The 72089-nt window shown below is 47.9% G+C and overlaps 2 protein-coding genes across 3 annotated transcripts in view; both read left to right on the top strand.

The window, feature by feature from the left end:
• LOC144178848 (solute carrier family 2, facilitated glucose transporter member 8-like) overlaps positions 1 to 26124 on the top strand; it is a 41102-nt gene extending 14978 nt beyond the window's left edge. The window contains exons 1-3 of one of the 2 annotated variants that reach the window (XM_077706983.1): positions 9634 to 9868; positions 18124 to 18372; positions 21683 to 26124. In XM_077706983.1, the coding sequence (XP_077563109.1) occupies positions 9727 to 9868; positions 18124 to 18372; positions 21683 to 22875 (1584 nt within the window). In that variant the 5' untranslated portion in view covers positions 9634 to 9726 and the 3' untranslated portion in view covers positions 22876 to 26124. Of the gene's footprint in view, positions 1 to 9633; positions 9869 to 18123; positions 18373 to 21682 lie in introns of those variants that run through there. The other variant, XM_077706984.1, reaches the window with a different exon arrangement.
• A 16167-nt stretch (positions 26125 to 42291) lies between these two features.
• On the top strand, positions 42292 to 57082 carry LOC144178847 (facilitated trehalose transporter Tret1-like). Its single transcript, XM_077706982.1, has 3 exons — positions 42292 to 42388; positions 50706 to 50951; positions 54957 to 57082. The coding sequence occupies exons 1-3, from the start codon at positions 42382 to 42384 to the stop codon at positions 56147 to 56149; spliced, it is 1446 nt and encodes a 481-aa protein (XP_077563108.1). The 5' UTR covers positions 42292 to 42381; the 3' UTR covers positions 56150 to 57082.
• Positions 57083 to 72089: the final 15007 nt, after the last annotated feature.

The raw sequence follows: 72089 nt of genomic DNA, 5'->3' as shown, positions 1-72089 counted from the left end.
ATCGAACCCGCGACCTCGTGCTCAGCAGCGCAACGCCTTAGCCACTGAGCCGAAGACCTTTCAAACAGCCCCGCAGTGTAACATTCTTATGAAATGAAACCTTGTTGACCTCACCTTGATATCCAACGTCAACCCAACACTCAATACACAAATATTATCCCGCTTTATAGCGATCATAAAGTAGTTTTACAATAAAACAATGTACAAGCTAAACTCAGTCGCGTTCCATTGTCCGCTTAAAAGCCTCTCAACAGCTTCGCTAATTAATCATTGTGCCCGGCAGGAGAATGGTGTTACTTTTTCTTCCGTGCGATACCTATGACCTTGTCCTGTCTGTCTGGCTGTGAGTGAACTCGCAGCGCAGCGGCCCACCACCGTCGTGACTAACAGGCCTCCACACAAAATGTAAATGTCACGCAAGCAGGAACGTTGCCCGATTATGTTGATCGCTGCCTAAAATAAGAGCAGCTATAAAACTCGGCTACCAACCAGAAGTGCGGAACCGGCCTACAATCTTGACGTTTACCATTCGGTGCGCAGGCCTGCTAATCTGGACGGTGTTGGGCTCTTGCTGCTCCAAGTGAAACTGAGCGCAGACATTGACGGCCACGTGCGGCGGCGGCTCGAGTTTGAGTGATCGCTACGCAATGCGCGCCACCTTCTGAGACCGAACTACCTGCGCTGTGTTGACGAGCCTCAGTGCACACGTGATGAAATTCTGACGGAGAGAGCAGCGGTCGTGAAGAGAGCTCGAAACCGACTTTGAAGAAAACAGTGCTGACGCTATACACCGGGACGCATGACCGCGAACAATAAACACGGCGGTCGCGCACCGTCGTCATCGCCTTGCATTGACGCAAGCGCTTCACTCGAATTACACTCCGCGTGGATGATGACAGGAGCGGTTCGAAGAAAGCGGCAGCAATCATGCGAATGTACCCATGGGAGAAATGAGACGTCAGCGCGATAACACAAAAACCAGGAACCCACCTCAGGGGTTTGATTCAACGGGCATGAAGCAATAAGGCTGAGCTTACTATATTAAAGCGAGAACCGACGTCCAATTCACAGATAGGATTGATTGATCGATTGATTGATTGATTGATTGATTGATTGATTGATTGATTGATTGATTGATTGATTGATTGATGGATGGATGGATGGATGGATGGATGGATGGATGGATGGATGGATGGATGGATGGATGGATGGATGGATGGATGGACGGTATAATTACGGATCTGGCTTCCGACTTTGCTCCAGAAGGCTCCAGAAGTTGGTTCCAGAAGGTCCCACTTGGTTCTTGGACAATCCCTGACAAGAGTGTGTTCCATTGGAGTGTTGGCGATAATTTTTGGTTTGTACACTACCAACTTCGCCTAGCAATGCGTCTGGCGAGCCGATAGACGCATTGCTAGGCGAAGTTGGTAAGGCTTCCACCCGCCTTTGAAGAGGCTAAGCGATCTGGCAACCAAGACCTCCAACTCGAGGCCGTCCAGCGGGTCATCGTGGCGTTGGCCAGGCAGGAGACTTCACAGCCCGGTAACGGGCGGGGGGCCTCTAACCCTGGTGGCGACAGCGAGGACGACACTGGCCAAGTCTGAAGTCCTAACTTGGACTTCAACCGCAGGCACAATAAATGTTTTTCCAATCCAATCCAATCCTAGCAATGCCTCTGTGCAACAGCGCGAGATCATATTGGTTTTGCTCGTACGTGCAATAGATAAAAGCAGGGATCTATATCTAACTTCTCAGCAGCAATTCAACCGGGCCAACAAACGGTGAAGAGAGAGAAAATAAACATCTTTCATTTCGAACTTTATGGTGCAGGATTGTGAGAGCACCGGCCCAGTGGGGGCGTGCGCTAGTACGGGACCCTCCTACACCATATGTACCCCACAAACAGTGGAAAGCCTGTTCAAACAAGCCCAGTGCTCGAAATCAGGCTCCTTCTGTGTGTCCAAACTTTGAAGGGCTCTGAAGTGCTTCTTTCAAAATGTTGTTCTGTCTTTCTTGCGCCCACTTCTAAATTCCAATCTCCACAATCTTTCGTCCTCGCAAAAGTGACAGTTCGCCTACTTCGAAGAGATTAAAGTGATAACTGTCAAGAAGAACGCGGTAAAAGCGAAGCCAACTATGCATGACGTATATGATGCCCAGAAAAAAATTCCCGAATGTCGCTTCCTGCTGAATAGTGAATAGGGCTGCCAGGCGTCAAAGCAATGAGAACTCTATGGAACCATTTCCATCAGCCCCCCTTCAAAGCGCAATAACGTTCGCAATCACGCCATAACATTCTGTGCAGCCACACGATGGCCTGTAGCTCTTTCAAGCTGATGTGCAATGAGCACAAAAGATTCTCGCTTAAAGCGTTCGTACCCGACGTACAAATTACAAATCACAGCAAACCCTCGTTATTATGAAGCCCTGGAGACAGGAAAATGACTCCGTTATAAGCCATAAATCGTTAAAAGCAGGTATGGTCACTATTACGAGGGTTTACTATGCACGTAAACTCACGAATCCACCGATGCTTTTCCTTATCTCTCGGGCACGTACATAGAGAAAGCCGTTTCTCTCTGTCTACACCAGACCTTTTTGTGATATCTCAGATCTTTGCACACTGTTTTGTGCCCATCTAAGCGCGATAAAACGCACAATGCTATTTTTAGAAGCGTTTTTGAACGCTCCCTACGTAATCCCTGTTAGTCTAACCACAAGTGACGGAGGGCAGGAGCAGGTGGAAATTTGGGAGGGCACTAATGGGAGAAGCCTTTGCCTTGCAGTGGGCGCAGATAGGCTGGTGGTGGTGGTGGTGGCGGTGATGACGATGATGATGATGATTATTATTATTGTGGTGGTGATGATGATGATCGTAGTGCAGTCCCGACTCCCGTCAGTGACTTAAATTGGCTTGCGGTGAAATTCAAAGCAGTTGTGCGATCACCTGTAAAAGTCGTGATAACTCGTCCAGTTTGTCATTGTTGCTGTAGGTTAAAAATACAGTGACGTGGATCTGACGAAGCTTCTTATTCTTGTTTTTATAATAGGGCTGAACGGCAGCCGCGGTGGGGATGCTATGCGCTCATTATATAACGCAACAATGGTAAGAACTGTCAAAATAATGCTTCTAATTTTTGTAAAATCCAACCCAGAGAAACCTGGACGAGGAGATCGGGAAGACAAACACGGCGCTCCCTTTTCGAAAATTTCGTTATTGTTTCCGCCCTACCACTCCCCCCGTCCACGCCTCTGCGGGCTGGTTTCTACAAAAAAACGAATATGCATTGAGTGACAAGAAAAACAAAAAGGATCGCGTGCGAGTTGTTTACGCACGATACCTTGATTATGCCCTTCTGTACAGTGTCGAAACCGGAAACTTCCCATCAATTGAGCACAGGCAGAGTACGTTTCGGAGTCGGTATATACGTGACTGAAGCACTCAAGCAATTTATCGGTAGGTTGTATATAAAGATTTACATGTACTTATGCTCAGAAAAGATGGTATACAACCAGGCCTAACCTATGCTGCGCACCTTTTGAGCGTGTGTATGTGTGCGTGCATTGTTCTTTGTGTTTGCTACGAATCGCTCCAAGCTGGATTACGTGCATTAGCGCGATACAAATTGTGAGATTTAAGATGGTCGGATATTTTGCTGCTTAAAAAAAACTGTTAAAGAATATTCCACACATTGCATATCAAAATGGCTGGTTGGGCGAAATTGATACCTATTCATATTTGGAGAAACCAGCGCGCAAAAACGTCGACGAGGGTAGGAACAAGACGAACGCCACGCTGTATCTGCCTTCCCCTCCTCTTCCCACCTCTTACCCACGCTTCTGTACGCTGTTTTCTTTCTCCAAATAGGGATACATAACAAAGCGATGCGCTCGTACCGGAGCCTAGTTCGACTGCATAACTGAGGTTCCTGCTTTAGGCAAACGCAGACAAAGCCTAAAAGGGGAACATTTCAGCGTTACAAGCTCTCGCCGACACGCAGGTGGTCTGTGAGCGCTGCTTTACATGCGGCCTTGGTGGCGGCTGCAATATTTTTAACCTCCTTGGTCGTACCCTACCAATACCGTCCCGATTACTAGGCTAGCGGGCAGAATCACAAAAGTCTCGCTACAAGGCAGACTGTACAGTTCCTTTTGGTCACTAAAGTAACGGTACTTGTCAGAAACAGGGACCGACGGAAAGTGCTGAACTGCCCTGCTAGCGTTACGCGCTATCATACCGCGCGCAGGCCTGCTAATCGGGACGGTGTTGACCCTGACAGCCTCAAAATCTAAACAGCAGCTGTTGATGCCACCGGCAAACGGAAGCAGGCACACGCGGGCAATGCAAGTGAGCCAACTTTGCGCTGCGGCGCGGTTTCGCAAAAAATGATAATAAAGTAATCGAATGAAGCGGAAAAGGCGCGAGGATCCGAACCAGGGTACGGGAGAATGTTACCGGCCTATGCATGCGTTCGCCTGCATACCAACACACACGACAGCGTGCAAGAGCGCTGTTCGTATGCGCAAACAGCACTAAGAATATTTTAATGGCGTCGTCATACAATACGACGCTGGATATTTCTGTCACGGAATGTGGTGTATGCCTGGCTTCAGCAAGCAAGCATGCCCGTCCGTACGTGTTGACGTCCGGCCCGAAGTTTCTCCATTAAAACTTCATCCCTCTCGAGATAGCGTGCAGAAAAGGCATAAATGACCAATTAGGCGGAAACGAAAAATAATAAAAACTGTGCTGGAGTTCGCTGATGGGTCAGCTTGTTATCAGCTTCATTTATGCCACGTTCTTGAGTATATCTTCAGTCTCTGTCAAAACAATCTCACCAGCTGAAGCTGAAGAGGTGGCAGTCGCCCTTCCCATCTCCCCTGCCAAGGCTACTACTGTAGTGACGGACAGCCAACAGGCCTGCCGGCATGTCCAGGCCGGAACGGTTGACGCTGCGGCCCGCGCAATGCTACTCCGCGACCCCCGGCAGCGACAGATCCAGATTATATGGACTCCAGCCCATCTGGGAGTGAAATGGAACGAGACGGCGCACGACCTCACGCGAGAAATGACACGCCGAACGAGCAGCGAAGAAATCGCCGCCTCGGAGAGATTTACTACCCTGCAGACATACGCAGAAATGACCCACCACCTACGCCTGACCGGACGCAGCCTTCGTCCATGGGCACCGCACCGACACCTATCTACTGAGCGGGCACACCAATAACGTGCCTTGCAAACGAACACCTTTCCCCGCCCTAAAAGAGCCTGCCACTGCTTCGCTCAAATTACATCCCCTAGCTGCCCCTTTTGTGGAACGGACGGCACTCTGTTCCACATTGTTGGTGGATGCCCCTCCCACCCTCTCCCCAAACCGAATCCTTAACACTCTCCCGAGCTCTGGAGGCGCACCCTGTCCAGCTCATGCCTGTCCGACAGGCTTTGACTGGTGAATCGGGCTTTAACGGCTGGCAAAGCATATGGTGTCCTGGACTGGGGATTCCACCTCCTGAAGACGCCATACAAATTTGTTGCACAATAAAGATGTTTATCCACCTCCTCGGTATGTCCCAGAGAGAGAATGGGTTTAATTGTGCCGGTGATGTTAGCCGAGCCGTAGCGCATGACTTGCTACGCCGAATGAGGACAAAAACAAGAAAAGGTGAGAAGATGAAAGACGAACCTGGCTAATTTCTCATCAGTCACTTGCATAGAACATCGCAAAAAGACCCGTGCTGAGCAGGAACACCAAAAGAGCTTTAGGAGCCCATGCAGCCTGATTTTTACCCGAAGGACCCAAAACGGCCAAGTCCCACGTCTAGCGGTCAATGTATGTCTGGGAAATATTAAAGCAGTTCCACTGAACGTGAACGCTGTCGGAAGTGCAGAGCAGTGATTCGCCATACGGGCTGTGGCTCCGTTCTCCAATCTTTGGTGGTGGTAGTGGTGATTTATTAAGAAAGTAGGGAAGAGAAAAGAACTGGGGATATTGCTGAACTTTACGGGGAGTTCGCCCTCATCCAACCCAGTCCAGCGACGGGGAGGGATTCAAAGGATAGGAAGGGAGAGAGAGAGGGAAGAAGGAGTTGAGTGGGGGACAGTCAATGTCGTGTTTGTCTCGTCCAAGTCTCGACGGCTACAAATGATGCACTAGTCCTGTCACAACAAGGAAGTCGAGGAGGTGCTGGAAGACCTCCCGTCGGGAGGCGTCCGGGCCCGTTGTGAACATGAAGTCTTCCAGCTTGTGGCTTGGTGCACCGAGTCGCTGGAGGACGTCCCGGAGTTCCTCCCTCGCGGTGTCATGCTGGCAGCCAGAGCACAGAAGTGCTCCAGCGTCTCTGTTTCTAGGAACTCGGCGCAGGTGGGGGAAGCCCGGCGGCCCTGGTGGTGCAGGCGGTTTCCCACGTTGCAGCAATTAAGCCGCAGGAGAAGCAGGAGTGACCGGGCGTCTCTGCTGATGCGTCCGGGCAGGACCCGTGGGGCCCAACCACTGACCACTCGGGCATCTGGATGCAGGGCCTCCACCATCCGGGCCAGGATAGTCCTTGCAGCGTCGAATGACACCACATTCTGGGAGGCTAAGACCCCTACCTGGCGAGCCACACCCTTGGCCAGGGCGTCTGCTTCCTCGTTGCCCATGATACCCAAGTGCGATTGTAGCCAGTGAAGTCACAGTGGACACCCTGCGATACATATGTGGTGCAGGCTGGGAACCTCTTTCCCCCTCACACTCACTGACCCCTGGGCCTCCACCGCATGAAGTTTGGCCGCCAGCGACCGCTCTACGTAGCCGCTGGAGCTGCATGGCTGGTCGGCAGCTCGCAGACGGAGGAGGGCAGACCGGGAGTCAGTCAGGATGATGGCCGCCCGGACCTGGGTGCCCTGCTCTAGAAGAAGATTCACGGCCAAGTGGAGACCAGCCTGCTCTGCGCGGGTGGATGAGGCCGTTAAGGGCAGGCTGCACCCCTGCCTGGTGCCAAGTTCCAGGGCCGTGCAGGGGGCTCCGGCTCTGCCCGTCGAATGTTGCACGGAGCCACCCGTGTACACCTGAAGATGTCCGGCAGCATCGTCCTGCAGCAGGGCGGCCACCTCTTGGTAGATGGCATGGGGTGGAGTGGACCTTTTGCTACGGACCCCCGGTAATGTGGTGGCGATGCGTAGTGCCCACCCCGTGCCTAAGGGTTGCTACCACCCTTCATGCTCCTCTCCTCTCTGTCTCACTCCTCTCTTGATAAACTGAGCAGAGGTTTGTTCAATGCAATTCAATTTTGCCGCCTTCGCAGAGCTCGCGCGCTTTTCTGTGGGACAACTCTCATCCTTTTCTTTATCTTTTGTTTCTTGTTCTGCCTGGAACAGCAAGAGCGTGAGTTCTGTTCTTTTTTGTGCTTTCTTTCATCTCGCACGTGCTGGCGCCTTTCTGTGCCATTTTGAACGCGTCGTTTTTTTGTTTTTTTTTTCGACGACCACTTTTTTTCGCTTACTGTCGTAAAAACCAATCTAATGAGCATCCCTAACTAAACGGACGCGTGAAGTGCCGGTTAATTATACATATTTTGCCACAAATGTGCCCGCAGTTTTCTTTGCACTAAATAATGGGGACATGTATGACAAGTGCCAGCGGTTCCAGGAGTTTCGGGCGGTTCTGCCTATATATACCTATTGTTCTAGTATCCTCTTAGCTTTTGGCGGGAAAGCTGAAGCGAGGTACAAGCGAGTATCTTTTCGAAGCTGGTGGCTAAATAGAGTGACCGCGGAGAGAGAGAGAGAGAGAGAGAGAGAGAGAGAGAGAGAGAGAGAGACGAGCTATGACGACGACAAGCCGGGCCCCTAAAGTATTCTGCAGTTAAAATGAGCTCTTAAAAATGTCCCCACACCAGCGAGCATGGGCGCAGTGATGAGAGGAGTGATAAGAGGCAGTGGTCGTGATCTCGCTCCTCAGCAACACTGAAAAAGAACGAAGGTGCGATTGGGCGTCTGTGAGAGACGCGGCGGTTGACAAGACAATACAGCCTTACGATACACAATTGTCCTTCTTAAGGGGCCAGATTGTCATCTCTATCCATAAGATGTGCGGTGAGTAATGTGTCACCCGTTCCTCCCTAATATGATAACTGCATGGAGGGGGAAGTGTATTTTTGTGTTGATTAATAGACGTGCCATCACTTTCTATGCAGTTACTGCAGTTATGCAGCAAAAATGAATGCACCCTCACGTTTTTGTGAGCATGCGTGCGCCAGTAATTAGCGTTATGCATTAGAATCTCTCTACGTGACCACAAGGAGAACACTGCGACATTGTTGAAGGTATTAGAGCTAATCCCAATTTCGTAGGGCCGAAACGTTACGCTATGAATAAGTCTGTGACCAGTTTTATAGATTTTTCAGCGCGTACAGCGTGCTGTTCGGGTAGTTGGAACTGCATTTCAAGAGTAGGAAAGACTGCGTATCAAAGACAAGAGCTGCCCCTTTTGCAGTGGTCTTTGATGCGCAGTTTTTTTTCTAATCTTGTAACTTCAGCACGTCCTCACCGTGCAAGCCAGAGGACACGTGTTTTGACGATCAAGCCATTGGGTAAGAAGCTCATGAACTAACGATGATCATGAACTAATGAAACTAAATGAGGCCGGTAATCAATTTGTGTACGAGCCACCACTGCGGTGTCTGAATCAATCTGAAGCTGCATTGTGTCAAAAAATATACATTCTATGATTCCGTGAAACCGTGCCTACAATTTACGAACATTAAAAAATCCACCTCAGCAATGCCGTGCTACAAAACTAGCGCAGGAATTAAAACGGAAAGGAAAGCCCGTAACACGGCGCACAGCCTTGTCACACACACACACACACACACACACACACACACACACACACACACACACACACACACACACACACACACACACACACACACACACACACACACACACACACACACACACACACACACACACACACACACACACACACTGTCGGCCCGGGTCAAAAAACCCCGCGAGCGCTCACGGTCAATGAAAGAGTGCGGGACCGAGGGCGAGAAACGCGAACGCCGTATACACGCCGAGGGAAACATCGACCCTCGAGGCCACCGCCCTCTTCGCTTTTCGCTTAGCGACCACGGCGCGCGCGCGCATCTTTCTTTCACACTAGGTAGAGCTGTTCACGCGTTCCAGCGCCCCGCCAGAACCCATTCTCCTTCCCGAGAAGCACGCTGGAAAGATGAGCTGCTCGGGCAGGAGTTGCGCAAGCAGATTCGCGTCACCAACAGCGGTTAGACCCGCGAGAAAGAACGGAAGGCGCTTGGAGGAAGCAAAGAAATGCGGCGGGGCGAGAGCAAACGCCCCTCGTCGGCGTTTACGCAAGGAGCTCAGTCCAAGTCCCCGCTCTCTCTCTCTCTCTCTCTCTCCTATTTCCGCCACCCTCTCTCAAACCGCTCTCCTCGCGAACGCTCCCACTGCGACAATTTTCGCTCCCGATCCTCTCTGCCTCTTCCCATTGTCTTTCCCCCGCCTCTTCCCTGCTTGCTTTCCCGCTCGATCACTTCATCTCTCGCCTCCGCTCGTCGGCCTCCTCGCCAGCCGCGTGCGCCGGCCTCGTGGAAACAGCATGGGGCCCGTGCGTCAGTGTCGAGCGTCGTCACTGCGTTGGCAGGTGCGGGGCTGGTCGTCTGCCCGTTAAAACATCCCGTCGCGAGAAAGGCGCGTAATAGCGTCGTCGGCTAGCCGTGATGAAGACCCTTTACTTAGACGAATTGGTGCACGACTGCGAAAAAAGTAGATCACTCCTCGTACCGACCGTGGATTTGAAGCCACCTCTGGACGACTTCTCCTACGGCACGGATTACCCCGCTGCGATGATCACCGGACAAAGTTTGGCATCGTTCCGATCCTACTATAGACTCTATAAGGGGGCACAGTAGTTGGGATTTATGCTCCAGTTCCCTGTATTATCGCATGTTTCTGAAGTTATGTGTGTGGTTTGGAGTTCGTGTGTGTTTGTGCGTGTGTTTGACTGTGTGCGTGTGTGTGTATGAGTTTCAGTTGCAAAAAACGACAGGGAATATTTTTTTGCGGAAGGGCGCGAAAGGTCTGGAAGCCACAATACGAGCGGAGGTATTTATGCGAGGAACATATTTATTCTTGGGTGCTTCAAAGGGTTGCTGGATAAGGCATTTTACTTCGGGGAAGCATAAAATTACACAACGAAGGCGGAGTTCTCGGTTGGCAGAGTGCTGTGCACGATGGACGATGTTTACTGGTGGTTCTTCGCCGAGAACGGCCGTACATGACAATACCCGCATCCTTTACAGCAACCGGAGGTGGAGCACGAATACGCCGACAAAACGCGCACTTCGCCCAGGCGTAAAAACTGTCGTCGCTAAAACACTCGCTTCCGCCGGGATGTATTTATTCTATAATTCCCCAAACGAAACAAGAAAAAAACACCTGCACTAAAACAGCTAGAAGAGCGCATTCTCAGCCGCTTCACAATGGGAAAGGGGGTTTAGAAATTCTTTTCACAAAACGCACACGCACACATGCATACGCACGCAGGCATGCAGACACGGTATTTGTCACTCTAAAACGAAAACGGCCAGCGAAATGTCTGGTAAGCTCCATGTGCATCAAGTGGCATTGATATTAAGCTGAATTTTTTAGCTCCGTGTGTACCAGATCACATTTATATTACCCTGCATTATTTTACCGCCTGGGACCGCTTACGGCAAATTTAAACGCTTGCCTCGAACACCAAGCGAACAAAGCATACTTGGGGACCGGAAGGCCAGAGATAGTCTGCTTGATCTAGCTGCTCCACACGGAGAAAATGGACGGAACTTCTATTTCAAATAATGTCGAAACGACGATGTGAAAAGTTTACCTGCTATCGGAAAAATTCAAAAAGCCTGCTAGTGGTTCTGAGAAGTACCAAAAAAAAAAAACAGGAATAAACCTAAGGAAAAATCGCAGCGCGAATATAGAGACAAAGCTGACATGCAGGATAAACGGATCATCATGACTGTTTACAAACGTGCTCAACGAATTAAATCTTAGGTCTCAATACAGTTAACAGGCACCAGGCCAATATCGCGCGCTATAATTAAGGCTACGGGTTTAATCTCGCCATATGTGGTTCTTTATATATGCGGAGAGATTTTCTCCACATGTTTTTAGCATACATAAAAAAGCATCCACCCTGCACGTGAACCAAACCCGTAACCTAGTATAGACGCTTCTGATGCGTCTCCTAGTGTTTCACAATGTTTGGCACGCTGTTTCATTCACGCAACTGGGGAACATAGCAAACACTGGTGATCGAAATGCGTCAGCGTCAAAGATGGGTTCTCATGCTCAGTGAGACTACCTCAATCTAATGCAGTGAATGTTAGAACCCTTTGCTCGTTAACAGCCACTCAACCATGACATTATGATCAGTGTCAATTACACGCTTCTGTTACATTCTTACTCGCATATTTTGCATTTAAACAAATCCTTTCTGACTTGCGAGGGGGCCCAGTCGTTGGGCGCCTCGTACACATGTACTGTACGACGACGTCCGCAGGGTGACGTACTATGCCCGCAGCCCTGCTTTTGACCTGTTTTTTCGCGAATAAAAATAAGGTCATAAGTTCACGACAGTCATGAGAGCAGCTGGCCACGTGCCTACAATTATAATGAAAGGGGCACCCAAAGCAGCGTAGTTGTGCTGCGCTAATCGACTCAAGGCAGGGCGAGCCGCTATCTTTCTTATAGGAACAGGCCGGGAATTTTCTCTTTTCGTTACTTTTCAGTGCATCGATACACTCAGAAAGCATCCAAACATCTTAACTTTTTTTTTGGAATTAGAGATACTAAAGCCAAAAAGCGTCATCGCGTAACCCCGTTTTTGTTGGAAAACATTACTAGGGCCTGCATTTTCATCGATGGTGACTCGTGCACAATGTCCGAGGGAAGACCATTGGGGGGAGAGGGGAGCAGCGCCACGTGGAACGCGACCTTGGTACTCCCGGGTCAGTGTCGAAAGCCCAGGGAGTGCGTCGAACCGACACCGCCTAAAGATTGCAAGGACCTCGGCTGCGCGGCGTCAACTATTAACATAGAGCCCTTGCCCAGCTCCTTGTTACTCGACCCCGAAGCAGATTGACGACTCGATGCTCGGCGCTGTCAGTAGCTTGACGCCTAACAGAAGGAGGATGACAAATACCTGCGAGCTCTTTCAGCAAAGTGGCGTTGCCCGAACCCCGTGCCCTGCCAAGCGAACACGCCAGACGTAGAGGCGCGTGACAGTGCTTGCCCGAACTGGCGCTGAGCCAGGGCTCTCCCGCCAGCCCGAGGACCTATACGGGCTCCGGTCATGATTTCAACATTTTGAAAGACACAGAGAATACAAAAATGTCTGAGTCAGCCAGATGATATACATAGTGCAGTCCTGATTTTGCCCGTTGTGCTAGGAGGGTTAACTGTAGAGAGAGCCTAAGACGGGTGAAAGAAAAGAAGGCAAGGAGACGCAGCACATATAAGCAAAATAGCGGAACGGCTTAGTTATTTTCATCCGTCCGTTCGTTGCAAATACATTACTGTTGTACGATGGGTTACCTCGGGGTTAACAAAGACGAGCGCATCTCAGCAGATTTCCGAGGGCGACAAAAGGCGCTGTCATCTATCATCCGTCAAGCAGCAAATGACATTTTGATTAAAATAATTACAATCGGAACCTAGTGGCACCAGCTTCGGAACTTACGGAACCCACCACAGACGGCCGCACACGCTGCACCATGCAAAGGCGCGTTATGTCAAGTACCGCTGGAACAGTCGGTTCCCTGTGACGAAAGCGCCTTTTCGAAGAGGCTTCAGTACATCTCGGCTGCACGGGAACTCAATCAGTGGCTGTGCAGATTGAGTTCGTCTTAATTTTTCCTTAAATGAGAATAAAATGTTCAGCTTTTTTTTTTTTTACTGCGAAGCAGTATATGCATAACGTGAAGCAGTATATGTCTTCTAACCTGACGTGCACATAATGATGGTATAATCAGCACGAATGTATATAGCTATACTTGCCAACTTGACAGTTCCCACTGTACAAATTGGATAAACCTGGAAAATTAAAAGAGTGAAGAAGGCCGATAGCCGACATCATTAATCTCGAATGTGGCTTCCCTGCACACGCGTAACAGCAATGCGTGCACAGACACGCAAAAAATTATCTAGCCCCGTTGGAGTCGGCGTGACACGTCCTTCGTAGCGTATTCGCGACCGTCAGTTAGCGTAAATGCCTGACCTCGCATGCAGACGGCTGCTACCCTACCCCCGCTCTCAGTGTTGATAGCGCCGGTTACGAAATCGCGTGCATTCGTTTTTTAGGTTCGGTTTCTTTCTTCTCTCTCTCTCTCTCTCTCTCTCTCTCTCTCTCTCTCTCTCTCTCTCTCTCTCTCTCTCTCTCTCTCTCTTCCTGACTACGTACTGACCCCCAGACCGCGTGGAGACCCTGGGATAAGATAGTCTGATCAGCCTCCGCAAAGAAGTGAGCGTACGCGTAACAATTATGCCAGCTTATATCTACTATCTCGACTTAATATTGAAAACACTACCTAAAAATCTATATGCCCTTCATTGATCGTTAGGCTACGCCGCGTGGACCTTGTGCTGTGGCTTAAAACATCACTATGTGATGGTGCGCCCCAATACGCACTCTGTGCACCCTTCACTGTATCTCGTAGAGTGCAAATTTCGCACAACCTAACAGCCCAACTGCGTATGTACTAGCTTCACACGAAAAGCCGAGCAAATTTCCTCGGTCGATAGAAGCAAGTTCGTGAACTAATGCGGACCGACATCTTACGACTGCCTCGACATGGCTCGTTATACATGGGCAAAAGATAGTGGGCAGTTGAGGAACGCGGGGTGGACACGCAATTCGGGGAACTGAAAACAGGTAGACCAACATAAGGGCTACTGAGTGGCGGCCTAGAAGTAGGAAAAGGCCGGCAGTTTGATGCACGGACGAGATAGTGTGAAAGACAGCATTTGGACAGCGCAGGATAGGAGCAGTTGGGAGTTCATTGGGGAGGTTTTCGTCCTATACAATGGGCATAAGTACGATAATAATGATCATTGATGACTACGATTATCCGTTCTATATCATGATGCAAACGTGACATCTTTGCAGGCCTCCTTTTAGAGCTAAGCTGCTGGCGTCACTTCCCCGGGGTCTTCCCTGACCCATCCGTTGTCACTCAACAAATACGCTTTGCCGAATTCCTTAAAGTGAAAGCTCTATAACACGCCTTGTAATGCAAGCAGTTCAGACAAAAATCATAGTACGTGCACCGCTACGACTACTCGATATAACGGCGCCGTGTTTCACGTACGCCTTAATTAAAATTAAATATTTTATAGTGGAGCTGTGACAATTTCGCAATCGCCGCCTGCTGTCAGTACATACGGTTCCATGTGGGGAATGCGGTTCTAGAAAACGGCTGCAACTCTTGTTACAAAACAAATTACATGGCATTCGATTTTTCAGACATCTCATAACTGTAGGGAATTTTATCTCAGTCGGGCCTATAGGTAGTTATGAGTCGCAGTTTAACGTAAAATAACATAAAATCACCGCTCCAGAAGCCAGGCTCCCGTGAGTTCAACCGATTCGACCGAACTGTCGTGAAACTGGTTATAGGAGAGCCACGTTCGGCTGCTAGAATAAAAACATAATCTAAACAAGTGTAATTAGGCGAATGATTTAGGCCTAGGGTAACTGTCAAATAAATACACTGCTGCGTTTACTTTCTTGTCGCACATTGGTCTCGCATTCGTTTGGATAGCGCTCTGATCGATACGCACATAAACATAAGAACTAAACTTGTATCTCATTCTTGTATTTTAATAGCAACACAAATTGGAAACAACACGAACTTCTCAGTTCGAATGTCATGAACAGATGAGTGTACCCCAATTTCTTTTATTAACGCACGTGCGATTTTTTCTGCCCTGTCAATAGCCTTAAAACGGTGTTTTAGATGTATTATACAAACCAGAAGAAGAAATAAACAAATTTTCTTCTTCGGTCAGACATTATATATTCCCGCAGCCTCCTGCCCCAAGATTACATATAAATGAATGCGACAAGTCGAAGTCATTTCGCTTCGAAGTCGTGCTGTTTGCCGCGTTTTAATACGGCGGTGCTCAACATTGTTTGTTTCGCCCGGTTGACGTCTGCACTTTGTATTCTTCAATTTTTTTATTCGTGTGACGTAGCAAAGACTTTACAATCTTCCAATGCAAGCGGAGACGCGAAAAAACAGCAGATTTTCAAGCATTCCTTAAACGAATGTCTGATGTATAACGCTCCAAGTCATCTTCTGCATTGTGTAGGACACCACTTTGAAAACTGTCATGGTCGTAATTTTTCTTATTTTGCTTGTGGAAACGCAAACAGTCGTACAATCTCGTGATATCGCAGAAATACTACGACACAAACTTGCTTGCTTTTTGTTTATCACTGTTGTCACAATTCTTATAACAATTTAACAGATGGATCTGCACAGAATGTTACGCAAAAATAAAAAGAAAAAAGCAAGATTATACTTGTGGCTGTCGCATGTTTCAACAACCACAAACCCTGCATAACGTAGCGAAACTCGTGCACTTCTACCTGCAATGTTTGCCCTGCTCCATCTTGTAATTTTCACAAGTTCACCTAAGTCACAGGAAAGAGATTCAGTCCTTGGTTCCCTTAACATGACAAAGTAGGCATCATTTTATCATTCCCTGCGTTTTAACTATAGAAGTTAGCAAAAAGTACACTCATCTTTACCACCGGATCTGGTGTTCACTCGGCTCTAGCGAAAAAAAAAAAAGATGACAGTAACAAAGTACGTGCTCTGCGCGATGCCCTTGTCTACCAGAGCCAATTCTACTTCAACTAGCTATGCCTGAATGGTGCCGACGCAAATTCTCCATACAAATGTTTGGTTCTGAGCGGCTGCATGTCTGTAGGGGGTCGTAGTCTTCTCAAGATAACATTAGGCTAAGGCAGCAAAGTGTCTGATGTGCGATAAGCTCTGTTAATGACAACCTGAACCAGAACCTCATTCCGATCGTTGCTCCCTCCGTTACGGAGCACTGGCAAAGGCCAAAAACTACGAGGGCACCCAAGCGCTCCTTATGACGCAATGGAATGTAAGCATTATTTTTCACTTGCTAACATGGCACATCATTATCACCATTATTCTTCCTTGTGCGTCTTTTTTATTGGTGGCAGGAGCGTAACTTGTCCAAAGGGGCGATTGTGTTGTGACATTACCATCCCATCATTTCCCCTTTGCGCTTGCTCTTCTTTCCTCAGTTATTATGCTTGACAACCTTGGTCAATCTCCCTGGGACTATACACTACTAGAGGAAACTCACTGTGTTACTCGGCAAATTGCTACTTCTATAATTTGCATGCGTACGTTACTCACATAGGCCCTAGTACACGCATCTAACACAAACTTCTCAATCAAAGGCCACAACACTTTCTCTGGGTCCACTTTTAGTCACCTGGTGCCACATGTTTGCCCTGGAATTGGGAATGCGTGCTCGTCTCGCATTCCGGTGTACCCAGGCTCGATTACCGCGCAGAACCAAATTTATCAATTTACCCAAATTTCTTTTCTGCCCAGTTACTTTACATTGCTTTCAGCTGATTCTTTTAGGAATTTGGCGACTATCCAAGTGTTTCGTTTTTTGCTCTTTGAGTCGTCGTCAGTTTTGTGTACCACCTCAAGACCACGACCGCACCATATTTTCACCCAGCAAGTTAACTAATGCTTTCGCAATTAAAAATCATTTAATGCTATACAGCTGTTATGCTGCCACACGGGAGGTCGCGGGTTTGTATCCCAGACAAGGAAGCTGTAACAAATTGTGACGTATTGCGTCTAGGGTTACCAACCATCCGGAATTGTGCGGAACTGTCCCGACTTTTCATGCAACGTCCCGAGTCCCGCCGTCTTTGTCGGGACAGCTATATGTCCACAGGATTTAATCGGGGCCATTCAGGTAGAAATGCTTAACGCATGCTCAACAAGTCGAGTCAAGCTACGGAACACGAATTTAACCCGAACTTATCCAGGCAGAGCTGCAGGTATAGCTGAACTTCTGGTTGAAGTGGACAACTTTTACCAGTACATTCTCCAGAAAGAGCAAGTGTTGCAAACATTCCGTAACCAGCTGAAGTACCACGTCAAGAGGCCGCAACACAAAACAATGGATTTGTCTGGAAGATACCGCAATAAAAACCTGGCCGCGCATCTGCTCCTTTCGTGGCAAATGTCGACAAAAGACGATAGTCTTTGTCGACATTTGCCAAGTAAATGCCTCGCTTTGCTTTCTCGCTCACCTCTCATGCTGTTCCTCTTCCGTCGCGCTCCTCCCAAAATGAACACACTAAAGGTTTGCTCAACTCAATTTAAATTTACCGCGTTCCGCTGCTACAGGCCGGGTTTCTTTATGCCAGCGCTGCAGTACGGCGGAGACACGCGTTAATCGAGGCACCCTACTTCAACGTTTATAGAACCACGTTGCCCTTCTCCACGTGCGTTCCAAGCGGAACGTGGAACCTGTCTAGTGGAACGTTTCGTTGCTGTTGCCGTTTGGTTTCTTAAATACCGCCGTGAACTATAGAAGCGCTGGCAACAGCAAGCGACGCTTTTCTGCCGCTGGTGTAGTATTTCACTTGCTACCGCAAAAACCAAGCATTCGTGAATTTCTTAATAAAGGAACAGTTGCAAATATCACTTATGAATTGATTTTCCGCCTCATATTTCCGTAATGTCTTGTTCCTGTTCAACAATGTTGACAAGTGTGAGCGTTAACACCGGACTTAGACGGGTAGATTTGGCTGTGAGTATATAAGACTATTCCGCAGATTTTGTTTCACTTTGGCCGGGTGGCCGAATAGAGTCACAGACAGACAAGCGGACATACGGACAGACCAAAATTTCTGGGTTTAAGTAGCCCAAGAAAGATTATCGTCTTTGAAAAACTGATTTCATGGCTTCCCTATGTTAGGTACGCTACTCCCCCGTCCCGCTTCGTTCACTGCAGAGTTGGTAACCCTGATTGTGTCCCTTGTTTCTTCCGCCCAGTGCCCGGCATACCCGAGAGCGATGCCGACTTGCCTCCCAAGTGTTCGGGCACCGAACGGGACGCCAAGATTCGCCTGTACCTGTCTGTGGTGACCGCCTACATGGCCTCCATATCGTTCGGCTTCGCCTGCACCTACTCGTCGCCGGCTCTGCCGGACATCCGCAAGACCATCGAATTCTCGGCGTCGGACAGCGGCTGGTTCGGGTCACTGGTCACGCTGGGCGCCGTCTTCGGAGGATTGGCAGGAGGTAAAACAATAGGTCCCATACAGCTTTCGGCTCGTGAATGTTTACGGAGCTGAAACAAAAAATTCGAATTTCGGGGGATTAACACGTTCAAGCTACACGTGGGCGCGCAGTAGTGGGGGGCTCCGAACTTATTTTGATCACCTTGGGGACGTTTAATGGGCGCTAAAATCTCGACACACGGGCGTTTTCGCTTTTCGCCTCCATCAAAAAGGCAGTCACCGCGCCCGGGGTAGAACTCGTGTTCTTGGGCTCAACTGCACAACGTCTTAGTCACTGAGCCACCGCAGTGGGTTGTAACTGCACCAGATTGCATGACATTAGCGGTACACTATTCTTTAAGTTCTAAATCCTGCGATTTTTACGGGACTAGCTAGATAAATTAGAAGTCTAGACTGAAATCAAAAGGACGCAAAGCGTGGCAGTGACAGAAGATGAATTTTAAATCTTCGCTTATCAGAGTACGAAATACACTATTTTGTTAATTATAGTCAAAAGTAAAAGCAACGATGTGTCAAACTAACGCATCGTAATTGAGTTAGAATTAATTTTACAGTAATGTAACATAAGCAAATTATCTTGAAGTCTGAGATTTTGCTTGGCAAGCATAAAATCTGAAGAAATCAAAGGAAATACCTTCAACGTACAGACTCTATAACTCTGAAGCACGACTTTAAACTTCTAAAAAATATCAGATGTCTTCTCTAGTATGCCTAAACCAAATGAAAATTTGCAATACCAAGGCTTAGTTGAGAGTCCCTTCCAGTTATGAAAAGGAAGGCTTGTTGCCTTAGGCGTTGCCTTTTTAAGTACCACAAAATATTACTTGCTTAATAGTTATCACCAAAAAATGCTCATACTGCGAGGAGTGTACGTACAATGGTAAATAAATGTGCTTCTGATAAATACTCGAGATATATGTTAGCGTATAAGGCACCGAAATACAGTCGAATACAGGCGTTCACTGAACGCAACGGTTAAATTTTAAGAGATATGCATATTTAGCTAAATAAAAATAACTGTCTGTCTTTTCGTCCGTTAGTCCCCGTCTCTGCGCTGTTTTTCCCCCTGAGAAACACTACCTAAGAATTCTAAACCAGCCAAATTTCTGAAACGAAGAAAACCAAAGTTTTCGGTTAAAGATGCCGTTCCGCTCCCCGCACGCATTTTAACTCCGCATCGAAATTCTCTAAAAAAAACCGATGGTACTGTCAAATTCCGGAAATTGTTCAGGTTGTGGTGAATTGAGCCGGTTCTGTGCATGTTTCGTGCTTAAAACAACATGTGCTTCTTGCTTAAGTCGGTGCAATGACCCCAGTCGACGTCGACTCGCGCCACGTGCAGCGGAGGAGTGACGTGGCCAGAGGCAGGTACTCCTGTGACCTTTACTAGGCACTCTAATATTTATTTTAGAGCCGAGCTGTTATGAGATAACTTCCTTGTGTTTTTGTTTTGTTTTGTGTTCTTTTCTCGCGCCCGTAGGATGAGAAACGCCCCTCGTTCTCTCAGCTCCGGAGCCGGTGTTCTCTGCACGTGCGGTGGCTGACCGCCCGTGTTGACCTGTCGCGCTCTACGCATCCCCTCTACCTTCAGCCACCTCTTCGCCTCAGTGCTTCATATTTTGACAAAAGATGGCGTATATTGCAATTGGTGAAACGTCCCCTAAGCAATGCATTGGCGTTTAGGAGTAAAGCCGACTTTAAATAGATTAGTAGCCTGGTAAGCAGCCTTTACACATAATCGGTTCCCTAGTGAAGCCTACTGATAAAATAAAGCAAGCGAATGCCACAGACGGATACCACCGAAGGCGATCGGGCTGAGGACGCCGAGCGTAAAGCGCGATGTCCTTTGGAACCCCGAGTACCGCGAAGCGGGAAACGCAAGGCGTCGCCGTGTTTACCATAACGGTGAACGCTTCCCTGCCATGACGGCGCGGTTTGAGTGGGAGTTGGCGGCCGATTCCAATTCGGCGTCGCTGGTGCGTTGTATAATCGTTTTCCGTTTCCCGGGACCCTCAGTCTGAGCGATATGCCTTGAAGAACCTGACCGGCGACTAGCGCCTTGTAACTGTTTCTTCCCTTTTTGCACCAAGACCTTTCTTTTCTTTTTTTTTAAAGGGGAGGGGGTAATTATAAGGCCAGGACAGCCCCACCATTTCTGCGTGCGCGCTTTTTTAGCTTAAAAAAACTCGCATGAGTGAAGGAACATTGTAAACACGGCCAGCCTACATTTTTGACAAAATGAAGGGCGTCTCTTCATCGATGCATGCCTAAGCTCCTACAGCGGCAAATCTTTCTGCCTTTATCTGCCATGTAATTTGCTGTGAAACAGACTCTCAAGCAAAATAGGCAAACAGGTCGAGTGCAAGATTACGAGCGCCTTCAGCTTTCGTAGCATTTTACTAGCGAAAAATCGACACGGACGAAGAAGAAGTACACAGGACACTAGCGAGTGTCCTGTGTACTTCTTCTCCGTCCGTGTCTACTTTTCTCTAGTAAAATTCAGTCAGATAACCAACTAGCCCAACTTTATGCCTTAGCTTTCGTAGCATTTCCTTTTTGTGTGTGCGTGCATTAACCATCCAACCCGGCGAAAACGATATAACCTGATTCATATTAAATTTCGATTGCAGTTGTAGAACTCTTAGATTTCCTTGCCTTCTCCTTGAAATAAGAAAGCCAAACCGGAAAGTATGGATGTTTGTTTCGCGGTAAATTAGCGCATTATCTTCCAAGCAAAGTACGTTTTGTTGAGGAACTTTAATATCTACCTTCTTAGTTCCCTCTAATCTATAAGGTGCGATTTAAACGCGTTCAGGCAGCACGCTTTGCTCAGTTGGGCACAAATCTCAAGCGGGCAATTCTACGTGGCAGCGCTGATGGAATACAATATCCACTTTCGCATTGCGAGCCCTGACGTTCTAAGGAGGGGAGTGTGAGAAAGCTCAGCGAATAAATTAAGGGAAAATTGGAAGTGGGTGGAGGGTGGGGGAGCTCTCTTATATGCTGTCTTAGCGCGTACCGTTCTCTGTGAAGTTCGTCTAGAGTTTATAGGCAGTTCAATCAATGTCTATAGCCCTGAACTAATACGCCCAGTGTTCATAGTCCTAGGTGCGTTACGCCATTATGGCAGGTTGCATTTGCAAATTCTTCTATCACTTTTGTTCGATACACGGTGATATTCATTCGCGTTTTCACACAATAGGCTATGACATAACTAATGAAATTCGGCGCACCTAAACATTAGCTCAATTACATTCAGATTACCGTGCAATGCAAATTTTAATATTTCGTTTTTTTTCTCTTCTGCGCAGGTCAACTGCTGAACCTGATAGGTCGTCGGGGCACACTGTGGGCCGCTGCAGCCTGGTTCATTGCCGGGTGGCTCTGCCTCATCTTTGCTCCTTCAACGGCACTGCTGTTCGCGGGACGGGTGCTCACGGGCGTCGCCATGGGCATGGTCGCCCTGGCCGTTGCTGTCTTCATCTCCGAAATCAGCCCACCCAACATCCGGGGCCTGCTCAACACTTGCGCCAACGCGGTCCTCTGCATCGGCATCCTGCTCACTTTTGCCCTGGGCAAGTTCCTGAACTTCCGCTGGCTGGCAGGCTGCTGCCTGGTGCCCAGCGCTGTTATGGCCGTCGCGCTCTTCTGGGTCCGCGAGTCGCCTCGTTGGCTGCTTCAGAAAGGGCGCCGGAAGGACGCCATCGAAGCCCTCCACTTCTACCAAGGTCCCATGATATCGGAGCAGCTCGAAGCCCTGGATGTCAGTCTGGCCAATGTGCAGTCATTCTCTCTCGTCGACATGACCCTGCCTCACATTTACAAGCCCTTCTTTTGCACGCTTCTGCCCATGTTCATGCAGCAAGCGTCAGCAGTCTGCGTCATCCTCTTCTACGCGCAAGACATCTTCGAGGACGCTGGAACGTCGATTTCTGCAGAAGACTGTACCATAATTGTTGGTGCGCTTCAAGTCGTTGTACTGTTCGTTGCCACTGCTCTCGCCGACAGGGTGGGGCGGAAGGTACTGCTCATCGTTTCCTCGGTGGGTTCCAGCGCTAGCCTGACCATTCTCGGCGTGTCGTTCTACATGAAGGCCACTAAAGGTCAAGAATTTCTGGACTCTTTCGGCTGGCTTCCCCTCGTGGCCATCGGCATTTTCTTCATGTCGTATGCCGTGGGTCTCGGGCCACTGCCCTGGGTGCTTCTGGGGGAGATGATACCGCTCAAGGCGAGGGGTTTCGCTACGGGCGTCTGCACTGCGATCCTGTTTGCCCTTGCTTTTCTAGTCACCAAGGAATACGACGATATGCAGTGGATCATGGGTACGGCTGGAACGTACTGGATGTTCGCGGTTCTTCTGAGTGGTGCACTGGCGCTTTTCGTGGCTTTCGTTCCGGAGACAAAAGGAAAGTCGCTTGAAGAAATCGAACTTCTCTTCGGCAAGACCGACTCATCCAGTTCCACTGAGTCAATGGACAAAGACGTGGAAATGAACGCCAGATGAAAGAATCGTGTCACTCGTTAAGGACAAGCTTCACGTGACATTCCCAAGGGGAGATCGTCGGCTCAAGTGCATTGTCAAATGTGACACATCCTGTTTGAAATTGATATGGAGTGCCTCCGAGACTGTGACGAGTCACGATTGTCTTAACTGCTGGGGAGTTCTGTCATTTTCAATGCTTTTAGGACTGTTGCACCATTTTACCACCCTGGTCTTCATTCAGCATGTTTTCATGCTCTGCAGGTCATTTAACGCACAGAAACCATGAGGCCACATCAAGTCCCTCTGGGTACGATATTCCCCTGATACATTTATTGTTACAAATAAGAAGGGTAGCCCACGGGAGGCACTTTTTTTTGTCTCAGCTTTCAATCCAAAGCCCCCTGTGTTTTGCTGAATGATCTCCTGGCTTCATGAATGCAATAAGCTAAAGCAACACCACGTGCCTAATACTTACCACGTTGTAGGGAAGCCAAGGACAGTGATCTCCATTTTTATTGGTAGCAAGCTAAAACCAAGCTAAGCAGTAAATTATTTACTGTCCGAACAGACCATTTCACGCTATAGCATTCTTGCTGCCCAGTTGGCTGTATGAAGGTGGGCCGTATTGTGATTGGTGTCAAGCTTATTCTCATCATTTTTTTCCTGCCTAATAAGACTACATCAATCAAAATATTCGATCATGTAAAGCAGACTAAATTTATCTTTGTCCCCCTTAAACCCCGACAAAACATGCAGGAGGCATTGTAATTATTCATTCTAATTAGCTGCCTATTCCAGAAATGTTAAGAAGTCAGAGTTGATAAAAACGGCAAGCTGATACTTTAGAATGTACCACAAATATTTGTCGCTCATCGCTGTGAAAACAACGGAAGCAGCGGCCCGTGTCACTGATGATAAGGTGTTAACAGAAAACGAAGTAAAATAACGCGCATCTACAAGCTCCACTGAGTTTAAAAGGTTAAGCCAAGAAATAAATAGGGCATAGTCTACGCCAAATTTAATTTTGATCTAGAAAATAGAACTTTTATGTACCTTAATGCCATTCCTAGTGGACCAGGTACAATAATCCCTTCACTTGTTTTGACAGAGGTACTCTTGACAAGGGCTTCCCCATGTGGAGAGTGTTAGTAAGTCTGTATACGCTGGTGCCGCTTGGCTACGGTAAAACCTAGCAGTGCCTTTTAACATACATGTGGTAAACACACCGAGTTGCTCAAAAACCTGACCTGCAGATTATGCAAGGACTGCCGTGAATTCCAACACTGACATGTAAAGAAAGGTGGCGTAGCAACATGTTTTAAACTTCTTTTTACAGCGCTAAAGTAATATCCTTTTATGAGCATGATTTCTTCGTATCTTATTCTTACTTTAGAACGCGTTTGCTATATTATCCACACTATAAATATAATGAGGAACTTGTGTAACCGCAGGCAATAGAATATTACCTTCCTTACACGTATTCTAATACTCCCTATCCGACGAACATCACCCTTCAAAACTTGTTCCACGTTTGCTGGACAAGTGTAATATCCGGCTCATTCAACATATAAAATTTATGTAATACCCCTGCTACACTGTGGCGTCTGAATGTCATTTGAACCAAATGTCATTTGACTCAAATGCGAAGTTGTGCTACTCCACTGGGTTTTGAAATGCCATTCGGCTCAAATGACATTCGATCCAAATGAGGAAGCACCCAGAGAGACATTTAGTGCTCTCGAATGCCATTTCTAGCACTCTCGCGCACAGCGTTCCAAGTAAGCATAAACAAATACATTACTGGCGTAGTCAAAACAAATTATTTTTTATTTATGGGGCTTTGTTTACTTCTCGTTTACTTAAATCAAAATATCAAGACGTAAAAATGCCATACTCTCAGCACCAGTGCGAGCGATTGACAAGCCAATGTGGCCAGGCAGCACAAGACAGCACAAAAAAAAAAAACTCGACTGCAATTCATAATTAAGCAAAAACAATGTCAAAGCTTTCGTCATTTATAATGTGATATTATTTTACTGCCAAAGACTGCTGCTAAATTTGATTTTGTATTAATATTTAAAAAACAGAACGCGACATCAGAAGCGCCGCACCGCACGGCTAGCGATTGTTAAAGCTTTCAAACGCCATCGAAATTGCAGGGGAGCACGGCGGACGCTGAATTGCATTCGAAGCCCCTCATTTTAGTCAAATAATAGTCGGTTCGAATGACATTCGGACGCAAGTGTAGCAAGGCTATAAGAAGAAGCTGCATTAGCGCTATTTCTATAAGGTTTTCTCTGCTGAACAACGGTGTACGGCTCAGATGAACAATGTAAACACGCACAAGACAGCAAGGAGTCTAGTGAACATTCTACGACTGGTTCACCAATAAGCGGGTATAGTTTTTACGCAGCGCAGAATTTAAAAAAAGCAGTGCTATTTAAAGGACCAAATATAAAACACAATCGAACCACACTCACGGGGTCTAAAAATAGTTGTCTTCATAGTCAAAAACCGATTACTGTACGACCTTGCATATTGTTTGCTATTCCAGGACCACGCTGAATATCAACGTGCATTTTACACTTTCCTTCACGAGAGGTCGACAGTGTTAGCAGTGTTGGCTTCCCCAATAACAGTACAAAGACTCCTTCAAGTAACTCCGTTCATCACTCGTGGATTGCCGTTAGTAACATTTTGTTCATTCAAAGGAGCGCTGTAAAGTGCACTCACTTCCCAGAGCATTAAACGGTTTTACTGTCGCTTTCCTTACCTTTAGGCAAGATTTTATCTCAGACCACTCCCTTCACCAACTGTGAAAACGTTACGGTATACTTTCGGGAACTGTCACCAAACGATGTACTGTGAAATGTAAGCCTAGACAAGTCGGCTTATCACGTAGCGCGGGCAACGGCCCGCTTCTACCTGTTTAAAAGAAAGGCGGGAGAATTTATTTTCAGTGGCGGGTCGTGCTTTATTCTACCCTGCCTTCTGTATGAACAAAAGAAGTCGTTCATTCCCTACTTAAAATTCTTCAGCATCCACATAGCTACCAGCCTTCGTATTTAACCTCTCTTCGTATTTAACACATGCACCGTACCCCGACGTGAAATGCTTTCTTCAGCTTTAGGATGGGTTGAATGCGAAAAGAGCCATTGAAGAGTTTTCATTCCAAAGATGTTTTACGTGGGATACGTCGTGAATAATTTTACTGTGTTTTCTTGTGTGCCAGGCTGTTGGCCTCAATAAAACATGCACGCTCTTTTTTTATTTGTTCGTTTTCTGAGGTTTTGTTCTTTGGCTTCAAACGATGGTGCGCTTGAATTGGGTGCACGAAGTGCCACGCCGTACAAGTTTCAAAGTGAATGCCAATTAAGAAACAGATGTTTTACAGCGAAGCTGTTTATGTCTACGGTTCCGGGAATTTTTGTTTCGCGAGGGCAAAAACCCTTACGGCAAGGCCAACTTTATCGCAAATGAATGCTCAGCAGAAAATGGCTGTAGTTGTTTTATCAAACCTCCCCACAAAAATGTTTAAAAGTTGGCTCGTAAGGCGACTCTTCTACTTTCATTTATAGGTCAGTATTAGTAAGTTTATAGTGAAGTAGTTAACGTTACGTAATTCTGATCTGCTATCAATAAATTATAATGTACGGGAGTAGCATAGTTACAGAAAACCCGGTAACCCTTATTTTGTCGAAACAAAGCACGTGGCAATTAGCCGTTAAAGTGACTATATCATTACAGCGAGTTTCATTTACTTTTCAAAACTAAGTGCCAGCTCACAGTGAAGTTCCCGCCCGCTGTCATTACACGGGCTTCTACGGGAAAGAAACGGACAGCCCAGTAGTGGTCTGCTGGGATAGACCTTCAGGCCTTCCAAGTTTCATTACGTAATCACGAAGCCATAATCCTTATTACTATCAAATGTTGAGCAAAATAAATACGTGTTCACACTCTAGCCATGCGTGTGATGCTTATTTTGTACAGCTTCTGTGTTTATAAATCTACACAGAGTGGAATTGCCACTATTTTTTAATGCGTAAGCATTATTGTCTGAGTACCCCAAAGCGGATTTTGTTAAATTCGTAATTGGCGAAGGTGAAGCATAGATTAATTACAAAATCACGGTGACCTGCTCGGCGCACGGCACCTCTTGAGAATGCCAGGCGAGAATCACTGAGTGCCACACGGTTAAGTGTATTCGTACGTTGGTGTCGCTCTTACGCGAAAAGAGACACCGCGTTAAAATGCCACAGACCCTGGGCTACCAAAACCTCACTCGCAACATGAGTGCACACGAAGCGGCGCGAGAAAAAGATGTCACTGTATAAATTCGTGCCCATTCTACGTGGTGCGAATCGCTGTTTCGGCGCCACTCGTGCAGCAGAGTGATCTATTTTCAATGCTGCGGAAAATTTCCCAACGTTAGCACTGGCCGAAGTTTCCTTGTGAACGTGAGTGAGTGAGTGATTTATTAAAACAGAAAGTGGAAAAGAAGTTGACTGGGGATATTTTGAACTCATTTGGGAGTTCACCAGCATACAACCCAGTCCGGGGGAACGGGAGAGGGGGAATGAAAGGGGATAGGAGAGAACAAATGGGGACAGAGAAAGAGGGAGATAAAGAAAGAGATAAGGAGAACTTAAGGCTGGCCGGCAGGCATTGGGCTACAGTCGTTGTATGAGGTTGGTCTCCTCGAGGGAGGCCAGGTGGCAATGTGTCGAAGCGACGAACATAGATCGTTTTGTAACACAAGCGGCGCCGCAGCAGCGAATTCGCAGGTAAATTCGCTAAACAGGCTTTACACTCCCCTTCCTCCAGCCGTGGCTCAAGACCTTCTGCATAGCGAAGAAACTTCCACGGCCCCTACAGTTAAGTTCTCCCCTCTTTCTATTCTCAATAACATGGGGATCGAAGACGAACTCCTTCGTCTGCCGGACCCTTTCAGAAACGATAACTGCGACATCTGGGATTAGAAAACGCTTAGTGCGTCTCCTCTTCTATTTACAACGTATCTACAGTACGTTTTCTGGCCCTCATTAACATCAAACACTCTTCGCAGCCCAGTCAGGAAGCGGAATTTCCCCCCGTTGAATGTCCGATCGGGTGCAGTGGAAAATGTCCCTGCACTTCCCGCCCCTTTTCTTCTGAACCCGGAGGGCCAGGGACAGTTGCATGCGTCCCCTGCAACGTGGCAGCAATAAGCCAACGTGATGCAAACATCGCGCGTGCTTCACGTCGTACACTGGCACTGCACTCGACGCCGGGCGGCGTCTTCCCTGGTGGTCTCAAATGGCCACGGAGCACTTGTACTGGTCCCTCGCAAGCCGGTAGCAATCCGCCAATGCGGTGCAATAGTCATCGCATAGCCAGCCGATAAGTCACCCTTCCGTCTCCCGTTCACCGTCGGCGTGGTGGAAGGGGGGGGGGGTATAAAAAGGCATTCAGATAACTGCGTGTCTCTCGAACCCAACACCTACACCTAGAGAGATGGATGTTGCAGAAGTTCTTGCCAGGGCCAAGCTTTTCGAAGGTCCTCTTTGCGATACTTAAATAATCTCGATTGATTTCACCGAAATCCTTTCTCCCATTAGGAACAAGTAATCGTAGGCCACGCGCAGACCGGCGTATTGAAGACTCAGTACATACACCAAAAATTATACCGTGGTGACCGCAGTTAGGGAAACTGTCCAAAATGCGATACATCGGCGACCGCACAACATATTGTTCAGAGGATGATGTAGTGAAACCTCATGCTTCCCGCCTGAGAGACCATGGGGCTATGTGCCCGCGCCATGCCGGTGAGCTCCTCCATATCCTGTACTCTTACCGAGACTGACATTTTTGACCTTGACAACCGTCCACTCGGTAAGGCACCCACTGTGAAACATCGCATCAACACCGGCGATGCCAGCCCCATTCACCGAAGGCTTTACCACGTGTCCCACACTGAACGTAAAATCAGTCCGAGTGGGAAGAGTCACCAGTCGGGCAAGGTGGCCGCAATACGAGCGAGAGACAAAATCCTCGTCTTCCTCCTCGTTCCCTGTCAGGGCTAGGCGCATAGCCGCTAGACTTGTACACCTTCTCCATCGCGTACAAGTCTGGCCGTCTACATCAAGATGCCGACTGTCTCTCCCGCCACCCCGTCGACCCACCTGATACGTGCACGTTTGATTCCGACGCGTGTGTCATGGCCTTATCTGATTTCCTGCACATAGGGGTGGAGCAACACCGCGACCCTTCGTTGCGACGCATAACTGAACAGATTGAGTCTGCAAATTCCAACCCGTCGCTTCACGCCTTCTTACTCCAGGATGGCGTGCTGTACCGCCGGAACTTTCGCTCTGATGGTCCAGCCTTGCCACTTGTTCCCGACCACATGCAGTTGACGGTACTACAGCAGCTCCATGACGTTCCCACAGCTGGTCACCTTGGTTTAACTCGCACCTATGACCGCACACGCCGGCGCTTCTACTGGCCTGGTCTGTACAAGTCAGTGCGCCGCTACGTCCGCGCATGTGACTCTTGTCAACGGCGCAAGACCCCACCTGTGCTGCCAGCCGGGCCGCGACAACCGATAGACGTCCCAACTGAACCGTTCCATCGGGTTGGCGTCGTCTTACTAGGTCCCGTTCCTGAATCTAACACGGGCAACAAATGGGTTGCGGTTGCTACGGACTACACCACGCGTTTCGTCATTACCTGTGCCCTTCCGACAAGCTGTGCGACTGACGTTGCAGATTTTCTACTCCGTGACGTCATTCTACAGCATGCCGCCCCTCGACAGCTTCTTACCGACCGAAATCAGTACTTTCTGTCCCGAGTTGTCAGCGACATTCTTCGTTCCTGTGCTACCACCCACAAGATTTCGACCGCCTACCACCCTCAGACAAAGGGTCTCATGGAACGTTTTCACCGAACACTCACGGACATGCTTTCAATGAACGTGTCAGCTGACCACCGAGACTGGGACAATGCGTTACATTATGTCACATTTACCTACAACTCTTCCCGGCACGACACGACTGGATTCTCCCCCTTTTATCTTCTTTACGGACGTGAGCCGACATTACCGATGGACACATTGCTTCCTTCCTGCCCGGCTGCAACGGAATACGCTAACGAAGCAATCACACGGGCACAACTCGCACGCGAAGTGGCTTGTTCAAAACTGTCAGCATCCCAAACGCCGCAAAAGATTCGGTGTGATCGCTGCCACAGGAGCGTTAGCTATTCCCCTGGAACACTCGTTTTGCTATGGTCCCCCAGTCGTCGACTGGACCTGTCTCAAAAGCTTTTGTGGTGCTACAACGGTCCGTACCGTGTTTTGCGCCAGGTAACAGATGTGACCTACGAGATTTACCCAGTACTGCCAACGGGTTCACCAAGTGGCTGTCAATCAGATATCGTCCATGTGGCACGACTCAAGCCCTACCACGCACCTACACCTGTTCCTGCTACCTAGCACCGGGCCGGTGCTTTTCGTCCCGGGGGTTGTGTTCCGAGAATGATGTAGTGAAACCTCGTGCTTCCCCCCTGAGAGACCATGGGATTATGTGCCCGCGCCAAGCCGGCTATGCGCCTAGCCCTGACAGGGAACGAGGAGGAAGACGAGGATTGTGTCTCTCGCTCGTATTGAGGCCACCTTGCCCGACTGGTGACTCTTCCCACTCGGACTGATTTTCTGTAAATACCTGCTAATACACCACTATTCCTTGCGCCTTCCTCATAACAATATCATCTGAACATGCCCCATTCAACGAAATCTTTGGGACCAAATTCTACTTTTTCTGGGCCCCATCAGGCCTCAACAGTCCCGGTAATGGGTGAACCCCGCTGGCCGCACGCGTCGCCAGGGGGAGGAGACTCTGCACGCATTCGCTGGGTTCGCCCTCCATCTCGACGGACCGAACCACATCGTCTCTCAGCCACACCGTTAACCATAACCCTCCTCTTGCCCCGAACCCTTTCCACCGCACGGCGTCAGCCGGGAACACCATGGAAATAACCGTTTCACACAAAACAAGCAAGAAATGGGGCCTAAAGAAACGAACAGTCGTTTAATTGGAATACTGATAGCTGAATGCGGCACTTCGCCTTTTGATAACCAAATCCGGCCACAACATTCGTCGCAGGAAACTAAAAAAGGCAAAAGGATATACAAAAAAAACGAAAATAGAGTAACGAAATTGCAAACGCCCACCTAATCCACCCCTTAACGCGATCAACTTAGGTAACAAAAGAAGTATGAAAAATGAAAGTGAAAGGGGACTAACGATATGGACTAATGAAAATGGATGGTCGAAATGAAAATGGACTGAACGAAACAAAAAGAAACAACTATAAAAAAAGGAAATAAAGTGGCGGAATCGTAAAGGTGTTCTAATTCAGTGCTTTAATGCGGTTAACTGACAAGATAATGGGAAAAAATGAAAGCGAACTCGTGAGCTCACAAAGTCTCTGTAATTCAAGGTCCATACCAATAAATTAGTGAAAGCAAAAAACAAAACAAACAGAAGTTAAAGCCAGTTCCACGCCTGTGAAATCTGCAGCAAAAGTGGAGTTGACTTCCACACGCTGGCGGCCACCTCCCGGATGGGAGGGGCGCTCACGACGCCACTCGCCGTGGTATGTACATACCCGAAGATTAAACGGAGGTCTGGCAGCTTATCGATGCATATATGTGGGGTGATTGCGCGCCGCGTGCACCGGTGCACGAGCAGAGTTCACGCACTGGACTGCTGTCGCATCGTGTTGGGAGCACGTCTGGGCCCGCGGTAAGTGTCTGAAGGTGGCGGACCGGCGGTGGGCGCGTAGGGAGCTTCCCGTTTGAACCCATTCCCATTCCATCCTTCCCGCTTGTTCCCTCCCGTTTCAACCCCGCCCAAAACGACCTTTTCTTTTCGCCCTTTCCCACTTCGCGTGTTCCCATTTGAATCCGTTCCCATTTGAACATTCTCGTTTGTTCTCTGCCGCTTCAACCCGGTACAAAATGCCCTTATCCCATTTATCCCATTATCCCATTTAGCCCCTTCCCGGAATAACGAACCCAGTTTCGACTCGGGTGACTCGCACCGAGGCGTGCGATTTTTGAAATTAAAGTTGCGTCCGACTGTATTTTAACCTCATTATTGAAGTACGTCCGATGCAACCGAAAGTCAGAAATTTCTTGCGTCCACTGTAACCTGACGATTAAATTGAAGTTGCGTCAAACGTACTTCACCGTAAAAAAAAGTTACCGCTGGCGGGGCCAAAGTATGCAGATGGCCCTATTAACCTGCAACCTTTTTGTAATGGTCCGTTTTACGATACGCGGCGGCAATTAAAAAACAACACGTAGGTTGCTGCGTTACGTCCGACCCGGTACAGCGTTGGTGAATTACAGCTGAGACCGCACCCTTCCGTCTGCTTCTGCGTTGGTCGAGCGGTCTGGAACGTGTTGCTCGCATGCGTACTTCGCGGCAGCGGTGATAGTGCCAGTCCCTACGGTTGCATATGCGAATGCACATGCACTCATATGCAACACACATAAAAAGAAAGGACGATAATTAACAAAATAGAACCTTTCCGCGGTCGCAGTGCCAGTTTGTAGCGTCCGTAGCTCTCGCCGAGAATGAAGTTGGGCGTTTTAGCAAATGCAACTATTAATTTATTAGAGGTAGTACAGGGCTACTGCTTTATTTCTACGCAGGAAAAAGATCTCGCGATATGTAATTACCAAATCTAGCTAACTACAGAAAAAAAACGTATTTTATGAAAGAGGTAACTATTATCGGCCAAGCCAGTGGTACGATCCATTTTAATGTGCGGCTAACGGTCACTTTATATTCAAAAATGTCTGTAAAAGAATGGCCATGGAAGTCTAAAGCTGAAAGTTTTGCTTGGAGGAAATAGTTCGCACACATGTTTCATTCAGGCGTTACGAACTATGGCGTGTACTTTTTACGGATAATACATAGGCGAGCACGCGGTACGTGGAAAATCAAAAGCAAACATTTAGGTAGTTATCCGTCTATAAAAAAGTTTTAGCATATCACTGCCGTGTTTGCGTCTCCGTTTACCGTGTTAGCGGGAGCCGGAGTTTCCGTTTGCCGCTGAAAACGGTAGGACACGTTTTAGCACACCGTTTGCGGCTTGCGTATTCCGGTCGCCGCGGCGCAAGTAGCGACATCTGATGAATTAGTCTCAAAGCAAATCACGCGTAATTTTGTTGCTCATATGTATTAGCTTTCGTTTATAGTAGCTTGAATATTTCACTTTTCGGCTGAAGCGTTCACAATAATTGTAGTTGTTTTGAGAATACTGTAGCCATCACCTGTAGAGCTTCAAAGAAAAGAAAACGTGTCGGTGGCCACATCTACCGAGTAGAGTTAAGAGTCAAGGTAAAATAGAATTTGCCCGCGCGCTAAATATTTAGACAAGAATTGAGAGAAAAAAAATGTTGTAGTCAAAACTCAGAAACCTACACAACCTTGCCCAGCTCAATTTTGGAGGCTTAACAGCGCTCTGCGAGCTCGGAAACTTATCTGAAATATTTGAGGCGGGCGTTTTGGGAGCGGGTTGAATGAGAAAGCGGTCAAACGCAAAGGGCGTTATGGGAACGGGCGCACACAGGACGGGCCAAACGGGAAGGGCGTTTTGGGATTGCGTTCCAGCGGGGCGGGTTCAAATGGGAATGGGTTGGTCGCGCAGAACGCCACTCGCCACGCTATGTACGTACTCGAAGCCCACCCACGGTTGGGTCATATCAGCACGCGGCCCCCCGCGGACTGCTCTACACTTCGACAAGTTACTTTTTCAAGGCAATCATTAAAAGTGCTATACCTGCATACAGAATTTTGAGAGTATCGGGTGGTGGTGTCCTCAAAGTCCCTCTCGACACAGCGTGCAAAAAGAAACACTTAAAATTTCGCAAAGGGTGGCACGGTTTAGGTCGCTCTAGCCAGAATACACATAGAGCATTGCTCTACACTTCCAGACCTCACTAATTTTCGGAACAATCTCTCACTGCCTTATACCTACACGGATGAAGTTTGACGGCAGGTGTGGAATGGTACCTTTTAGATCGCTGTCAACACAGCGCGACTAAAAACACTGTTTACGTTTATCAAGCATGCATAGCCATAGCCCTTCAGATATTATTACCAGTCTTCGTGTGTATAGCCTCTGACAAAGTCCTTATTCAAAGTGCACGCCTAAAACTTACATTCCCCGAACCCCTACGCGTTCTCTACCGACGTAATAAGAATCTGGTGACACTCGCCTTTTTTTTTTATTCCACATTGTTCAGAGCTGGACGCCCACTTCCGTTGGGCCGGCACGTGCCGCCCATATGTACCGGTCACCTACATCGCATTTAGTGGCCGTGTTTTCCGGCAATCAGAACATCTGCATTTTTCAGTCAACGTTTTGTGCCTTCTTTTCCCTTCTTCGTTCTCTTGCTGCCCCACGAGCAGAGCCCGATTGTATACAAGGGCCCCCTTTTCGAAACATCTTTCTCTCTTTCCCACCGCTTCCCGTGAAGGTATTTACGGAATGTAATCTAAGTCTGTATGGCAGTAAGGTGATGGAAACCTTACTCTGATGAAGGCAGGGCCCTTTGCGATACGTAAGTAAGCATCTTCGTTGTTGTTCTTGCCGTGTGTTCGACTATTTACTCAATTCATCATCATCATCATCATCATCATCATCATCACCACCACCACCACCACCAGCCCATCTACGCCCACTGCAGTGCAAAGGCCTCTCCCATTAATCTCCAATTATCCCGCTCCTGTGCTAACTGCGACCAATTTATCCCCGCAGACATCTTGATCTCATCTGCCCATCTAACTTTCTGCCGCCCCCTGCCACGTTTGCATTCTCTAGGGATCCACTCTGTTACCCTTAATGATCAACGGTTACCTTGCCTTTGCATTACATACCCTGCCCACACCCATTTATTCTTCTTAATTTCTACTACTATGTCCTTAACACGGCGTTTGTTTCCTGACTCACGCCACTCTCTTCTTGTCCCTTAATGTTACACCTATCATCTTTCGCTCCATTTCCCGCTAAGTCGTTCTCAATTCAAGTTGAACTCTCTTAGTGAGCCTCCAAGTTTCTGCCCCGTATGTGAGTACCAGTAAGATGCAGCTGTCATAGAAATTTCTTCTTCGGGGCCAATGGTAGGCTGCCATTCATTATCTGAGAATGCCTGCCGTATGCACTCTACCCCATTCTTATCCCTCTAATTATCTCTGCCTCGTGGTTGGGACCTGGGGTCACAACTTCGCCTAAGTAGATATACTCGCTTATCACTTCCACTGCGTCGCCACCTATCTCAAACCGCTGTGCCGTCCCGAGGTTATTGATCATTACTTTAGTTTTCTGCATATTAATTTTGAGGCCCACGGTTCTACTCTGTCCAGTGCGGAAAGCATGCTTTGCAATTCGTCCCCCGACTTACTCAGCAAGGCAACGTCATCAGCAAATCTGAGCTTACTGAGGTATTCTCCATTAAGCCTTACTCCCACCTGTTCCCAATCTAATGTTCTGAATACTTCTTGTAAACATGCTGTGAATAACATTGGAGAGATTGTGTCTCCTTGTCTGACGCCCTTCCTTGTAGGTATCTATTGGAGATATCCTCAATTATATTATAGTTCCAGATAGAGAAGTCACATTGAAAAACATAATATTTATTCTAACGTTTCGACCTGGGGCCGGTATTTTTGAAACGGCTGCCGGTCGAAACGTTAAAATAAATATTGTAATGTTTTTCAATGTGACTTCTCTATCGTACAGTTAACCTTATAGCCAGGAAGTTTTTCTCTTAACTATATATATATATATATATATATATATATATCGAAAGGCGTGGGTTCGGTCCCCACTCTGGGCGCGTGTTTTTCTTTCTTTCTTCTGGATATTTAAAAAAAATGTTCACTTCATTAACCGTAGTAAAAAAGAAAAGAGCCTAACCACACCCCTATGCCTCCTTTGGCGTCGTAGACTGCTGACCTATCTTTCTGCTGTATATATATATATATATATATATATATATATATATATATATATATATATATATATATACAGAAAGAAATGCCGGCATTTCTTTCTGTATTTCCTTACGAGCCCCTCATTTCCAAACCTTAAATATATATATAACCGAACTAAGGGTTCAACCTTCCTCTGTTGCTAACGCCATTCGGTCAATGCCATTCGGGGCTTTTCTGTTTCACTCACCATCAATTGCGTAGTTGCTCACGCACTTTCTCCTTCATATTAGTCGCAACACTATCAACACTCTATGCGTCATTGCAGCACAAGGAAACGTATGCGCATCAATGTTGCAATGGTATTCTCTCGCTGCTACCGCGAGCAGTGTGCCAGGCTGAGCCAACGAAAGGTCACATTCTCGACAGCCTGCGCGCAATATGAAATATTGACTTTTCCCTTCGCCCTCTGAAACTGTGTAAGAAAAATTGGGGTGCAAGATTTCTTCACTGCATTATGTGCATAGTTTTTGCATTTCATAATTTTATTTCTAAAAATTTGGCCACCCTCGCAATTGAGATGCGAGGACTGAGGAAACAGCGGAGCTGGTTGTCGTCACTAGCTTTAACTCGACTTTTTTTTGGTCTGCCCCTTTAATAAGAGACAGATGGTTAAAAAGCGATGTTTTTTCCATGGAACCTGAGTTAAATCAGATTCCACAACCTGCCCTCTTGAAAATCAAAATTCAAGCTGCCAAAGTCCGAAGCCAGAATCCACTTCAACTGAGCAAAAGTACAAAGCCAACGCCCGCTCGACGAATCCAAAGGAAGTGACGTGTGCCCAGAATGTGATGATAGTGTGCGGGATCACTCCGGCTCTGAGAATTTCCAAGTAATGACCCTCGTTACGCACACCAAAGTGGCGCCAGAACTGTTTGATGTCATCGAGCGTCGTGTGTTCCAGGCAGTCGTGCATATCTTCGTAGAGGTCCTTCCGCTTTCAAATGCGTTTGCGCTTGTCTTTGTCTCCTCCTTCTTCGTCTAAATCCACTGCGCCGTCTAAATCTCGCTGCTGGCCAACGTGAACGGGGTCGGGTGGAGAGACTTCATCTTACGCGCCTGACGCAGGTATATCTGCGGAAACGACAGCTCTTCGCCGTTGTTATCTTAACCCTCTCATGCATGAATTAAATCCGGAGAATACAAAAATTATTTTTGGCCTAAAAGTATTCGCAGAGGCCAGAAAGATTATGAAAAAAATTTATTTCAAGTAATCAAGAGCCTCGGTATGAAAGTATCAATGTGTCCCCGTTTCAGGACATCACGCTTTAAGTTATATTTTTCTTTGGTTTCAGCACACATGAGATACATAATACTCTAAACATTGTATTGATCATTCATGCTAGAACACTGGTAGAAACAATTACAATTCAAAATGGAATGCTGACTATCAGTCTTGCACATTCAGCTTAGGTGCTGTGGAATGACTGGAAGCACTCGGGACAGAGAGGCAGGTTGCACCGACCGCAGAGGTACCTTGTCTTGCTGCGGCAGGCAAGGCTTCGACTGCGGCTGGCGTACTTTTGTTCGACCTTCTTTGGGAAATGGCGCCCGCCATCGAGCCTCTTTCCCAGGGGCACATGGTTGAACACTCTTCTTTATGGGCGCTGTCGGCGAATCGTTGGATGGCCGGCCTCGTCGCTTCGAGCTCTGTGCTGCTTCACCACGAAATATGAGCGCCTTGGCAACGCGACTTAGGAACTCAAGTTGGTCCATCAGATGCTCCACACCTTTTTCCCACCTCCACACAATCCGGGCGTTCACAACTGCGGCGTTTAGTAGATAGAAGAAAATCCTCAAGTAGCCCCTCTTATTCCGGACGTCGTTTCTGTACCTTGCAATCAAGGAATCCACGAGGTCAACACCTCCCATGTGTTTGTTGTAAAGTTCCACGGAGTACGGCCAGGTGACATCCATTATTTTGCTCTCTTTTCTGTTGTACCTTTTGGTAGTGCCTTCAGGCTGCCGTCCGGCGTAGCTGGAAACAGCGTGAACAAGTGAGTTGTCCAGCTACCTTGTCACTGTGATGTTGTCGGCTGAGGTACAAATTGATGTGCTTCCCCTTCCGTCCGCTTTGAGCTCCTTCAAGGGCTTCAGCTTTTTATCCGCTCCTTGCAGACGGTTTGCACGGCATGTACCGACAAACAATGTTCCATCTTGTCTCAGTTTCCTGACCAGGGCCATAGATGTGAATAAGTTATCAGCATCAAGTTTATAATTTTTTTTAAGTCCCTTGGACAACCTGATGACAACGTCTCCGGCCATACCAATTTCGCTTGAAACATTGGATCGCCTGCCTGTTGTGCCTTGGTATACCACAAAACGGTAAATGTAGCCAGACACTCCTGCTCTCACCCATACCTTGAAACCCCAGCGCTACGGCTTACTTGGTAGATATTGCTTTATGGAGGAGCGCCCCTTGAATGGTATCACATCTCGTCGACGGATTGGTATTCCTCGGGATCAACTGCCGAGCAAAATGCTTCGTTGAGTGCATCAATGACTGGCCTCATTCCAGCCACGCGGTCATTCTGGAAGCTCAGAGTGTCGCTCTTGTCTTTGAAATGCAGAAATCTTCGAAGCTCCTCAAAACGATTGACAGGCATTGAATCGGCGGCAAGGTCCATTCGAAGTCCGGATTCTGTTGACCAGTAATTTCTGATTCTAGGATATCTGATGTAAGTCATTACCAAGAATATGCCAAGAAAGACTTTTAGCTGTGGCAGTGTCAACCGTAGGTTCTCTTTCCCTTTTAGCACTGCATGCAAGTTTGTTTGAAAAACGATGTGCTCCAGTAATGATTCTGAAAAAACAGCCAGGAAGTAGTACGCCGTGCACATTGACTTTATGCTCACCAAGAAAATCGGGAGGCTTTCCTGCCCAGTCGTTGTCTTTGTCAGCGATCCACGCTGTGCTGTCCTTTCTCACCGTAGATGTTCTGGAGGGGTCTTTAGCTGCACCAGAGCTTGTCGAAGCGCCGTTAGCACGCACAGGCTCGCTGTCTTCACTTTCGTCTCCCGAGCTGCTCGAAGTGCCAATATCAGTGAGGAGCTGCTCCCAATCATCCGCCTCGGAATCGTCACCAGAATCAGAGGAGAGGTCTAAAAGAGCATCAATTTCTTCCCTGGAAAGTCCCCGCTTGGAACACGTCTTCAAAATGTCTGGTTTTGCCCAAGGTTTATGGAAGCGGGATACTTTTTCACATTCAATCAACCGCGCAAAAGCAAACTCAACGATGCACGTAAAGCGCGGGAAATAACAAGCATTTTCAGCACTGGCTTGGCTTTTTACGAGTATGATTTTGTTTGGTGGCGCTGCAGGTAAGGCTATACGTTTCTTGCATATTGTCCCCACTTGAGAACATCTGTTCTATTCTTTCTCTACGGCCCACCGCCAAGAAGAAAACTTTAACAAAAGAAGCTCAAAATATTCCCGAATTGTTCTTTGCGACCATATTTTTTGTAGTTGAAAAACACCATAACCTGTCGAGCAATTGTTTTTTGTTTTTTGGGAACATTGAACGACCTCAAGCAAGCATTCTGGCGCGTTTGATGCCGCGAACCTACTCCTGTGCTAAAAGGCACACCGTACAGACCACCTGGGAATGTTAACGTACGTTGAAATGACGACACATGAAAGTTTTTGTTTTTCGTATACGTCAGAAAAACGGCAGCCGAGTGCTATGATCGAACGCTCATTTTTGTTGTGAGCAGCCAACGGCTCAACCACCGAGCCGCTCTTCAGGGTCCTTTCGGCAAGTATTTACCCTTTCCATGTGTGGGACCTTTTTTAAGCGAATTCACAAATCCGACAAGCATTCACATTTCTGGTGTTGCCTGTCGCTGTTGCGCAGTGCAGCAATGCAACTGCGAGATTATCCCTAAACACTCGCAGCGTGGCAAGGCCCAAGTCCATGTTTTATGTCGCCTGCAGGCACGCTGCCGAGATTGTTACATTTCGTTTGCTCAGCCTTGCACTCTGCTCGCGCTACCAGCAGTAGCGTACGATTGGAACATTGGTGCACATACTTTTCCTCAAGTTGAAACAACGCAGAGAGCGTTGGTAGGGCTCTGGCTGATATGAAAAAGAAAGTGTGTGGGAAGTTACGAAGGGGATGGTGCATGAAAGAGAAATACCCCCGAATGCCGCTATTTTTCTACACTTTTTTCTGTATTTCAAAAATTCATCATCTGTTTCAGCGATAATAAATGACCTACAGCATTCTCCCCTTGCTTTCCTTGGCATTTCGGCATTCTTGACTGCCAACCCTTATTTCTGTCGTAATTAACGAGCCCCTAATTTCCCGTTCGTATATATATATATATATATATATATATATATATATATATATATATATATATATATATATATATATATATATATATATTATATATATATATATATATATATATATATATATATATATATATATATATATATATATATATATATATATATATAAGCAGGCACGACCGATTGGGCCATTACAGCGTGTCAGAGAAGCCATGGTCACTTACATAAAGTAGCAATACAAAATTAACACATGGAATTAGAAATCACGACGTGCCATAACTACATTACAAAATCTGACATAGATAGCAACAGTCATGTCAACATTAAGTAGCAAGTATAGACGACACAAAGAAATCATACATCACGATGCCACGAGCGTACATGATACCTCATATACATCAAAATATATGCATTACAATACCACGTTCTACGTAATAAATGTTAGACCAGATACATGAAATTGCATTGCTATATGATACTTTTAAATAATTACAACGTTGGTTTTAAAGAAGCCATGAAGAGAAAATACAACTTCGTTTAATTCGAATGAATGAAGTTGAGGTTTAATGGCGCAGCAACCTTTCGGTTATAATGCGCCAAACACCATTTAATTTGAAAGAACTAGGATTCAGTATCTCACTCAGCTCTATTACAGCCACGAAAGATGTTTTTTAACGGAAAAAAAGCAAGAAGTATTTAAAAATTGCCAAAATTTGCGCCACAGTGACGTGTTATGAGCAAGAATGACGTCATACGGGCCAACAATAAAATATAATTTTTAGTGTGTTAACTGCACGTTAGCAGTCAAGTGATGCGGTCAAGTGGAACTAGAGGCCCCATTACAGACGTCCAGTCATGTGTCGTCGCGACAGGTCAGTTAGGCGGCCGCCAATCGCACAAACAAGGTTCCGTGACGTCATAGAAAAGTTGCGGGAAATTGGCTAGGGGGTCGCGACTGCTTCACACATTTTCTTTAATATCTCCGTTATTTGTTCGAAGATTGCGATGATATTGGTATCATTGTTATCGGGACTAAGCAGTCTTTCTAATAAACCCAACTTGTATTTTGTCTTCACGGCTCCTTTAAAATGTTCTACTGTTTGAGAATTGCATATAGCCTCCGGTAAGTAATGCCAGTTTTTATTGTTTTAGGGAACAAAAGCACGCAAATGTGTTCACACGAGATTTTAGGACTAGACAGTTTGTGCTGTGGCCACCTCGTAGGCTCCGGAGTTGTCGCGGATTTGGCTACTGGATTTTGCATCGAAGTGAAAGATATTTTGGGAAAGCAAAAACAAAAATTTTAGTCCGGCAATAGGATAACGTTTTAAAAAGGGGTAAATTTATTTCTTGCCGCCCTTCTTCGTATCCGCTCAATTTTATGAATTAATCCCTTTTGATATGGGTCCCATTATATGCTTTCACATTCCAGTGTAGGCCTTACTATTGTCAAGTACGCTGTTAACTTTACGGGTGGTGTAGTGGGTTTTAATTTGAGTCGTAAGAACCATAACTTCTTTTCAGTGGTAGACCAAACAATAGGTATTTGTTGAGTCCAGTTCAGGTATTCAGACATTTTTACTTCTAAGTATTTACACTTGTTAACGGTAGCTAGTACATTAGAACAAAATTGTTAATAAAAATTTTTGACACGCTTAACCCCGTGTGTAACACGTAAAACAAGTTTTTTTTTTCTTTCTTTACCTCCATTTTCAGAACTTTACACCTTTTTTCAATAGACGCCAGTGCATCGCTGAGCATTTTTTGATCGTTGTGGTTACACATTTCTTAAAAAAACAATTGTTAGCTAATAGCCGTTTAGTAACGATATTGATAACAGAGCAAATATGAGGGGGAGGGGTGTTCGCAAGGATAATTCAACACAGTCAATAGCTTTGTTGGGAACAACCGATCATAGACTGAGTATGAACGCTCACAGCCAGAATGCTCATGGCAGAAGCCAAAGCAGCAGCACCAACCAACACCTGGAGCTCCAGAGGCTCTTCTCCTGACGTATTAACCCTCCGACGGCGACACGCTGTGAACGCATTCCCATTGTTCGTAGTTGATTCTGACAAGCATTCCAGGATTTTAACCCTTCCTACAGGACTGTTCATTTATCAAGGCAGCACTGGCCGTGAACGGCCGCGGTGATTCGCCCATCGTATACCATCGCCGAAAAGAGGAAGAAATGACAGGTAAGACATTGATTGAAAGCTCTGGCAGTGCTGACCACATCCCTACTCGCAAAGGCTCTTAAAGTATCTATACACCATATCTATTTTCGATGCTCAACTTAATTTCGTGCTTTATTTAGCTGACGAAGATCAGATGCGACCATATTCGTTCCAGCTTCGTAGAGAGGCGCAACAGTGTTTATAATTTGTCACAACTAATTGTGTCTGTTTCAATGCATTATTTTTTATTCCGATGAGTTGCAATAAACTGACTATGCACCCCGCGGTGCAATGATGGACCAACTTTTTACCGCCTCCAGTAAGACATGATTTTAGTGAAACACCTTCGCAAATTACTTGTGCGCGTCTGCTTGTTAACATGCGCCTTTTCGATGCCAAGAAAATCGCTAGAAGCGGTGAATACAAAATACACGATTGGTGGCTCTTTCAACGACGATTGGCGGTGGCGCTGTTGTCCAATATTGCTCATGACTGGGCGTGCCCCTGGCGATAGCTGAGAGGCCGGCTTTTCAGTTGAGGCACATGAGGTTCCGCTTTTCAACTTCATCAGCAAAAGCAGCTCTTTAGGTGGGTAGATGACGAAGGAGAGAAGATATATTCTTGCTATAAATTTTTAGTTCGAGCAAGCGCTGATGCCGGGGCGAAGTTTAATACGTTTCGCAATGCCGGTCATTGGCCCTTTGATGACATAGTGCTTTTACGGCGGCCACCGAAGGCCCAGCAGAATATTTTCCTATATGGGCGCTCGGCGTGTCCACCGCATCCGTCAGAATCGGCAACGCCAACTAGAGAGAGTTACTAAATGATAATGGCGCCTCCCGCAAGCGCACGCGCAGATAAAGGTCGCGCAAAAGGTTCATTATGGTGGAGATGGTGGGACCAGTGAATATATGCACTAACGTTGAAGATCGAAGCCCGTCTATCTGGTAAGCGTGACACGCAAAAGCGCTTTCGCCAAGACTAGTGCCTGACAAAAGAGGAAGGCGGGCGAAATTACCCATTCCAATGAACTCACGTCAGAGGATTATGTAAAGCGGTGCGAGCAAGGTGCACTGTGGCTGTTGGTGCGGAAGCATGCTTTGACTTTCTTCAGCTGATGTGCAATCAGTTCCAGTAACGAATAACATCTCCTAGCCACGCGTCATTCGCCTGGCGGTTTGCCCACGGAAAAGTAGATTTTATGAATGCAACCAAATCAGTGGTGGTGGTGGTGGTGGTAAAAAACATTTTTTATTGAGCAGCCAAGGGAGCTGGAAAGGGACGTGGTCAGCCTCCTACGTCCAGGAGGCCGCGAGCCTGCGCCGAATCCAGGGCTCGTTGCACCAGGGCGATTTGATGCTCCGGCGCCGAGCTGGTCAGCGCAGACTCCCCCTGCTCAAGGGAGGGGGAGTGAATGGGGTGGGGGTGGTGGGGACATGAATACACAAGGTGGTAGGTTGTGAGAGGGATGTCACATTGTGGGCAGTTGTGGGGGAAAATGGACGGAGATATGTGGGAGAGGATAGTGTGGTTGTAGGAGGTTTCTGTTTGTAGACGCCGATATATGTGAGCTTGGAGGTTGGAGAGACTGTGGTGTGGAGGAGGGTATGTTCTTCTGATGTGTGTGTAGTGCGCGAGGAGGGAGCTGTAGGTAGAGTACAGCTGAGTTAGGATTTCACGGTCAGAGATGAGGCTCCCGGCGGTGTCGGTCCTTGCGGTTGGGAGTGCCCGGGTAAGGAGATCGCGGGCTGCGGCATGAGCCGCCTCATTCCCGGCAAGGCCAGCATGGCCTGGGGTCCAGACGATAGAAATTTCAATGTCCTCGGGAAGGTGTTGGAGCACAGGGAGGGCCTGGGGTGGTGCAAGGCCAGCTTGATACAGCCGACAGGCTTGTTGGGAGTCCGTAATGATGGTCAAGTATGGTTGATGCTGGTGTGTGGTAGTTGCATGGGCGATGGCAAGCGCTTCGGCTGAGGTGACCGGCAGATTTTGATAGGTGACGGCTGTGGCCAGATGTCGGTTCGAGTCCACAGTAACTAGGGTGGTGCGCGTGCGGTCGGGAGTTGTAGCAATATCCGTATATCGGGTTTGAGAGTCGGCGCCGTACCGTTTATCAAGCATCTTCACCCTGGCTTCGCGACGTCCTCGATTGAAATATGAGTGCATGTGTTTGGGTACCGGGCTAACCTTCAGGCGTTGACGAATGGACAGGGGGATGCGTTGGAGTTCGTGTTGAGGGGAAGGGGAGGGCCGGCCAATGTTTTGGAGAACGCCTCTACCTGAGGGAGTGAGGGTGAGGCGATGGAGGTGGGACGTCCGCTGTGCTTCTAGTAGTTAGCTGAGCGTGTTGTGCAGGCCGAGGTGAAGCAGACGCGCATTCGAAGTATAAGTTGGGAGTCCAAGGGCAGCTTTGTACGTTTTCCGTATTAGAGCATCCAGCTTGTTGATTTCCTGTGGTTTTAGGTTGACAAAAGGAGTTCCGTAGGTTATACGGCTGACCAGCAGTGCTTGGACCAGGCGGCAGGTGTCTTGTTCTTTGAGGCCGTGAGTGGATCCTCTTATTCGTCGTATTAGGTGAGTGAGCTGTGTGACCGTTTTCTGTAGCTGCGGCAGGAGGGTGGCGCCGGAACCATCGTAGTTGATAGGCACACCCAATATACGGAGAGTGGGGACTTGGGGAATAGGTGAGCCCTGGATGGTAACTTGCGGATCGGGAGTAGCCACAGCAGGCCGACCTCGCGTGCGGGCGCGAAGAACTAGGAGAGCCGATTTGTTAGGTTCGCATGTCAAACCTCTGGGCGAGAGATAGTCGATAGTTGTGTCGATCGCTTGTTGGAGAGCGTCTTGTTGTGCGCCGCTGGAGCCCTGCGTTGTCCAAATGGTCAAATCGCCCGCGTAAAGAGCGTGCTGGAGACCGGGGATAGCTTGTAGGCGACTCGGAAGGTGAAGGAGGGCAATATTAAACAACAATGGCGAAATAACGGAGCCTTGTGGGGTGCCCTTGGGCGGAGTGTGGAAGATGGGTGATCGAAGGGACCCAAGTCGCAGTGTTGCGGTCCGGTTTCGGAGAAAAGCTTTTACGAAGTGGAAAGTCTTGATGCCGCAATTGGTCGTGTTGAGGTTTTCCAAAATGGCTTGATGCGTGACGTTATCGAACGCGCCCTTTACGTCAAGTGTTAAGATGGCCCTAGGAGTGGCTCTGCTCAGATGATCTAGGACCTGTTCCTTGAGCTGAATTAGTACGTCTTGCGTAGAGAGATGCTGTCGAAACCCGAACATTGTTAATGGATACAGATTGTGATCTTCCAAGTACGTAGATAAACGTTGATGGACCAGGTGTTCGAAAAGTTTCCCGAGGCAAGACGTCAGGGAGATGGGCCGAAGGGTCGTGGGGGAGACGGGCTTGTTTGGCTTTGGGATTAGAGTGATGTCCGAATATTTCCATTGTTCAGGTAAGGTGCCTTCAACCCAGTGGCGGTTGTACAGGTCCAGGAGCGCCTGCAGGGTGTCTTCGTCAAGGTTTCGGAGAATACGATATGTTATCTGATCTTTGCCTGGTGCAGTATTACGTTTCAAGCGGGCAAGTACAGCATGGAGCTCGGCGAGGATAAAAGGTGCGTCCAACTCATCATTTGCCTGGCCGGTGTAATGTGTTTCCGGGTAGGTCGGATAAGAGGCTGGGTCTCCAAAAAGGTGGAGTTGGATAGACCTCAGGAGATCTTGAGAAGACAGCGAGCTGTTCCGAATCAACTGGTGTATTTGATGGTTTGTTTATCGCCTGGTAGTGGTGTCGTTGAGGAGGGACCGAAGCAGATGCCAGGTTTTCTTCGTGTGCAGAGTGCCTTGGAGCTTGTGGCAAAAAGAGTGTCAATTCTGTCGTTGAAGCTCAGCAGCGTAGGTCTGTGCTAGCTGTGTTAGAAGGGCTATGCGTTTTTTCAAGGAACGATTGTGTTTCTGGCGTTTCCAACGTTTTGACAGGCTTCGTCGAGCTTCCCAGATGTGCATAAGGTGGGGGTCCGCGGCTGGTGTGCTGTCAGTGAGTGCGATTTCTTGGGTGTGCTTATTGACCCGCTTTTCAAGCTCCAGTGTCCATTCGTCAAGATTTTGATCTATGGGTGGTAGAGGAGTGACGTCATCTCGAAACGCGGACCAATTGGTTAGGCGGGCAGTGCCCTTCCGAGGTGACTTCTTCGAGGTCGGAATTCGGATGGAGATGATCTGATGGTCGCTGCCGAGAGTTCCATCCAAGCATGACCACGTTATATGTCGAATGTTTTTTGTAAATGTTAAATCGGGTGTGGTGTCGCGCGTGACACTGTTACCGGTCCGGGTGGCGACTGTAAGGTCATTTTGCAGGACTAACTGATGATTTTGGGTGGCGCGTAACAGAGCCGTACCATTCTTCGAAGCGCGCATATATCCCCAAGCCGTATGCGGGGCATTAAAACACCAAGGAGAAGCAGCGGGTTGTCATTGGCCTTGAGTGTAGCTTCATGCAAGAGCGCCTCGATGGTGTGAAGACTGCTGGTGGGAGGGCTGTAGATATTTAGTACATACATGCTGGGTTGCGATGGGCGGGTGGAGATGACTTCAACGAAGGTATTAGGAATGGTCCGGCTGAGCTGGTGTGCTTGGGCTGGGTGGGAATTCAGTACAAGGATGGCTGTGCGGTTTTGCGGGTCCTGGGTGAAGACGTTGTATTGTGGCAAGCGAGGGGCAGGAGTATTTGCTTCTTGAAGAGAAATGACATCTGGCGGGTCCTGTTGGGTAAGGAGGGCTAGCTGGTGTCGCTTACTACTGAGAGATCGACAATTCCATTGATATACGACGAGGAAGGCCTCCGGTGCACTAGTCATGATAGGGGTGATGCTTGAGCTTCTTGGTCGGGGTGGGAGGACGCCAGGGTGTCATGTATGCCCTGGATAGCCTGTTCTAACTTGTTCTGTCGGTCAGTGAGCGCCTGAATGCCAGAGCATAAGGGGGCCAGACTCTCTCTTTGGGCGTCCATGAGTTGCTTTAAGACATCGACTAGCTTGCTGTCGATGGTGGCGTTTATCTGGTCGGATGTGGGCACGACTGGTGCGACAGGTGTGGGGAGAGGGGACGCAACGAGGGCCTCAATCTTCTTGGTGAGAGTGTCAAGTTGTGTTTGAAAACGTTGGTGTTGTTCTTTGAGTTCCTTTAGCACTGATTCGTAAGTAGGGGGGACAGGGGGGAGAGGTTGTGAGGGGTGGGAGGGGATTGGGTTGGAAGCAGTGGGAGTGTTGCGAAGTGCGGCTGACCAGCTCACCTGTGTTTGAAGATTATGATGGGACTTGGAGCGGGCGTCCATCGGTGGGGTATGTAGCTCCGGGAAATCTTCAGTACAGTAGGCCGGAAGAGGTTGGTGGCTGGGCTGGCTGCGAGGCTTGCGTGGAGCTGGGGTGGGAAGCAGGCGCTTGGGACAGTCCTTGTGGGCCGTGAGGTGAGAGCCTTCACACAACTTGCAGCGTGGAACGCAGGGGTGATCCGGAGGGGGGTTGGAGATGCCGCAAGCCGGGCAGCGTGGCTGGTCGGGTTGGGGGCACACGTCATGACGGTGGCCGATATCGCCACAACACTTGCAAGTTTGGACGGCACGACGATAGGGGCGGCAACACACTAGTTCGCAGTCAAATTTAATGTAGTATAGTACGCGTGGCCCGTTGAAGGTGAGCAGTGCAGATCTTGTGTTACCCATCATCCGGGCGTGGATCAAATATGGGCGGTTGGTAGCCGTGAGTTCGAGCAGCTGCTCATTCGTGGTGGTATCCGGGATGCCATGAATAACGCCCCTGGAGGTACCAGGTGGTGGCTTCATGTAGGCGGAAACGGCGTAGTCGGTTCCCCGAAGGGTTATAGTGGCGAGTTGGGATAGTCGATCGGCCAGGTAAGGATCCGGAGTGCCGGCGACAATGAGGTTGGGCCCCGGCTGGGCTTGGAGAGTGACTTCCTTGCGGAATTGTAGGTCTGACATGTGGCTGGCGGTTGCCAGGCTGCGAGCAAATTCTGAGGTGGGCCAGTCACTGACTCGGAGACCACCATGGGAGCGGAAAACCGTGACGTGATAGGTTTGGGGGAACCACCGTTGTTGGCGTGTGCGTCTACAAACCTTTTCGTTACTTTTGGTGGGTTGCACTTACTTGAGGCGCCGTTGATAGCGAGCGCGGTGGACGTGCCACGCGCAAATTCAAGCAGATTCCGGCTGGCATTTAGCGGCCGTGGGCGTAAATAAATAAATAAATAAATAAATAAATAAATAAATAAATAAATAAATAAATAAATAAATAAATAAATAAATAAATGAATAAGGTTATCCAGGCGGTTGACAAAGCGCGGAGTAATGGGACGGCCAATTTTACCATTATGAAACGTATTAAAATTCGTCTACACCACACCCAAAGAGTGATCTTCGCGCATGGATTTAAAAAAGTGAAGCGCAATGTGCATGCCCCATGCTTGAAAATTATCTTTGAAAAATCGCCAGCTGAGTCTTCAATCCCAGACGATTAGAAGCTTAACAGTGAAGTCCCAATTCATAAGTCGGGTCCTAGAGACAATGATGAAAATTATTTGACGTGCGTTGCCGCTAAAATTCTCGAGAATATCTTATATGGGACATTGTAGAACACCTAAACGGTAATTAAATCCCACTTACCGAATTTGGTAACGATATAGCGCAAGATTTAAATTATAAGTTAACTGTAGACTGCATGTTCTTATACTTTAGGAAAACTTTCGATACTGTGTACCATAGCTTGCTTATTGATAAAATGACTACGTATAATATTAATCCGCAGATAGTAAACTTGATAAGGGAGCATCTTGCTTCGAGAAGGCAATTGGTCGTCTTAAATGGAGAACGGTAAAACCTGGCGGGCGTCACATCAGGCGTGCCACAGGGTTCAGTTTTGGCGCCGCTCTTATTTTTATTTTTATAAGTGATATCACCTTCGGCATTAACTCTCGAATTAGGCTTGTTGCAGAAGACTGTGCTGCACAGTGAAATCAAATCGGATGAAGATGTATATACCCTTCAATGTAATCTTCACAAAATCAGCCAGTGGTATTTAAAATGGAACATGACTTTAAATTTACACTAAGCAGCTTCGATGAGGTTTACAACAAAAAGCCGAAATTAAATCTTCTACGTTAGGAACAATGAATCGTTATGTCAAGTAACGGAATACAAATACTTAAGTATTTATTTTACGTGCAACCTTGATTGGCAACGCCAGATTAACTATGTGGCAGCTATAGCTGCCATATAGTTAATCTCAATCCCAATAGAATCCCAATGCCCTACCTGCTCTATAGAGCAGGCAGGGCATTGGGTTTCCAATGTAGGAATGCAAAAGACTTCTCTTTAGAATCTAAGGACTTGCTGTGCAAGGCAAACGTAAGATCCATCACGGAATATGCGTGCACGGTATGGGATCCGCCGACATTCCGCGATAAACAGAAAATAGAAAGGTTACAAAATTACTCTGCGTGCTTTGTTGCCGGAAAATGTGGTGTCGGATTTAGCGCGACCGGAGCGAAAGAACAACTAAAATGCGGCTTGTTGGAAACCCGCCGCAAAAAATTGCGATTAAATTTTTTCATGCAATTCGCTATTGTCAAACAGGCATACTACGAGAAAAATATATGTTGCCTCCTCATTATACATCAAAGCGAGCGGACCACGCATTTAAGGTTGAAATGATTCGTTGTTTTCTAAGTTGGTGTAACGAGTTTTTATTATTTTTACACAGTTTTTTTTTCGTTCTTAGACGTCAGCGATTTTATAGCTGCTTGTTCGTGGTGTATATCTGCATTGTACAGATGTTTTGTATGCTTGATATGCTGTAAGGCCGATGTGCGGCTGCTTGCAACTCTGTATTATATTTTTGAGTGCTCCTCCCTATCGTTGTGGGTATAATTTTATAAATAAGTAAATAAATAAATAAATAAATAAATAAGGATATCCAGTATAGGTTTACGTTTTCGAATTCTTAGACAGTTTTAAGCATCCCTGAATTTATACTCCGTGAACCCCCTTTGCTTTCGCAGAAAATGTTTGGACTTAGGCGTAGACGGGCAGACAGACAGCGGAAGAGAACATGTCATTGCACCTCGTGAGGAACACGGAATCGTGGTCCCTCTCATCGTGAGAGGCAGTGAAGTGTCATCCGAATAATGAGTGTGTGTAAGCCTACCTATGATACAAGCACAACTTGCAATTACATGCTATGTTTTTACCAATTCCTTAGATACACGAATCAATCGTTTCTTTTTTTTTTTTTTTCATTATACGTTTGCCGACCTTGTGCTCCGGCAGTTCCGGCAGTGTGCCAGGAGAACAATGCGTTCCCACTCGGCGTGGGCAGCGCTGCCGACGGCCGTCGCCGGCTGTACCTCGCGGTGGCGGCGACGTACGCGGTCACCCTCTCGACGGGCCTCACCTGCGGCTACTCGTCACCAGCACTCCCCGACATCCGGCGAACACTGAACATCACCGAGGACGACGCCGCCTGGTTCGGGTCGCTCGTACTGCCAGGGGGCATCATCGTGGGTCTACTCTCAGGTACGCCCAGCAATTTCACCACCGTTTCTTCAGTTAATTAATCACCTGAAGTGCAGGTTTACACGTGAATGGATTTCAGGGCCAAGATACGGGACGCATCACTGATAACCGTAAATGCGCTAACAAGATTCATTGTAGTTTCACAGCATGCAATTAATCACTGACACACACTTCACTATTTCGTATCTAAAATGGATGACAAGCGGGCTCCACATATATACCATGCCAGCCACGAGTATCGACGCGATAACCACTTCCCGAAAGTCTAGTCGCGGCATAAAATTAGCGAGGCCAGGAAAGACCTGAATAAGATCCTGGGAGGAAAGCTCGAACGATGCGAAGCATGTACTGGGTACTGACCAGATCGCGTAAAGATAATTTTTTTAGGTGCAAAGCATCTCTTGCTCGGTGCTATGTCCGTCCGTCGGCGTCCGTCCGCACCTCTCCCCCTCTCCCCACCAGCTGTGCGATAACACCGTTCTCCTCCTCTCCCTCTCTCCATGCCAGGTGTGCGATAGCGCGCGCGCTGCTCCTTCTCTCCCCCTCTCCCCACCAGCTGTGCAATAGCGCGCGCGCTGCTCCTCTCTGCGCGCCGCTCCCTCCGTTGCTGTTTGTCCGATGAACTGAATGGACGCCAACAATTCTGTCATCGAATGGCGAAACTGAAGCCGCTTCGAAACGCCAGCGTCGAGCAGCGGACCCCACACTGCGAGAAAGCGAAGCCGCTTCGGCACCCCAACGTCGCCAAGCGGATCCGGATGCGGTTCGCCAACGAGAAGCCGCTTCGAAACGCCAGCGTCGCCAAGCGGATCCGGATCCGGATGCCGCTCGTCAACGCGACCGCGCCGCGAAAGCGGCCGCGCGCGCGACGGGTGGGTTGCGAACTCCGAGATGCTTTGCATCACCACATAGTTCCCTTCGGGGAGGTCGTGTAATTTTTTTATGTGAATGGCAGTTTGTTCGTCCCAATTTAAACTAAGCGGATAAGTACGGCATGACTGGCAGCATTTTACTTCTGTCAGCCTCCCTTGCCGCCCAGTTCAGTGTGTCCAGAGAACGTCGGTGCTCACGCCCTGTTCAAAACATGGACAAAACATGGTTTTACAAACATGAATAAATTTGTTCCTAACGTATTGAGCCGTACAAAACTTTGCACATTCACAGAACATTTTCACCAGGAAGAGCAAAATGCAGTTCCTACTAGAGCATGCGCACTGAAATTAGCGTTACAGGCCTTCATCGTAACCTACGCTTCCCGCTAAACGTTTTTAAAGTTTTCATGATTGCAAAGTGTGGCTGACGGCATCCGTGAGTACTCAGTGTAACCAAAATTTGCATTGTTCCACAATTAGAACCATCGGACGGCGAATACGCATTTTAACAGCAGACCTATTTAAACTCTTGGTTGCGCCGTTAATTAACAGAAAAATTACCGAGGAAATGCCGACCGCACATGAGCGTGCGTCTCGTGAGAGCGCCCGGTGGCACGTATACCCACGTGTGGGATGGGCCAAGAATAGGACGTAAGGAGGCCTAATGCGCCCGCTACATAAAACTGAAAATTAGAAACGTAAGCATCTGAATGAAGAAAGAGCATATAATCACAAGCGATTGAGCAAACAGCGTCGACGGGCCTCCGCATAGACGACGAGACCGCATACACAGCGTGGATACATCGGCTCCATCATCGTTCCCTCTTGGACTTCATTCGCGAAGCGAGCATTTTCATATTCAATGAATCAACTCTCGTCACCATCACCCCATACTTCATCATCTATGCCTGTGGCAAAATAAGCTCTCTAAGAAAACGACGGTCGTCTGCTGCGCTTATGACCCCAAATGCGTTTATGAAACTCGGAGCCGCCGCGGGTGCACTACTCTCTCCGACCCTCTGCCGTGCACATGGGGGATGGGGCGACCAAAGAAGATCTTGAAGCCCGAAGAGACGGCTTATCAGGAAGCGCGCTGCGCTGCCGGGCGAGAATGCAATCGCCCAGAATCGCCCAGAAGGACAAGAAGTACAGGTCTTTAACGGCGAAGGAGCGCTCGACGAGGACTGCGGTGGTGGACGATGAAACATACGACGACTCAGGGGGGCGCTGTACGAAAATTACGCCTACCTCCCCTCGCGGAAACCCTGGTGTGATGCGACGCTGAAGGGGGTTCCATTGTGCGTTTCCGTTTGGTCGATTACTCGAACTGCGTGAGCAATCGTGAGAGAGAGAGAGAGAGAGAGAGAGAGAGAGAGAGAGAGAGAGAGAGAGAGAGAGAGAGAGAGAGAGAGAGAGAGAGAGAGAGAGAGAGAGAGAGAGAGAGAGAGAGAGAGCAAGCTTAGCGCGGACGACGACGACGCAGGAAGGACAGGGCCGCCGGCAAGAGATGCTCCTCTCAGCATCGCATCTAATAAAGCACTCATATACTTCATTTGGCATTCGATTTGATCTTATGCTGACGAGCGCTATATACCGGGTGTTCAAAATTAAGCTTTATGGTTTTCTTAAGATTAGGCACTGGGAGGCACGCGAAGACAACCTGTGCAAGTAAGTTATGTGGCCAGGGGGGCACAATGTGAGATGGTAATTATCGCTGTCAGCAGCCCAATTAACTAAAATTGAATAACTAACTTTTTGTTGACTGCAGTAAGTGGGCATATTTGTAGTGAAAAGTTAGAGGCAGTCGTGTTTCTACACACTATCAGTCGGAAGAATTCTTCTATAACGTGTCTCTGCTCCGAGATATCCGATTCCAAATTTTAACTGTTCAGGAGTCGCCTCAGTGGCTGTTTCAAAAGGGGCTCCTCAAGGAGGCAATCGCAGCCATGCAGTTCTACCGTGGAACACGAATAGAGAATGAGTTCGGCGCCTTGGAAACAGCTTCAACGAACGTCCCCGGTCTCTCTCTCGCCGATATGGGACAGCCTTTTACACACTATCAGTCTGAAGAATTCTTCTATAGCGTGTCTGTGCTCCGAGATCTCCGACTCCAAATTTTAATTGTCCTTCACATGATTACGCATGCAAGAGAGTTAGGATCGGCGCAAAGCTCCTCCCTGATACGACACGGCTGTTGCGGCTGTTGCGCTGTCACACTTTGATTTCGCCAGCCGAAAGGGGAAGGGAGATAGTTATCATATTTGCCAATGCCTCCACTCCGTTGTTAGGCTAAACGCCGCACGCAACCACGACCCCCCACTCCGCTGTTTCTGCATCCTTGCACCACTAGTGCAATCTGCGCCAATCCTTTTTTTTTTTTTTTTGCTCTGTAGTAGCCCAACAAATACCCCCCCCCCCTCCCTCCCTTTAAAATGGTATAGTATCTCCTTTAAAATGGTAGAGTAAGGGGTGTGATACGCATATGCCCCTTGTGCTCACGCTCGAGCAGGAGCGAAAGCCGGCGTCGCTGTTATAATGACCCATCTGTCTGCGGTGATGCGCCCTTTACATGCGGCGCATGTTTTTTTCTTGGTATTCTTTGCTAACCCCGCCGGACCGGGCTCCGCTGTTAACAATATTATGTACAAATTACAAGACCTATGGCGTTACTGAATACTACTTTCGTAAACACCACAGTATAACCTATGACTTTAATTCGGTTTCATGAAAGTGGCGCCAAAAAGTATGCGTTAGAAAACTTGCGCTGAGTGTCAAGATATGCTTGGCATAAAAATATAGTCTGGTCGTATAACACACTTTCCTTAAATTTTGTCGTGCTAACATCTGGTCCGGAAGATAAGAACTTTTACTTGGTTACTTTTGCAAAACCAGAGCATCACGTGGATTACCACCGTTTTCCGCTACTGTTTCAACCGCTCCCAGTTGCGAGTGTTTTGTCGACAACAAAAAACATAATTCGAGCTGTAGTTGCAAAAAATATGCTTTTTCTCTAGATGTTGTTTCCCATGTCCTGATTTCATGCGTTAGCAGTGTTTTAAACATAACTGGACATCGTAACCCAATGGAGATGCAGGTAAAGGACGTACACATTTTCTTCTTTTACATGCTGCAGGACAACTGCTGGGCCTCATCGGACGCAGGGGTACGCTCATATCGGCAGCAGCGTGGTTCACCTCCGGTTGGCTCTGTCTCGCCTTCGGCTACTCGACGCCCCTGCTACTTGCCGGACGGTTTCTTACGGGTGGAGGCATGGCCGCCGCATCCCTGGCTTCGACGGTGTTCGTGTCCGAAGTGGCCCCCGCCAACCTGCGAGGTCTGCTGAACACGGGCTGCAACTTTTCCCTCTCTCTCGGAATACTCCTGATCTACGTCCTGGGCAAGTGGCTCGTGTACAACTGGCTCGCTGCCGCCTGCCTCGTCCCAGCCCTCATCTCGGGTGCCGCGTTTCTCTTCTACGTTCGGGAGTCGCCTCAGTGGCTGCTTCAAAAGGGGCGCCGCAAGGAGGCAATCGCAGCCATGCAGTTCTACCGTGGACCACGAATCGAGAATGAGTTCGGCGCCTTGGAAACAGCTTCAGCGAATTTCCCCGGTCTCTCTCTCGCCGACGTGGGACAGCCTTACATATACAAGCCCTTTTTGTGTTCACTGCTGCCCCTATTCATGCAGCAAGCATCGGCCATCAACATCCTGATATTTTATTCCCAAGACGTATTTGAACAAGCCGGTGCGTCCATGGCTCCCGAAGACTGCACCATGATCGTCGGAGGGGTACTAACGACGATTTTTCTAGTCGCCACTTTGCTTGCCGACAGGGCAGGACGGAAGTTGCTCTTTGTCATCTCCTCTGCAGTGGCCGTGGCTGGCCTGGTCGCGCTCGGTCTGTGCTTCCACTACAAAGAAGTCCACGGCCAGGAGTTTCTTGCCAACTACGGGTGGCTACCCCTGCTGAGCATCGCAGTCTACTTTACGGGGTACTCCCTGGGGCTTGGCCCACTGCCTTTCGTATTCGTGGGAGAACTCATACCACTCAGGGCGAAGGGCATCGCTTCGGGGCTGTGCACGGCTTCACTGTACACGTTCGGCTTCTTGGCCACTCACTGGTACACCGACTTGCAGCACGCTTTGGGAACGGCCGGCACTTACTGGATGTACGCCTCTATCCTGGCGGTAGCATTCGTGTTTTTTGTACTATTCGTACCTGAGACGAAAGGAAAATCTCTGGAAGAAATAGAACAGCTATTTGGCACAGTGGCTAATCCTACACAGTTAGACAAAATTGACGAAGTCCAAACATGCCACCTTTGATCCATTACTAATGCCTTACAAGAGAGATTGTTCGTGCTATTTTTAACTGGCCGTTCGGCCCACGTAACGCTATTTTTTACGAATTTTTATAGTACCATGTCGAGAGACTTTAAAATTGCCCACTGAGACGTCTCCAGGGATGACATTGCCAACACAAGGTGACCGCTATCAGCCGTGAGAAGCAGGCGATAATGATTATTCGTTTCACTGCACTTGCTTTTTTTGAGAGCACAACCATCAGCTCTCTCTTCATCCAAGTCTGCATGTCAGTGAGCACCAGGATGAACCATCGCTGTGTCTCACAAGGAGCCGGAAACAGTCTTACTTCTCAGAAGGGTGCTAGGAAGTGCGGATTCTTCCCCCAAATCGGGATATTTCTCAGGTTTATATGGCACATCCTGCAAGTCCGACTTTATATGTATAGATTGCCTTACATTAACTGCTGCTTGCATTTCATCATTCCATGACCATACCCCGTTACCTTCCCAAACTATTTTCTGAAGGTTAAAGGGGCCCTAAACAGGGTTCCAAAGGTTGAGATTTTACGTGCGCAATCATTGGAGTACTATCCAAAGAACATCCTGTCGCAAAAAAAAGATTTAAAAGCGTCCACTATTAGCCGAGCTATCGTTCATTAAAAAGGGCCCGCAACAAGGCCTGGCGCATTCCCTCTTTAACCGCTCCTCCAGAGCACTGTGGAAGCGGAGACGCCACCAACCAGGCGCAAGACTTGATCGGTGACACCTAGATAAACAGGGTTGCGTCGAGAAGCGCGCAGCCATTGGCTCCGCTCGGCGGTACGTCACGCTTGTAGAAGACGACGGCCAAGCTCCGCCTACTACCGCTCAGCGGGGTCGGTCGGTGGCCGGCCCGCATCGAACGGCTCCTCGCGCCGGCCGTGCTCGCGTCGGCGGAAACGAGCGCAAACGAGCGTTTTAAAGGGACAGACAACCGATTTCTCTCGCGTATATGTTCTCTAGCTCATATGAAAGCCAGCGTTTTATATAGCCCGGTAACCACAAGCAATTTCTAAACAAACTGGCGGAAATAATTTTAATTTGGCAGCAAACTTCCTGAAATCGGAAGGGTGGCGGTTCGTAGTGTCGAAACTTGACACTACAATATGTGTCCCTGTCACGTGACCTGCAAACCTAGCAGCTCCTGTAACTGCTGAAATGTTTATTTAAGTATTGAAAACCTTTTAATAGGCGTATTTGTTCAAGGTTAAATTGTATATGTATTTCTAAACATTATTTTGAAATTTTAAAAAACACGCCGCCCAGCGTCGCTGGGTTGCTCTCAGTGTGGCTAACTGAGCCAACGTTACTTTGAACTGAGCCACCGTGCCCAGAATCAACGGCAGCGTTCAGTGAACAGACCCAGCGAAAGATCTTTGACGATTCTGTTCGAGTCAGGGGCGTTTGTTCTGCCAAAATATTTGATTCCAGTTTCCAAATACGCCAACGGCAGCTTAAAAAAAAAAGAACATCGCGCCCGGGGAGAATCGGACTTCCCGCGCCTCCACAACGTGAAGCCAGATTCTACCTATCGTCTATCTCAACAGATGGCGCATTCGTGCAAAATAGACCGTTGCATTAAAAACACACATAAAGGAACAGGAAAGCCCGCGATTCAAAGTTTTTTTAGCTGGGAACAAGTTTTTAAATATCGTTTTTTATTTCGCATACAGACAAAAGTATGTTGGCGAGCTACTCTATGTAATGGTTGCCAGCATTAGTTTTGGGAGGGACACATACGGCTCGTAGATCAAAAAATTCGATTTAAAAAGTTCTAGAGCGTTATCAGCAAAACCGTTTCTCGTCAAGGTGCTTTAAGTGATGCCCTTTCATTTGGGATAGAGAATATATACTCGACAAAAATCGGTTGTCTGTCCCTTTAAGGCAAGATAGGGGGCTTCCTAACTCAACATGCTCGCTAACGACAATAATTGAAGATTGCCACCGACGACTAGTATAGCGGCTCGCTAGCGGCTCGCTCGCGTTAGCAGGGAGTTTTAGCTGACCGTTGTTCACGCTCCGCTCCGCTCCGATAGCAAGCGCGAGCGCCAGTGCGCATGCGTGGTGCGCTCGGCGGCGAACGGCATTGGCTCCGGTTGCGCTGAGCGGGACGCCGCTACCGGAGCGGACCGTCAAAAACGGTCAGCTAAAACTCTCTAGCGTTTCACGGTGAACTCGTCCTACCGAGGTCGGTGAAAAGGCCTAGCATCGCCGCAGTTATCCAGACACTGCTTTGCGAGGCCGCGACGACGACGACCCCCTGCGCAATCTTTCACAGCATATCACCCCCTTTCGCGTATTTGCAAACTGATTTTCAGCAATAGTCCCGCACTGGAGGGTGGTGACAAGTTTTAGCTGCTGCGGTGTATGCGTTATCGTGCGTACACCGCACAGTGGGCTGCTTGCCGACCGAGCAGGCAGATGCTTGCCGAGGTCGCGCGTGTAGCGGCCGTTTGTGCCCGCAGAGATTTTTCCGTGTTTTAAATGCAGAGCATTTCTTTAAAGGAGTACTGACACGAAATTTCTCGCTTTCAGTTTTTATGCTGTAAAGAATACCTATTGGCCCAGTAATTACGAAAATCGAACCGAAAGCCGTCAGCCGCCAACACAGAATTAATTATAGCACGTTTATTGCAACCAATTTCAAATTTGGTCGCCGCGCGGGAAAATGGCCTTTCGAAGGCCAGCCTGCAAGCGGGCCAGCCTTACGTCACGGTCTCACCCGTGACGTCAGGGACGTTTTTATTTCCTCCATGCGTTCGCCGCGTCGTCTGCTACGATTGCACATGGTCCGCCCTCGCCCGCGCAGTCAACATGTCGTCTGAATCGTCAGACTCGGATGAGTCGCTGCCACCCGACAGACAGAAGAACTTTATTTGGCCAGGCGATTAGGCTGGCGATGTATTCGCCGTCGTCCGTTTTTTAATATCACTGCGGCTCGAACCGGCGCAGACCATGATAGCAACAGCTTGTCGCCACTCTTCTAATCTATCTGATCGCGAAAAAGAAGTTCCACATGCGAGAAAGTAGACGTTAGTGTGTTGAAAAATTGTGCTAGGGGTTGTTATCAGCGCTGAATTTAAAAGTGGCGTTCAGATATTTGCCGCGATGGTAAGCCTGCGCTGACCGGCAGCGGAGATTCGGCGCTCCGACCCAGCACTGCCGGAACAGCGGTGCGGCGAGCGGCCGAAAGATGGCGCTACCAGCGCGTTAGAATCAAAACAGGCCGCGGCAGATGTCTTGGTCACCGATCGCCGAAACGGAGATTATTGCCAAAATAAAGCTCCATATGCGAAAAAGAGGATGATAGTGTGCTGAAAAGTTGTGTAAGGGATTGTCATTCGCAGTTGTACAGATACCAGCGATCAAATAGTCGCCACGATACCAAAGATACCAAGCCTAAAGTTCCCAACACCCAAGGTGACCCGTGCAACCCCGAGCCCACTGGCTTGGGCGACAGTTCTAGAGGCCGCCGCGGCGCACGAACTCAGTCCACGTTTAGCGCTGCATGTCGTCGCGTGGAAAATAATGCATCTTGGCGTCGTCGTCGTTTTCGGACAGGCTTCCACGAGCCTGTCGCGAGGCCAGCCACGAGGCCGGCCACGAACTGAAGAGCAAAGACGTCGAACACGCAACGTTTACAAGCATTGCTCACACAGCTACGCCCACGTCTCCTGCCCAAACGAATACCACCGACAACAGCAGCGCAGGATATCGTTTCCGGTTCCGAAAATGACTATATGACGTCACCCTGAACCGGACAGACACGCAGGCCGATGTTTCGTCACGCCGAAAGCGATTTCGCTAGTGCTGCCGATTTGTGAAAGCTCGCGGCCTGGGCAATCAAAATCGATTTTAGATGTGATTCCGGCCTCGGATCGCTGCAAAAATTTCTGTGAGGCATCTGTACAAACTACTGAAGCCAATTATATCATTTTTAGGCGTCAAAATGTGGTGTCAGTACTCCTTTAACATGTAGCGTCCGCCGTCCGTCCGCAACAGCTCAGCGCGCAGGTGCGCCCTCTCCCCCACTCCTCCGCTCCCGCATCACGCTACCCTCTTCGCTCTCAACAACAGGTCCGCACCCCTCCCCCTACACTATATAAAAAAATAATACTTATCGACGCCTGGTTTCGATCCCACGACCCTGCGGGCGGAACGCAAGGTACAAGGTTCTCTACCCACTGCTCCACAAAGCCGACACAGATTCAAAGGCTACGAACGCGCCTTATATCCCTACGTCAAGAAGCTGCTGATACAACGCATTTACTACCTCTGGGCGGAACGCGAGGTACATGGTGCTCTTCCCACTGCGCCACAAAACCGACACAGAATGAAAGGCTACGAACGCGCCTTATATCCTTGACTCATTCAAACTACGTCAAGAAGCTGCTGATACAACGCATTCACTACCACCAACTCCCCAAACACTAAACGTTAACGCAATATACCCACCCCCAATGCGACGCATTTACTCGAGTCCCCCTCGCGGGGAGATGGGCCCATTTTTTCAGCGTTATTAATACCTTGTAAACGACTACAAACTCAGCTACGCTCGTGTAACGGACGGCGACCATAAACATTCGTCCGTGCCACCCGTGCAGGACGAATACGCCGTGCCGCCGGTGCAGGAGCGCTGCGCGCAACCGCGTTTCTCCCAGAGCCGGGAACGCTTACTGGCTACAGCACTTAACGGGGCCCACCAATAGCGCAGCCGTACTGTTGAGAGCTTCGTGCGTCACACGGGTGCGTCACAACCGCTCTGTCGCACGTCACAGCGCGCAAGTGTGGCGGCAAGGAAGCGGTAGGTGACCAAAAAGAAAGAAAGCATCTTTGTAGCGTGTTTGTGCGGCCCCTGCTTTACGCAGAGGTGTAATATTTGGTACACATTGTCGTGAAGGGGTACTCTAGCGATTGCGCGATTGAAATAGCGACCTTCAGAAACCTATTTAGGGCCCCTTTAAGAGGAATTGATGACAGTAATACGCGGTCGTTCCAAAGGCCCTCCGAAGCTCTTTGAACCACTTGTTTATCGAGTGACACATTAGCTATCTATTATGCGCAAGTAAGCGTTCCATTGTAAATTGAAAGTTGCCAGAACAGTTAATTCAGCAAGTCCACTCAGTTACTCCGGGAGGCTTCCGAGCTCCTTGTTATTCGCCAACATCATCTATGCTGGTTGCAACTGTGCGTAAAACTATTCCCATTGAATTTGTTCCGCATTTATATATATATATATATATATATATATAGGTCCAACGTTTCGACCTGTCTCAGGTCGAAACGTTGGAAATAAAGTCTCCGAAGAGCGTACTTCTACTTTGTGTGTATATATATATATATATATATATATATATATATATATATATATATATATATATATATATATATATATATATATATATATATATATATATATATATATATATATTGCTGGTCGAAGGACAAGCTGACCATGACTTCACACTGACAGTTGCAAAGTGAATAATGTTTGCTCGTACATCGTTATTAGCTCATGTCTGCACCTTTTCTGAGTACTTTCTGCTCTTCCTGTAGTGTGAGCCACAAGGATTCTGGCTGTCCATTGTTTGTTAAAAATGATCGGTAACATTAAAATACAAGTAGAACAGTTGTCTTCCTCCGTCATCTCGTTTAGCTTGTTGTACAGAAAATCAACCACATAAAGTTAAGAGAGAGAACGATGGCTGGCGCACAAGCTCGTGAACATGCTAATAGATGAGGATACAGCCGTATCCCTCCCCCCGGAATGTCTGTTCCAGTAACTAAGTAGCGGCTCGCGAAGTGCGACCTGAAGATTAAGACTTACGCCAGAGCAGCGCCAAAAGTCGAGGTACAGAGGGACGAGCCCAAGTGGTAGTCGGTTGGAAGGGGCAGTTAAAGGTACTACCCATCATAGTCGTACCCGGAGGCAAGCCAGCACCGCAGGACCATGACTGAATTGCCAGTCTGGGATTGGGCCTAAATAGAATCCACGAGCCCAGGCAGAACCGACCGCGTGCGGCATCCTACCAAGGTACGCCAGCGTTTTTTCATTGGGATGAGGCGTGATAGCCAAAGTTCTTTCCAAGTCACTGCCCTTTCCGTACGCCGTTCCTGAACCTGTCAAACATAGCAGAAAACTTGCAAGTATATGGCGTACTAGTAGACATAACACACAGCGACTGGGCTACGTATACCGCTAGAAGCTGTCCAGAAACCAGACGTAATGGGGGGACTGTGCGGGTATTATAAATTGATGTTAAATCCTTGCGTGAAAACAGACCACTGTCCGCTACCTGTGGTTTAAGATACGTTCGCGGTCCTGGCTGAAAGCAAGGTTTTCACCATTCTTGACCTTTCGGCGGCATAGCAGCAAATCGAGCTGCATTCCGACTCACGCTCTTTGCTTACTATACGCTGGCATATAGGTTTGATCCAGTATGTTCGAATGCGGTATATGGCCTCTCGAGTGCACCGGCAGTACTCCAGGCAGTCATGGAGGAGTTCGTGAAGTACTACTGAAGTACCACCTTCATCAGTGGAGCATCCTGTGCCGATATTCTAGCCGGTTGGAAGCAGTCCTGCGGGGTTTCCTGGGACACGGGCGTAAAACTGATAATAAAAGCGAGTTTTTGACACTTCTGTTAGTATCTCGGGCATATCATTAAAGGAGCCATGAAGAGAAAATGCAAGTTGGTTTTATTCGAAAGATTTCGTGTTTTATAGTGCCCCCAGCGCTTGTCCGGATACAAACGGGGCTTTATTCACTGAGAAATTAAACAATTTAGGTTAAAATTTTGATTTTCCCGCTCAATCGTGCGTTTTCGTGGTCCCAAGTGACATCACGGGAACCGACCGCTCTGCAGCCTAGAATACCTTCATTCACGCATCCGCCGTACAGGGTAGAGACACGTAACGCTGGTGCCGCCATGTTCGGTTGCTCGCTCGCCGCCGAAGCAAGTCATTGTGTCAAAACCGCTCTAAAATTATCGCCGCAACGCGGTTTACTGAAGAAGTTTGAATCATATTGTCTGTTTCGCGTTGCTAGGTCTCGTGGGAAACGAAAAGAATAACGCGTTGAGCCCGTTGGCCCAATTGCGGCGGCACGGGACCGTTCAAAGGTTGTCTCCACCCTGTAAAGCGGTGTAGGTTTGTTCCCGCGTTTCTTTACGTTCCGTAACCTAGATGGCGCCACCATACCGTGGCAAGCGTTTGGTTTGTTTTTGCCCGCATTTAAACCTGGCTTGTTTTCGTTCTGGGAGAAAATATTCGTTCCCTGAAACAGTGCTCGCTCGACAAATGGGGTCACGTAAGACACCGTTGCTTGCGTCAATCGGCCAGTGTCGTCTGAGACAACCCCAAGCCCCGTAGTGCTGTGCAGCTAAACCAAAGCATGCTGTACGAACAGCAGAACGCATCAGTACTTCTATGTTTACATGTGCTTTCGTAACTTCCACTGTTTGTCCCATCATTCTTATTGCTTTGTAAAGAATGTGCCCTAAATTTAAGCGCAAATCGCTCGTTCGTCTAGTTTGTAAGCTCTACCTAATTTGCGTCTGCTTCTGCCAGCCTCCGCCAATCGCAGAGCTTAGCCCATGTGACATCACAGGTTCTGTTGCGGGAAATGAGCTGGTGGGTCGCATGACCATTCCCGTTTTTCCTAATTATGTAGCTTATTTGAGCGAAGTTTACGTTAAAAGTGGTGTCAGTATGATTCTAACGAGACAATCTTTTGAATGAACCAAACTTGTGTTTTCTCTTCATGGCTCCTTTAACTTAACAGGCACACACCTGCGCCCCGAGAAGATAGAAGCCCCTGCACCAAAGAACGGTCGAGAGGTTGGGCTTTTTCTTTAATATTTTTTTTAGTTTAACCTCATCCCAAGCATATGTCTTCAATGCTGAAGACTCCGTACGGACTACTTAACTCTTTCTGTACCGTGGGAGAATAGGCCACTTTTCGTAGGTTTAAGTATTTTTTATAATATGCGAAAAAAATCTTAAAAGACAATCTCATAAAACATTTATAACGGTGTGCTCACTACATAAAAACAATAAAAACGAAAAATATTCTGAACTATCAAAATTGTTTGCGCATCAGTCATGTACATTAGAGGAAAGTTTCAATGTCCTAGCGCAACAAGTATACGAGTTACACGTTTTTCTTTCCTTCCCAGTACAAAGCAGTCTTCGTTGATCAGGTGGCAAAGCTGGTGGCAGTCCGGGTTGATCCTGTTCGTTTTCATCCTCCGAACTAAAATCCGATCATCCGGGATCATCTTCAGAGTCACTGCTGCTATAAACAGCCATAGCGTCGCTTTCAGACTCAACATAATAGCCAGAATGGTGTCCTACGCGCGAGGGTCCTGCAACCGGATCGCGTATGCATGTAACAAACGGAGTTAACCGCGTACTTTGATGATGATGATTATTATTATTATTATTATTATTATTATTATTATTATTATTATTATTATTATTATTAGTGGCTCTCTCTTTAAACCTGGGCGTCGGTTGTCAGCAACCGACTTGCCTGTTTTATTCCACTTACTTGCCATACTCCTAGCTAACTTAATATATTTGCCTCCCCTTATAACCCCCTCCCCCGTGTTTTAAACTCTCACCGCTCCCGCCCCCTTTTTTCTCCCCCCGCTGTTCCAAATTCCCATCCGTATGATTACTCCGCCTACGTACCTATCACTTCCCCACTTTTCTTCTGCCACCACTCCAGCCACCTCTTCGTCACCTCTGTGGCCCTGAAGTTGAGGCTCCCCTCACCCCCAAGGCCTGCGCCTACGTCGTTTCCCCCTCGCCCCGCGTCCGTCGTATCTCTGCGCCGCCCCTGGCAACATGGTCCATTGTTTCCCGCTCACTGCTGTAGAATACACGTTTCATCCTGCTGCCTGTAGATACCCGTGTATGCCCGTGTTGTCAGGCACCCACCCGTGCTTCGAAGAGCAATGCACTGCCTCTCGTATTACCAAGAAACCTTACTTCCTGATTTCTAGTTTCTCGGTCCTATAAGACTCCAGGGGTTTTTTCGCTTCTATTCTCTGTGCCCACTTCCTCGTCTTTGCTGACTTTGCCTGCTTTTCAACTGTTGTATAAACCCCACTTTACCTTACAGACTTTCCGTACCGCCTGGTCAGCTGTCTGGTCCACCGTCCTCCGTCTCCACTGAGTGTTCATACTTTTAAACACTCTCGCGGACAATTTTTTTGTCTTCGTGTCACGAACTCGTTCCTCAAACTTTATTTTGCTCAGCGCCTCCCTTGCCACAAAGGACGCGGACCGACCCATATCCCCTTGTACCGCTTCGTTTGTAGTTTTGCTGAACCGCCGTTAAAAATCACCGCCGCGCGGGAAAAATACAAACTACACAGGAAATGAGAGACCAATGCCTGGAACATGCGATAGATGGCGCCGCCGGTCCATAAAAGCGCTCGTGTTCATAAAATTGCTCGTGGCGCGGTCAGGTAATCGATCGCCCATAGCGAAGGAGTTAAAATGCCCAATTAGCAAAGGCTGCCGACTATGTACTCTTTGTTCAGCAACAGAAACAGTACCGCTATCAGCAGAAAAGATGTGAGGGAGCACTGAAGGACGCAGTTTTGTCTTAAGGGCTAATGCAGCTAATGTTCTCAATGAATAGTGGGCGCACGTGTCGAATGACATGTCGCCATTCTTAGGGCGGAAAGATAACTGTCTGTATTTGCGTCATTGCGTCACTGGGGCAACTGGCATAATAACCTCTGAGGCATTAAAATTGAGGTCCTACGGCTTTCGCGTGAGGGGCCTCGTGGTACTTCATACCATGGTCATGCTTCAAACATAAGAAGGCTATAAAAAATCTGTGTGTGGTGGCCGAACTTGTGTGACCACCTCGAAAGAATGGTCAAGGGGTGTTCAATTTGCCGACCCACTTAAAAAACGCAGCGCCCCGAGTACCGGTGTTATCATGGGAAACACCAACCAGTAGGTATAACGGGCTTCACCTGGGTTTTGTTTACTACAAGAACTCGTTTTTGTTTTTCAGCGCACATTCGAAGAGGGTGGATGTTCTCAGTCAACTACAGCAGCTGCGGCTGTGTGAAAATGGCGCATCTCCCGCGAGGGGGACTCGAGTAAATGCGTCGCATAGGGGGTGGGTGTATTGCGTTAACGTTTAGTGTTTGGGGAGTTGGTGGTAGTGAATGCGTTTTATCAGCAGCTTCTTGACGTAGTTTTAATGAGTCAAGGATAAGGCGCGTTCGTAGCCTTTCATTCTGTGTCGGCTTTGTGGCGCAGTGGGTAGAGCACCATGTACCTTGCGCTCCGCCCTCAGGGTCGTGGGATCGAAACCAGGCGCCGGTAAGTATTATTTTCTTATATAGTGTAGGGGGAGGGGTGCGGACCTGTTGTTGAGAGCGAGGAGGGTAGCGTGATGCGGGAGAGGAGGAGTGGGGGAGAGGGCGCACCTGCGCGCTGAGCTGTTGCGGACGGACGGCGGACGCTACATGTGAGTTAAAGAAATGCTCTGCATTTAAAACTACGCGCAGTTTTCTCTGCATTCCCAAATCCTGCCGACAGAATTAGTAAATCTTCCCCAATTGAGTGCTGTGCCGCACACCACCCAGGAGAATCATCCAGGCGTGACTGTAACTCGACGACCAGAGCCAGGAAACTCACACTTCGTGAGTGGAGTTAAGAGGTCGGTGTCAGCTTTTGTGTAACAGAAAACCTACCGAACAATCTACGTTGGTTGGAAGGAACAGTTATACTGCGAGTCAGCAAGACAACATACTCAGTACAAATAGAAGACCAGGATCGCCCTCTGCATGCTGATGACGTTGCTCTTAACACATCCCTTTTACCTTTTCCCGGAACCATGTGAGTCCCAGAGCAAGCCACCACAGCGTTACCTGTGGCCAGATAAATGACACCGCAGCGCTGCCAGACGGACCTCATAGCAACCGCATCAACCAGCCGACAAATTCAGCGGGAGGGAATTCTCATCGCAGGAACTCTGTTGGGGATATCTTTGCTGCTCAATGCTTTTGATGGGAATGTGTTTAAAACTCGCCGTGGACGCTGAGTATCAAGCATGATAGGAAATTTTTCATCTATAAAGCAACAGCGTGAACCAACCACGTACTGATGCCTCTAAAAGATCAACGCCTGATGTGCCATAAATACAGTGTCTGAAACAAGGTCACGGATGTTTCAGGAACAAAAAACATATTAACCTAATTATGATTGTTTACATAAAGTGCGAGTGAATGAATTCCGTAGTATCGCGCTTAGAATTTTCGATAAGGCACCGGTAGGTCGGTGTCAATATCCGTACGCAATATTTGGTACACAGTACTGGATTGCTCCGCAGAGCAGCAAACCAAGGGGCAATGACGTGTGTTCATTTGTGAACATTACTCTTTTCATGGTTTCACGCACGTTTTTTATGTGAAAGATCGCAATACCTTCGTCTATAATTTTAGGCTTTTGCTCGTTTCATATAAATTCCCTGCCATCGATTTTGCCAATCAAGCTACTTCAGTTACAACCCTAATAATGTCAGGATTCTACGAAGTCTATTCTAAGATCGCCAGTTGGGCGCTGTTTGCCTGTAGAGTGTCGACGTCAACATGGCACGAGGCTGACGTGAGTGCGCACTGAAAAGCACTACAAATGGGTGATGACATCCGAAGTTTCTTTTTTTAATTTTAATGTTTGGCACAGCCTTTCTTCAAGCACTTTAACAGCAGCTTTTCGACCATTGCTCCTTCAATAAGCGGTGTTTTTTTTTTTTTTCAGCAGTATTTGCGGGCATATATTATGCCAACATTCCGGCAAGGAGCTGGAAAATGCGCTAGCGCGAGAGTATACGTCAGTCTCTGATTCCTGCCCTGTTCTTATTGCTGTTTTGCTGCCGCTAGGTAGCAACAATTCAGGCAAGCGAAGCAGCGAAAATATCCTTGTTTAGCAGCTCGCTTTGAAGACTTATCCGACTTATTTATCGCTTCATCAAATTCACTTCATTTTAGGTACATTATCGAAGCTGGAAAGCACTAATTCGCGCTTAAAAAGCAGGCTTCGTGAAAAAGAAAAGCTGGCGAAGCTTGCACAAAGTCGCGCAACTCTTGAACCATAGCGAAGCTGCAGGATTTCTTCCTACGTGAGCACCGAAGGACACATCACCGCGCATTTGTATGTTTTAAATTGCTTATTTACATGTTTCATCGTCGCTTTGCACTGTATAGTAGTCGTCATCGTCATATGCATCGACATCGTCATGTTCCTCATGCCAAACATTACATGCGTGGTAGCACTTAACGGCAGCTGTGGCGGTGTTGATTGCACCAGCTTTGGCGTTAATTGTTGGTTGTTAGGCAACGCGAGGCACTCATTTGGGTTTTCGTCAGTTTTCTTTATTTGCTAAAGATACTGCGCGAGCTGGGGACGTCGGTTGCCGCCGCGAGGCACCTACTCACGTGCACGTTCGGAATTTTCTGGCTCCCCGGGGTTTTCACCAGGTTGTGTGTGTGTGTGCGTGTGTGTGTGTGCGTGCGCGTGCGTGTGTGTGTGTGTGTGTGTGTGTGTGTGTGTGTGTGTGTGCGTGTGCGTGTGTGTGTGTGTGTGTGTGTTCGTGCGTGCGTGTGTGCGTGCGTGCGTGCGCGTGCGCCGCCGTGCAGCACGCGCTGACCAGCGCTCGGCATTTCCTTGGTATTTTAAATGCAGAGCACTTCAGTAACTCACGATGTCACCCGCGTTGACGTCCGTCGTAGTCCGCACCGTCGTTGTCCGCACCCCTCCCCCTACACTATATAAAAAAAAAAACTATCCGGCGCCAGGTTTCGATCCCTCGACCCTGCGGGCGGAACGCAATGTACATGGTGCTCTACCCACTGCGCCACAAAGCCGACACAGAATGGGAGGCTACGAACGCGCCTTATATCCTTGACTCATTCAAACTACGTCAAGAAGCTGCTGATACAACGCATTCACTACCACCAACTCCCCAAACACTAAACGTTAACGCAATACACCCACCCCCTATGCGACGCATTTACTCGAGTCCCCCTCGCGGGGAGATGGGACCGCCAAAAACAACGCGTTGTGGACTGCGCAGTAAGGTGCCGGCACGTGCGAGAACCGCTCGCGCTGTTCGTTCCAGGCAGGGGGCGCGCGAGCACTGCGAATGCGGGAAATTTGAACTGCTTTGGACAAACCTCCGTTCAATTCATCAAGAGAGAAGTGAGACAAAGAGGCGAAGAGCGTGATGGGTAGTAGCAGTAAGCGGATAACGGTGCCACATGCCGTTATGGCGAATCACTGCTCTGCATTTACGACAGCTTTCACGTTGAGTGGAACGGCTTTAATTTTTTTAACGCGTTACGCGCCTCACATTACGGCCAGCTACAGCAGCTTCGCTGTTAAAAATAGCTAATTCAAACTCCCACAGAGTGAGCACACGTGATTAGTAAAACGAAAATAAATCCCAGGGCTTGATCTGGTTAATATGAAGTGGAAATGATGTCGTTTTGTTTTACTCGGTCCACGGCATTTCGTAACGCGCTTAACGAATGCAGCGCGTCAACTGGTAACACTATTTTGAATTGTCTGCGCACGTAAGCAAAAGCATAATGTATTAAACTCGCTCCTGACTAATACCTGCGCTACACGACCGTTTAAAATTACCTTTGAGTGGAATGACCTTCGAAATTTCCAATGCCATTCGAGCTGGAAGGAGTTCCGCCGATCAACACGACAATTCTTAAAGACAGTTAAAAGTTTCGCGTTTACCCGCCATGATTTGGTGTCGCCGCTGCTGCCCTGTTTCGTTCTTGGCAAAATTTTAATTTCAGAGTTAGAATTGGCAAGTGATAAAATTGATAACACTCTGCATGCGCGCACAAAACGTGCACAAGAAGCCAGTTTTCTTTTTCTTTTTCGCACCGCCGGTGTTGAGAGTACCAATTTATCTTGTAATCGTCGAGCGAGTGACAGAAAACAAAAAGAATTGAAAAGTTATGAAAATCGTGCACTTTAAACCCATAGTTTTACTCGTAAATGATTGTTTTTCCTATTACAGCATGCAGAGACTGCGCCCGAGGGTACGACTGTTCGCGTTTCAAAGGCCTTTGAGATTCTCAAAGGTCAGTTGTCGTGCTCCTTCGACTCAAATGCCATTTGAACCACATGCATTTAAAAACGTCGTGTAGCAGCTCAAAGGTGTCATTTCAGTCAAATGACATTCGACTGGAAGGCCCTCGAAACGCTCGTGTAGCACGGGTATAGCACACTTTTTATTGTTTGGTGGTAAAAGTACATTTGTGAAGAAATGAGGCAACACTATAAATTCTTGTTATTGGTAACTGGCCATGATTTTATTTCTCCGCAGTTGAATACAATAATCGATGGATGTACCACTGAAGCAAAGAGCGGATGCTGTAACGTCAGCATAATTCGCTGCTCTCTCTAATACCTGTGCTGCACGAGCGTTTAGAAGGCCTTTGAGTCGAATGTCATTTCACTCAAATGGCACCTTTGAGATGCTACACGATGTTTTTCAAAGGCCTTTGGTTGAAATGCCATTTGAGTCAGAGGAGCACCACCAGCGACATTTGAGGTTCTCAAAGGCCTTTGAAACGCCAATGGTCGTACTCTCGGGAGCAGTTTCTGCAAGCGGTAATTACAAAAACAATTATTTACGAGTAAATATTGGTGTTTAAAGTTCACAATCTTCATCATTCCTCGCTTGTTTTTGTTTTCTATCACTTGCTCTACGATTACAAGGTAACTCGGTACTTTCAACATCAGCGATAGGAAAGAAAAACTGCCCGTTAGTGCATGTTTTGTGCACGCTTGTAGATTATTATCAATTCGATCCCTAATTGTTTTCCTGTGCTCATTTTAACTTTGAAATTCAGTTTTTCTCAATAACGAAACAGGGAAGAAGTGGCGACACCAAAACATGGCGTGCGAACGCGGAAACTTTCAACTGCCTTTGAGAATTGCCGTGTAGATCGGCGGTACTCCTTCCATTTCGAACGCCATTTGAAATTTCGAAGGCCATTCGACTGAAATGTCCTTTCAAGCGTTCGTGTAGCACAGGTATAAAGACGCAGGTGCACAACTAAGCCACCACCGCAACCATGCCACGAGTGGGCAAAGCATTTTTAACTCAAATAAAAAGTATTCTCTGTACCATGACTAACATGTACAGATTGATGGTCTCCTCAATTCGGCTACACTTTCTGCACTAGTTCACAAAAGTGCCGTGCAAGTGCAGCGCCAGTTCTTTCGCACGCTACACCTTGCACGAGACGAGAACTCGCACAGGGGCTAGTGCAGAAGTGTAGAAGAACTGGTGCAGCACGGCGTCAAATCGAGGGCCGAAGTGCAGGTGGCGCAAGCTGCACTGGTAAATCGGGTGCGCGAGTGCTGCACCGCCTGAACTGGTGCAGAAAGTGTAGCCAAATCGAGGAGACCATGAGCATCAAACGATTTTATTTGCGCCTCGGTGATGCTTCCGAGCTTGTTGAATCATTCTTCTTCTAATGTTCGTAGAGTTCTTGTTCTTTGCTCGTGGTTAACTGCAATATAGCTGCATGCGCGCGTAGTATTTTTGCTGTGTGTATACAGTCGCAGGGGACTGAGGGCACAGGAAAGGAGATCAATTATTTCAATAATTTGCACGAACAACTCTGACTGAGGCATTTCTTTCCGTGTGATTTCCTACTTACGTTGCCCAGAGAACACAAAAGTTATTCTGACGCAATCACAGCGGTGGCTAGGACTTGCCGACTTGGTAGAAATAAAGGCGCAACCACATGCGACGTTTTGGTCGCGTTTGGAGACCGTCCGCGGCGACGCGCGTTCAGCGCGCGCCACCAAATACACAGCAGCGCGCTCCGAGCGCCGCATCCCAGATTTTCGGTCCGTTT

This window comes from Haemaphysalis longicornis, unplaced genomic scaffold (genome assembly GCF_048455015.1).
Source record: "Haemaphysalis longicornis isolate Haplotype H1 unplaced genomic scaffold, Haemaphysalis longicornis Haplotype H1 scaffold_4, whole genome shotgun sequence".
Lineage (NCBI taxonomy): Eukaryota > Metazoa > Arthropoda > Arachnida > Ixodida > Ixodidae > Haemaphysalis > Haemaphysalis longicornis.
Note: the sequence above shows the minus strand (reverse complement) of the source record. Positions and strands in the feature narration are given on the sequence as shown.

What these genes read in the sequence shown, in the direction of transcription:
- LOC144178847 (XM_077706982.1), top strand. An exon ending in CATCGTGGGTCTACTCTCAG is followed by an intron (nt 50,952 to 54,956) that starts GTACGCCCAGCA and finishes TACATGCTGCAG; the next exon opens with GACAACTGCTGGGCCTCATC.